Source organism: Camelus ferus, chromosome 7 (assembly GCF_009834535.1).
Source record: "Camelus ferus isolate YT-003-E chromosome 7, BCGSAC_Cfer_1.0, whole genome shotgun sequence".
Lineage (NCBI taxonomy): Eukaryota > Metazoa > Chordata > Mammalia > Artiodactyla > Camelidae > Camelus > Camelus ferus.
Genome location: NC_045702.1, coordinates 79,032,850 through 79,097,005, shown reverse-complemented (window position 1 = coordinate 79,097,005; position 64,156 = coordinate 79,032,850). Strand labels below are relative to the sequence as shown.

The following is a 64,156-nucleotide window of genomic DNA, read 5'->3' as shown; positions in this document are numbered from 1 at the left end:
CCTTATATCCTCCTCCGTTAATAGATATCATCAGACTCATTGTCCTTGGGCTCTGCTCTCCAGAAACCCACCAGTGACCACCAAGTGGTTTCTGCGACATCTGATGGTGCCTCCAAACTCCTCCAAACTCTGCGATTCCAAGATGCTCATTTTCCCTATTTCCCCACCTCTCTGGTGGTTCCTTCTCTGTCACCTCTACTAACCTTTCTTGTTTCTTCCAGCGAGTACTGGAGTGGGGCATGGGGCAGGGCAACACCGATCTCCACCCCTTGGTTTGTATTCCACTGTCCAGAGAAGGTTTCCTTGGAGTGTCTGACTGTGGCTTCCCAGTCCACACGTTCATGTCTTCATTAAATATCTGTCAAGCCCTTGCTACGTGTCAGCAACTGTGCACAGGACCACGTTGACTAAGACCTTGTGCTTGAGGAACTGCTCTGGAGACCCGGCTGCGGCACCCCAGGGAGGGGTCCCCTTCTTCAGAACCCTGGGCTTGGAAACATGGGAGCTCGCCTCTGCGATATATTTTCCAGATTACAAACACCTGCCTTTGTTTCTTCCCTCAAAATATTGTGCTACTGTGCACTTTCATCCCTGCTACCGATCTGGGAGTGGTCCTCACCCCTGCCTAGGAAGACCCTTCTGATGCTCAATGTCCCACTGTCTCCCTACTTCCCTTCCTCCTAGTTTATCCCCCACCCCCCATTTTACCTACACTGATGTCAGTGTTAGCACCACTCCCCTCTTGGTTGGTCTCTCTCTCTCTCACACACACACACACACACACACAAATGATGAACTCCATTGTATGACATACCGAATCCCCTTTCAAAGCCCCCCACGTCTTCACCAATATTTGTCTTCAGAGGAGTCTCTTCACTGTCCCATCTCACCCTCCATTGCACCTCTCTGCTTTGCTCACCCCCTTATGCAACCTCCCTCTCCGGAATGCCCACCCCTCTCCTGTCTGCCTCTGTATCCCCCCTTTCCCTCAAGGCACAGCTGAAGTCTCACCTCCTCAGCGCAGCTTTCCCCACCAGTTCACGCCTCTGTCCACACCCACTCGGCTTATTGAATTTAGCGTAAAAATAATATCATAACCTTTTGTTTCCCTAACTAACCAATAAACTCTCTCCCAGCCTTCTCTGTATCCTGAATCTGTTCTAGGACCTTATATACAAGTGCACCAAGCAAAGGAACACGAGACTGAGCGATTGATTAATTCAGGGAAGTCCTGAAACTCCAACCCCTAATCTGAAATTAAACTTAAGAAGAAACTATAGAATGCTCTTGCAGTAACTGGAGAAGGGAACGTTTTCTTAAACCAGACTTCAAAGTACCCAAAGTGTATGGCCAAACAAAAATCTGCCTACAAAATTTTGAATTCCCAATTAAGGAAAGGTACTTGAGACAGAATTAGTCGACCGATGATAGATTTGCTGAGGGTATTTGTACCAGGCAAAACTCACAAAGGATAAATATCTAAAATACAGAAACTCATTCAGGTCAACACAAAACTAATGATAATAATTAGTATAATCATAATTTAATTTTAATAGTTTAATTATGTTTACGTTATTTTATTTATCTTTATGTTTATGATATTAATAAATTACTGTAAATAGTAATAAGTATAATAATATGCTTGGTATTATATAATATATAGTGTAATGATATATAGTATAATAATAACTAGCATTTATTGCATGTCTGTTATTTACCAGACACCCCCCTAAGTGTTTTGCATATATTCATTCATTTCACTTTCACTAACCTATAAGCACTTGCTGCTTTTACTTTTTGCAGTTGGGTGATATGAAGAAACTCACTTAAGGTCACACAGCCAATAAACGGCAGAGCCAGGCAACCGCCCAGGCAGCCTGGCTCTAACATATGCTTTAACCCTCTCCTACCGAACCTCCTTTTTGCTATATCTGAGACTCAAAGAGGCAAGTCTCTGAAGGAGACATCAGTGGATACCAGGCACAAAAAGAGACCTTCAGCTTCCTAACAATCTGACCAGAGCCACTAATCTCATAGACTAATGAGATACTGCTTGGTAGCCAACAGGCTGGTAAAAATTAAAATGTCAGGTTACACAGCACTGGCGGTATTTAGTGAACATATGCAGGTGTATTTCCTGTGACCAGCAGCCCGGATTACATTCGCAGGGAATTGCTTAGGTGGTGCGGCAGCAGGTGTCAGTCAGAGCGTAGCCGGTGACGGCCAGGAGGGGGCAGCAGTGGGAGTGCCCGTCGCCGGGGGATGGACGCAAACAGCTCAGTGGCTGCGGACGAGCATAGAGGAGCAGGAACCAGGTGAGCTGACGGATGTACAGACATAGGTGATAAGCTGGGGATGCCATTTATATCAATGCAAAAATACATTCTTCACAAACCGCGCTCTAGTCTTGACAGATACATAAGCTTGAAGGACACACATCACACATAATAGATCGAGCATTCATGACGGGACTGGAATCGGGAATAAAAGAGGAAAAAAGAATAAAATAAATATCAAATATGTAAAACCATGTAGTAAACTGGCACAAGTTAAGGATGATACTGCGCTAGAAACTGAAAACTATGAACCCCCCAAAATGAGAAGTAAGATTAAAAAATTCAGCAAAAACAAAAAGAAAGCAAAATCTATGTACCATGGAGACACTCAGAGAATGCTGATTCCAGGACAAGCCATCCAAATCTTGCATTTGAGCTTTGTGACTTAATTCTCAACAACCCATCTCCCCTCAATCTCAAGAGTGGTTTCAACTGATAAGTTAAGATCAGGGTAACCCAAAGGGCATTTGTTCATTTTCTTCAGTGGTTGTAGAAAACACAGCTTTTTCCTTCTTTATGGGAAATTCGTGCACACTGGCTGGTACTGGCCATTGTGCATTGGTCCTGAAAGCTGGCCTCACCCTCAAGGCAAAGCTCTTCTCCAAGACAATTAAAGCAAACCCAGAATGAGTACGTTTCCACGTTTAAAGAAACTGTATTCAGGCATCACTACAAGCCCTGGGGAGCTCAGGGACACAAAGATGAGAGAAGGCATGAGAATCTCGTTTTCAGCCAAGACGTCTTCCAAACCAGAGGCAGCTACCATGTCCCTCAGGCATAGTAAGTATGTTGTTGATCATCCTAGTGATTTTTAAAAACCATGTGACATTAAGATATTTAAAAATTATAAATAAAGTTACAGCATAGTGGAAGTGGTACAGACAGATGGCAAGTTCTGAATCTCCGCAAGAGAATTCTATTTTGCATGCATATTTGGACTTACTAAAGGTCTTCTCTTTTATTTTCCAGACAGAGGCAGAACCAGTTACCTGTAAGAATCAGCACAATGTAGCTTTTCGTATCTACTGTAATTGTATACATGTACCAGTGTGTGCACTGTGTGTGTAAGCCTGTGCACAGTGGGCTCTCTCCGAGCCTCAGTGCTTACATCTTTTCTAGGTAAGGTACTTGAGCATTTCCTATGCATTAGCTTGAAATGAGTTTGCCGGAGTAAGTGCCTCATGTAGTGGTCAGACTGGGTAACAAAGCCAGTAGCTACACATAGCTTCCCAACACACAGGAATTCATGGGATTTTTGTCATGGAGCCCACTCAGAATAGGATTTTTCTTGAGTGGTATCGAGTCAAAAGGAAGCAAGCAGCATGCGTGATTATTGGATGAAAACTCAAAGGATAAGCTACCGGTTTTCATCTTGCCACAACAAATGATCGGAACTGGAAGAGATCAAAAACTTCACCCACTCCTCTCTTTTAGGGGCTGGGGAAATGGGGGAAATGGGGGCCTTGCGAGGAGGAGTTGCTTGCTTAAAGATATCAAGCACATTAGAAATACAACTGGAAAAACAGGTTCCTTGCTTTTGCATCCTAGGGCCCTTTCATTCACTGTGCTGAGTCTTTTGCTGTTAATAGACATCACTTTCTGGGGCTCCGATACAGGGGAATATAACTTGTATGACATACTGCCAATGGCCAGGAGGGGGTGCTAGGAGATAGTGTGAGTAAACGCAATCCAAATGCTACATTTTGTAAGCAAGACGCGCAAATCGAAAGCAATCAGCAGTATAGCAGCATCTCAATTTGCAGTACACTGAAACAGCCCAGTGAGGAGAGAAATTACTTCCTGAGTCACAAGCAGGCCGGCAAGTTTCTTAGGGCACAGGATCTGGAGCCCGGCAGACTCGGCTCAAATCCTCGGTGTGTCTTTACTACCTAGGCAAGCTCAAGTAAGTCACTTAACTTCCCTAAGCCTCCGTTTCATCGGCAAAATGGACATAAGTAACACTTACTTTATGCTTGCCAGGAAGGAGTAAATACGTACAGTGTGAGGCATTCAGTAAAGGGTATCTGTGATCATTGAATGCATCCACGATTCTATGACCTTAAAAAAATTAGCCTTTACAAAACAATTAACTCAAAAGTGCTAGAAGAAATTGCTACTCCTTTTTGAGTATGAACCGAGCGAAGGTTCTTCAAGAGTATCTCGTGCTCTTTGTTTACTAAGGTCCAGACTTCATCACAGACTTTTTTTTTTTTTTTTTAATGGATGAGGGAGGTGATTAAGTTTTTATTTATTTATTTATTTAATGGAGGTACTGGGCATTGAACCTAGGACCTTATGTATCCTAAGCAGATGCTCTGCCACTTCAGCTACACCCTCCCACCAGACAGCAGGCTTTTAAAAGCCCCCTTCAGTAATAATAATGTGCAGCTGGGTTGAGACAGCAAGTAATTGAAATAGTGATCTGATTGCTGTCTCAGATCTCAGGCAGGAGGAGCCATCACAGAGCCCAGGACACATGGGCAGAACACACACCACTGAGAAAGTGTTCACACCATCAACCGATCACTTTCCTAAGGAAACAGAACATATGTACTGAAATTTTTGTGCACGGGTGTTCATTCACGGTAGCACCATTTATAGCAACCCCCGAAGTTAACCCTAATGCCTGAAAAGAAAAAAAGTATAACTGAAGGATGTTTCATCACAGGGTGCTATGCATCATCCAAAGGATGTAGATTATTTAATGTAACAGGAAACTAGTCAGAAAATGTCGTTGGAAAATAATATATATGCCAGAACTCCATTAAAATTGTTAGATAATACCTTCATATGGTCGAAGAATCAATCAAAACACTAAAACTTGCCTTAAGAAATCTTGCTTCAATGAGGTATCACCTCACACCAGTCAGAGTGGCCATCATCAAAAAGTCCACAAATGATAAATGCTAGAGAGGGTGTGGAGAAAAGGGAACACTCCTACACTGCTGGTGGGACATGTAGTCTGGTGGAGCCACTGTGGAAAACAGTATGAAGATTCCTCAAAAAACTAAAAATAGACTTACCCTATGATCCAGCAATCCCACTCCTGGACATCTATCCAGAAGCAACTCCAATTTGAAAAGATACATGCACCCCAATGCTCATAGCAGCACTATTCACAATAGCCGAGACATGGAAGCAACAAAATGTCCAACAACAGATGACTGGATAATGAAGTTGTGGTGTATGTATACATAATGGAACACTACTGAGCCATAAAAAGAACAAAATAACGCCATTTGCAGCAACATGGAAGGACCTGGAGATTATCATTCTAAGTGAAATAAGTCAGAAAGAGAAAGAAAAATATCACATGATAGCACTCATATGTGGAATCTAAAAAAAGAAAAAGGAAGACACTATAATGAACTTATCTACAAAACAGAAACAGACTCACAGACATAGTAAACAAACTTATGGTTACCGGGGGAAAGGGGGTGGGAAGGGATAAACTGGGAGTTCGAGATTTGCAAATATTAACTAGTATATGTAAAATAGATAAATAACAGGTTTCTACTGTATAGCACAGGGAACTATATTTAATATCTTGCAGTCAGCCATAATGAAAAAAATATGAAAAAATACATGCTATGTATATGTATGACTGAAACATTATGCTGTACAGCAGAAACTGACACAACATTGTAAACTGACTAGACTTCAATTAAAAATTGAAAAAAAGAAAGCAAAACAACTATGTTTATATAGTTTACAACAACATGGTACATGCATATTGTATAAAGTAAATGCAAATACGTAATGAAAATCCACATATACTATAAGACCATGTTTGATAAACATTTTAAAATGAAAGATACACATATTGCAAATCAGAAAGACTAGAAGAAATAAACAGCTGACTTACATACATTTCTGGACATCCAAAATTTCTATAATAAACTTAAACTGACTTTTTAAAAGAGTTTAAATAATATAAGCAGTTTGGCCATAATTATGTAAATTATAAACTCAAAAGTAGAAGGAAACAGACGAGGTTGTCACTACTTATGCTGCCGCATAGTTTGAAGGTTAGTGATCTTTTCTTTTTGTTCTTTGCACGTTTGTGTAACAAGTGTGCATTCCTCTCATCACCAGGGAAGGGAACTAAAGAAACGAGTGGTGAGGACAGCGAGGGAGCAGGTCAGGATATAACCTACTCACCTATAGAAGCTGCCAGCCCCACTGGTGCTTATCTGCTGTCAGATAACACACTGCAAAAAGGGCATTTTTTTTCCTTAAGAAAATGTCTGGTGGGGAGGCTATAGCTCAAATGGTAGAGCACATGTTTAGCATGCACAGGGTCCTGGGTTTAATCCCCACTACCTCCTCAAAAAATAAATAAACCTAATTACCTCCCCATCACCACTATCAAAATAAAGTAATTAAATAATATAACAATAAATAAAAAATACTAAGAAAGAAAGAAAGAAAGAAAGAAAGAAAGAAAGAAAGAAAGAAAGAAAGAAAGAAAGAAAGAAAGAAAGAAAATGTCTCCCTAGATTACAGCCAAGAACAAATCCGTACAGGAGAATGAAAGCCCGGGAAACTTAAGAAAAGATTGTGTCCCACATCTCAACCCCATAAACGTGACATAGCTCAGGATAAGAGTGTGGTAAAATAAACAGATAAAGGTATAGCGGTTGGAAGGCTTCACTTTCCAGCCTATTAAATTGAAAATTACAGAGATGCAGGGGTCTTCTTACATCGAAAGGAGTCTAAGGGAGATGGTTTCCTGTTTCTGGTCTCTTACCACCCAGCTTCCCAGGACCCCAGGGTTGATCTGATCAAGTCAGGTGCCTGCTTAAAATTCTTCACCCTGCTACACCCTTCCTCTGAGGATAAAGTCTAGAGGGCTCAGGCTATGAGACTGTGATGTCCCACCGCCTCCCCGCCTTTCTTGTCTTCATCCACTCTCCACCTAGAGTTCTATGACCCAGTATTACAGACTGGTTTGTACTGTTCCTCTCTGGACTGCTGAGTATCCCACCCTTCCTGGCTGACTTTTGCTCGTCCTTTTGAGCTCAGCTCTGCTCAGGTACCACCTCTTCCAGGAAGCGGCTCCTACCCGGGAAGTCAGGGATGGACGTGCCTCCAGCAGCATTCTAGGAGCGCCAGCTGGTGCTTCCTCCCACAGCTCCTCCTGCCCAAGCTGTGGTGTGTTATTTATTCATTGTTCTCTTTCTAGTCACTGGTAACAGTTCCTCGAGTGATGAGACTATGCGTTATTGATCTTTGTAATCTCAGGTGTTTGTCGAATGGATGAAAGAGAAAGGAATGAGTGGATGAATGGACACTGGAGTGTTTCTTTTCCATGTGATGTCCTAATTTTAGCATTTAAGCAACCTCACTTCACAGGAGAGAGAACAGAGGGCCAGAGAGGCTGGAGATCCACCCCAAATCCTACAGGAGGTGGCATTCAAGGAAGGTAGAAGGCAGTGGACCTGATGAGGAGGTAGGAGGAGAGTCAAGAAATATTCTGGAGGCAGAATCCACAGGAATTGGAGCCTGTTGAATTAGTCAGGAGAAGGATGTGAGGCTGACACTCAAGGTGCTGGCTTGGATAAAGTGGGGATCCAAGTCCTTCCCTGAGAGAGAAGAAGAGATGGTTAGGTGGGAGTTAATGAGTCCACTCTGGGCTCTGAACAAAGTCAGGTTGAACTCCCATGGGAGGTGCACTTGAAGATGCCCAGCTGTTAGCAGGACACATGCGTATGGAGCTCGTCGGGAGAAAATGTGGGCTGGAGATGAGATGGAATTTCCTCCTATCTCCCTCCCCGCCCACACCTGCAGGATGATTAAAGCTAAGAACAGAGAAGAGGTCACTCAGGCAGAGCAGGTAAAGTGAGAAGTGGAATCTGGAAAGCAGCACTTTTCAGTGGTTTAGGAAAGCGCAGCCTATAAAAGACACCCTGGGAGAGATGCGATGTCTTGGGTTAGAGAAAGAAAAGCAGACTAAAAGGCAACTCCGGCGTCCACACGGAAGAAGCACTATTTTATAGAGAAGCTGGGGTCTCATAGAGATACGCTGTTCCAGTAGCTGAGGGAGAAGGCATAAACCTGAACCTTAAACAAAAGCAAACACACTGGAATGGCGTGTTCAGCCCCCCGCAGGTGGTCTGTGCTGGAGGGTTTGTGGATAACTGAACAGACGGGAGCAGATGGATGAACCAAAGTCTCTCCAGCTGGTTTCAGAAGTTCTCTGTGGTCCCAAGGATGTATAACACAGCTCAGACCCCCCTCCTTTCTTCCCGCCGACTCTAGCCTGCCAAGTCCCTGGGGTTATTGAGCGTTTATTCTGTGAAAGGCAATGGGAGGAAGGAGAGAAGGCCAAGATCATAGCATTAAGTCGCGCCGCCTCCCGTTAGACACGCTCCATGGTGAGGTGCGTTATCGTTGCATCTTTATTACAACCAAAAAACTTAGCATGATGCCTTGTCCATAATGGAAGCTTATGAATAATAATTTTGAAAGAATAATGAATAATAATGATGAATAATAATAATTATGGAAACAATGAATAGTGTTTGGAAAAATGAGTCACCTCAGAGTTCTAAGGTGGCCCTCCATGCTCTTTGGTCTGTACTCAGCTGGAGGACTTTGTGACACTTCTCAGGAAGGGATGTGCTAACAGGCGGGGAGGACACACCTTCACAAGAAAGCAAGAGAGCCATGTTCAGCCTCACCCACGGGAAGTTTGACGGTTGACTCAGCCAAGCCACAGAGGTCTGCAGCGCCTCTCGGCAGTAGTTCCAGGCTGTCCTGGAGGAAAGTGTGGTCCATCCAGACATGCTGTCACCGTTCCAGCTGTTAACTCTGGCAGTCCTTGGGGCTTGTAAGTCTTTTTCCTCCCCCAGTCTCCTTGGACAGATCTCTAATTTTTGTCATTTAAAAAAAAATTTCCAAATTTTTGGTTTATTTACTTTCCTCCTTTTTTTTTTTTAGACGGTGTGTATGGTGCAGGTCATCTAGAGCAACCGCAACTGTCCAGTACCAAACAGCTGTCAAAAACAGCCCGCCTGGAATGCGTGGTATCCGGTGTCACAATTTCTACAACGTCTGTGTATTGGTATCGAGAAAGGCCCGGGCAAGCCGTGCAGCTCCTGCTGTACATTTCGTCTGACAACACCGTCAACGTGGAATCGGGCATTACGCCGGGCAAGTTTGAGGCAGACAAGACACCTGACACTTCGACGTCTACCCTCACCATTCACAGTGTAAACGAACAAGACGCGGCCACCTACTCCTGTGCACTCTGGGACGCGCACAGTAGCAGACCTTAGAGCCGTGTCGTTCGATAAACGTTCACTGGTTTTCCATTCACTGCCGTGAATTAGGAAACCACAGTCGCCACCTGTACGCTTTTGTGCAGTTTTCTAGGTAAACTTTTATGTGGCTGACTCTATGTGAAGTTGCCACACTCTATATTTTCTCTAAGAGGAAGCTGTGCCTGAGCACGTGCAAATAATCAGGCTCGATTTTCAGGGCTCTGTTCTCTGCCCAACAGGCTTTCCCGGGGCATCCATGCTTAATCCTCCAAGTTGACCTCTGTTACTCCCTCTTTTATCTTCTGCCGAGATCTATACCCCACATTATCTATACCAGCCAATTTGCATTATGTTAAGATTTTTTCTGATCCACTCTTCTCCTTTGATTAAAATAATGGAGATTAGATTCAATGCTATTTATTCTCTAGAGGCTAAAATGTAACAAACACAGCATGATCTAACTGACTGCAATGATAAATATATCAAATGCATGCCCTAGAATGGTGATACTGGATTTTGCACAAAGCTTATAAACACTGCTACTTACTGAGTCCAAATCAAAGTCTACATTGGATGGGAGCCTGGGGAGTAGTTCATTTTCTGGCTTAAGTGTTCTATGGGCACTCTGAGCCAGGCATTGTGCACAGCGGAAATCGCAAATCTCATAGGCTCTGTCAAAGCTGGAGGTTGCTTTTGTAAAGCCCCTTTCTGTTGCTGGGCCACCAATCCCCAGTGAAATGACAGTCTCCAACTAGATGTGGAGTCATTTACCCCTGCTGCCCTTCTTTTTGCTAAGGTGAATTTCACCAAAGTCACTTTGGCCACACACACCAAAGGCAAACCGGCCAGAGGCAAATCAGCCCCGTCCTAAGTCAACATTGGCAGTTAAATGATTGTTTAAATTGCAGATGCACAGAACACAGAAAGCGTTTCATTGGAATATACAGTACTGAGTACTGAATGGGGCTCCCCACACCGTCTGCTGAAGTAAGATCTATGTTTCCATGATTGTTGAGGTATTTGCATTACCGAATGGGTGGAAGGGGGATTTTTGTAGAGATGGATGCCTGAAATCTCCCGATGATTTTGACTCACCTTACTTTCCTTTGTACCTGAAGAGGGTATTCACAGTGACTTTGAGTAACAGAACCAACATTATATTATCTAATTCATGCTGAATAAAGTTCAAGGAAACCTTAAAAAATCACTATTTTCTGTAACATATCATCCATTACCAACTCCCCACACATACTAGTGTGGCGGGAAAAAAGGATGTGTGTTACCTAAGAGTCAACTTGGAAAAAAAACCACAATTCTAAAAACTGCTAGGCCCCCCAGGAAGTACACGTTGACTGTCTATCTTGAGTACGCTCTACTTCCAGCCCTGAGAGCGGGTTTAGAGGGTCAGCCTGAGGTAGGAGAGTGGAGTGGTCACCTTTGGAGGTTTGGGGCATGGATCCTTTTTTTCCCTGTGTCACTTCTGTGGTGCCTAAATTATCTAACAGGAAACTTTGATCACCTTTGAATTTTATTTCAAATTTATTTTTAAAAAGAATTCACACATTTCATAATATTAAAAATACCTTGGCATATTATTGAGAGCTTAGAGACAGCAAGTGAAACTTGATGATTAGAAGTGCTTATAGTGAAGGAGGGTATAGCTCAGTGGTAGAATGCCTGCCTAGCATGCAGGAGGTCCCAGGTTCAATCCCCAGTACCTCCAAATAAATAAATAAATAGACATAATTACCCCTCTCCCCCAAAAAAGAATGCCTGTAATGGGCTCTGTCTTGACTACTTTTTCTCATCTCTCCTCTAACAACTTTTGCTTCTTTTACAAAACGAAATCTTGTTTTCTCTCCTGATTCCCGCTGATCCTGTCTGCCAAGTGAGAGACAGTGTTAATGCTCAGGGTTTCCAGGGTGGCTCATTGGGCTGGAATGACTCTTTTTTCTTAAGTGGTACAGACACCAAGTAGTACAGACAGTGCCAAAAATATGCAGTCTTCTCATTAGCGTGGGGCATGGTGGTCTTGCTTTCTTTACTTCTGTTTTGTCCAGGTGCAGATGCAGTCAGGAGGTCGTCTCAAGCAGAACTGCACACTTCATTGCACAGGAGGCTCTCCATCTGCAGGGTGGCTTGGCGCTCAGTGCCTGAGAACATGATCCACCACCGTTCATGGAAAAAGCTGCTAGAGAGTCAGCCTTAGGTGGTCTTCACTGGGAGAGCCGGCGGGGAGAGACAGACCTTCAGCTTAGACTCTGTGAGTCCCCTTCTGTGGGGGCACGGATTTCTCACATCTTACGAGTGAGTCAGACATGCATGATTAATGACCAGTGGTCTCATCCCTGGTTGCTGTCTGGGAGCAGTCAGTGGAAGCATCAGCAGGGGACTGGGAGGCGGGAGGAGACTGAGGTCAGGGCAAGTTCCCTCCCTGACAGGTGGCCTTGGATTGGCTGCATTCTCCTCCAGTGACCAGATACAGGTGACATCCAACTCACAGTCAGAAGGTTTATGTCCAGGAATCAAAAGATGAAGGTGGGTGTGGCCATTCCTTTTTATACAATTGACCCAGCAGAGGAACGTGTTTCCTCTGCTAACACCCTGGGAGGCTCCTTGCTCCTCCTCCTGTTCCTCTTCCCTGTCTCCTCCTCATCCTTTTTGGACACTCAGCCTGGGCAGACAGGACGGCCGGCTTCAAATATTTATCTGCTTTTCACTCTCGGAATATAAATTTGTTACTCTATTTCTCAGATTTGGTGAGGGATTTTTTTTTTTAAAGTAACTTCCAGTGAAATAAGTCAGACAGACAAAGACAAATACTCTGCGTGATCATTTATATGTGGAATCTGAAAAATAAAACAAAAGAATGTAAATATAAAATTACAACAGATTCACAGACATAGAGAACAAATTAGTGGTTATCAATGTGGAGAGGGAAGTAGGGAGGGGCAAGATGGGGTGTGGGTTTAAGAGACACAAACTAATATGTGTAAAATAAATAAGCAACGGCACAGAGAAGTAGAGCTGTTATTTTGTAATAACTTAAAATGGAGTATAATCTATAAAAATATTGAGTCACAATGTTGTACATCTGAAGATAATATAATATTGTAAATCAACTATACTTCTATAAAAATAAAATAACTTGTGCCAGCAAAAAAAAAAAAAACTAATGTTTTTGTCTTAATAAGTTTGCTTCCTGTTGGAAATGCTGTTCTTCTGTTTATGTTTAAAACTGGACAGATATAATTGAAGCAAATGAAAATATTTATTTCAATAGCAAAAAAGAAACATATGTATTCACTGTAAGGTATCGAGATGTAACTTTTCATACACGTAAATGTGCTAACACCAAATCGGGCTTCTGAGGGTCACGTGCGACCCCGCAACCATGGAGTACATAAAATTCACAGAAGAAGAAGAGGAAATGAAGACCTAATATAAGGGCCCCTGGGAACCTACAGTACCATCAGAGCCCTTATCGTGACCGTGACCACATCCTTCGCAACGCGGAGCAACCTCGGTCCTGAGCCCAGACCTCAGCCTCAGCCCGCAGCATTTCCTGTGCTCCTCGGGTCGATGCCTCATGTCAAAGGAAAGAGGAAAGGGAGTCTGATGGCTATCGATTGCACCCCCACAGATGTTAGTAACTGTGCCCCTAAATGTCTGGTTTGACATCAGTTCCTACTGCTGTGGGTTCCTAGTTAGAGACTATGTATGTTGAAATGGGCTGATTATCTGAAAGAGAAGAGAGGGGCAAGGTGCATTATTTCATTTCCCAGAGATTTCCAGTAATTGTGAGAGACTCAGGCTAGAGGCACTAATGATGAAATGTAATGGAATTCATATCCATGTAGCCCCCACGGGCTGCCAGATAATGTGCTGGAGGTCACATGTGTTCAGAAGCTCATGTGATTACCATTAAAACCCTGCTAATAAGTATGTTTGATGCAAGAAGGAACTGCTGCTTTGAGAAAGGCAGTAATCAGTCCAAACAAATAGTCCATGCTGTTTCAACTGCACTGTTGAATAGTGCACTTTGAATACCCTTAGTGTTTATTAACTTTATAAGAATATACTTTGGCATTTGTGACCAAATCCTATTGCCCAGCTGAGCAGAGCCTGGTCAGGACAGAATGAGTAGCCACTCAAGAGGTCATGGCTAGAAGGTCAACTTGGGACACACTTGACTGGGGACAACACACTGGATTGGGGGCCAGCCACACTTACCAGAACCCTCAGAGTAGTCAGCCCGCCACAACTAAGGGAGTCACGCAGGTCACATACAGGGCACCCCTAGAGCATCTAATTCAGGTAACAAGAGGGGAGTGCACTGCTGGGACATATAGGGTGTCTCCTAAAAAAGGCTATGTCCCCAAGGTCAGGAAATAAAACCACACTTCCAAATACATAGAAATAAACACAGCCAATTAAGCAAAATGAGGCAACAGAGGAATATGCTCCAAATGAATGAACAAGATAAAAGCCCAGAAGAAGAACTGTGTGAAGTGGAGATAAGCAATCGACTTGATAAGGAGTTCCAAGTGATGATCCTAAAGACATTCAGACAGCTCAGAAGTAGATTACGCGAACAGAGTGAGGAATTAGAAGGTTGTAACAAAGAGTTAGAAAATATAAGGAAGAATCAAGTGGAAATAAGGGATACAATAAATGAAATAAAAAATACATTAGAAGAAATAAAAAATAGATTCCTTGGTATAGAGGAACAGATCAGTGAATTGGAAGACAGAGAGGCAGAAATCACAAAAGCTGAACAGAAAAAAAGTAAAAAGAATAAAAAGAAAAAAAAAGAAATGAGGATAATCTGAGAGACCTCTTGGACAGCATCAAGCATACTAACATTTTCACTGTAAGAGTCCAGAAAGAGAAGAGAGAGGAAAAGAGGAAGAGAACATATTTGCAGACATCGTAGTTGAAAACTTCCCTACGCAGGAAAAGGAAACAGAAATCCAGGACCAGGAAGGGAAGAGAGTCCTAAACAGGATCAGTGCAAAGAGGACCACACCAAGACACGTTATAATTAAAACGGAAAAAATGAAAGAGAGAATATTAAAATCTGCAAGGGAAAAGCAACGAGTTACATAAAAGGGAGCTCCCATAAGGCTATCAGCTGACTTTTCTAAAGAAAATTTGCAGGCAAGAAGAGAGTGGTGTGAAATGTTTTAAATGCTGAAAGGGAAAAACCTACAACCAAGAACACTCTACCCAGGAAGGCATTCCTGCAGATTTGATGGAGATATCAAAAGTTTTACAGATAAGAAAAAAATAAGAGTGTTCAGCCCTGCCTAACCAGCTTTATAAGAAATGACACAGGGGCTCCTTTAAGTAGAAAAGAAAAGGCCACAATAGAAATATGAAAATTAAGAAAGGAAAAATCTCATTGATAAAGGCAAATATACAGGAAAAGCAGTAATTCAACCCACATAGAAAGCTAGTGGGAAGGTTAAAAGACAAATGTAGAAAAACCATCTGCATCGGTAGGAAGCAGTTAAAGCCACGCAAAACGAAAAGAAGTAAAACACGGTATCAAGGACAGTAAACGTGGGGGGTGTGGAGTAAAAGTGCGTCGTTAAAATGCATTCAAACTTAAAAGAGGTAAGAAACTTAAGATATTCTATACAGATTGCTACATATAAATCCTCATGGTAACCACAAACCAAAGAATCTATAATAAATACACACACAAGAGAGAAAGGAACGCAAACATAACACGGAAGACAATAATTAAATCAAAGGAAAGAGAACAAAAGAAGAAGAAAAGAACAAAAACGAACCACAAAAAAGCCCACAAACAATTAATGAAATGGCAAAAAGTAACTGTGTGTCAATAATTGCTTTAAGTGTAAATAGAATAAACGCTCCAATCAAAAGACAGAGAGTGGCTAATGAATATATTTATAATCCACAATATCGTGTTAATATCCGTATATCTGCAGAGAAGAAATCCAGCAGTTAAGACATCATAATGATAAGAGTTGTTGTCGTGACAATGTGATCACATTTTTATTTTCATCTTTGCCCTGTTTCTCTGAAATTCTTCAATGAGCTTGTTCCACGTCTGAGCTGGGGGGCTTCTGTTGAGTCATGGCACTCCCCTGAAACTCGTTTTCCTGGTCTATAAAATGAGAACTACCAGCACCAGTACCATGTGATGTGCTACGAGATGAGAAACATTTAGAAAAAAAAAGCCTAACCAATGAAAATGCTCATTAAATATTCCCTACCATAGAAGTCAATGTTTATTAAACATGCAATATTTTAAAATACTATGCTGAGAAAAAAGTGTTCATAAAGTAGCTCCTAGGCAAGTAGACACCATTCGCATTCCCACAGAACTCAAGATGCTCCTGCAGCTCCCGCACATTCATGCCAAATAGCCCTCCAGAGACCACCAGCCTTATCTTCAGATGCGCAGGGAAAGTCTGAGGATCAGAGCAAACAGGAAACTCAGGCCTGAAGAACCTGCATCCCAGGGACCCGCTAGACTCACCAGTTCCTTTCCCTCCCCGATTCAGGCCACGCCCTCCTAGCCCTGACTCGGGGCACCCAGCCACCAGGTCCTCATCTTCCTACCTTTTCCTCGAGCACATAGCCTGGCAGCCAAGATGTCACTGCTGGAAGCATTCACCTTCTTCTCCTTGTGGGCTCGTGAGTCACTCCCTGACCATTTCTTTTACACGAGTGAGCAGAGAAATTCTTTGATGTTTCTTATATTATCCAAAGCTCACTGGAAATTCTCTCCTTTTATTCACAGTTGGACTTGCGTTATCTAAAGTGGAGCAGTCCCAGGTATCTGTTTCCACTGAAGTAAGGAAAAGTATTGAGATCAACTGCAAGATAGAGAGCAGAGATTTTGAATCAGAAACAGTTTACTGGTACCGGCAGAAACGGAAGCAGGCTTTGGAGCATCTGATTTTCGTGATCTCAACGACAACCACAGCTCGAAATCTAATTGATGGGAAAAACAACAAAGTTGAGGCAAGAAAGAATTCTCAAAAGCTTACTTCAACCCTTACAGTAAATTTCATAGAAAAAGAAGATACGGGAATTTACTACTGTGCTGGCTGGTACTCACAGTACTAGAACTGTCGAGACACCCCACACAAGATCCCCTCCCTGGGTCTGCACCCACCCACATCCTTCCCAGCCCCCCACCTGGGCTCCCAGTCGCAGCCTCACCTCCTCTGCAGTATTTCCTGAGCTTTCCAGGAGCTCATCCTGCATCATGCTTGCACATTACTTTCCAGCTGACCCCAGGAGGTGTGCTTCCAAAGCTTTATTTAATCCTATATCCCCATGAATTAAAATCTTGTCTGGGAACTGAGGGCGCTACGGCTGTGCCACGGAGAGTTCTCTGAGTGGGCATGCTTCAGGCTGAGAGAGCGCATCACCATGTTCCATTATGATCCCATTTACTCAAGACAGCAGCTCTGCGGTATAACTATGATTGGTCCATTGTACAGCCACAGAAATGCAATCTTAAGGACTTAAAGTGAGTGACAAGCCAAAGACAAGAAGTCTATAGTTTTTAAACTGAACTGTGAGACCCCACCGAAAAGTTTAAGGACTGCAACTCTCTAAGTGAACAGTAGGATATCTGGGGTAAATTGTCCCTTTTGTTGGGAGGTGTGGGGAAAATGATTCTACCAACGCGATGTCATCAGGATAAAACTCTGGGTTAGATGGGCCCGCCATATTGGGCAACTCTGATTCTGCCTGTAAAAGAAGAGAGAGGACCAGCCAAGACCAGAAGAGCTAATGTCGTGTGTGTGTGTTTGTACGTGCACGCGCATGTGTGAGTGTGAGTTCTCTATCAGTGTTCTCAGTGCTTTGCATATATTAGCTCCTCTAAACCATACTACCTATAAGGTCTTTGGGTTATCTTGAAACGTATTTGACTCATGGGGCAAATAAAGCACGGGGCGGTACAGTCACTTGCTCAAATCACACATCTGGTACACGGCCAGTCGGCAGAGTGATGTTGGGACCCAGAAGATCTGGCTCTCCTTGTCTGTTACACAAAACCACTTCTTACTTGCAGGGATCAACACATTGTTCCCATCCCCACAGAGACAGAATGAACCACCACAGAAAACTGATGCAAATTATTAACCCACGATTTGCATGAGTAGGTGTCTCCACAGAATAAGTAAAATGCCAATAAATTATCAGTTGGCTATTCAATATCAAACAATAAAAGATCCTTATTTTCTGTTTCTGATAGTAGTATCTGCAGTGGGCTTCTGGTAAGAATACCGGTAGGAATGCATACTGTTCACTTTATTTAAAAATTCCCCATAAAATATTAACATATTCACTCTTTCTAGCCACTAGTTCAAGCATCCATAGTCTGATTTTCAATTTTGAGATGTACTGGAAGGGAAAAAGGAGGATTTGCAGAGCAGGCAGACACAGGAGATGGAATTAGACATACAGTCCTCCAGACTTTCTTCTCCCGCTTCTGGTGGGCTCATATTTTTTTTTATTTATATCCTGACCTACAAGGTTTATGACCATTGCAGTTTCTTAGTTTAGGGGTAGGGGGCAACTAAGGAGAACAGTCCTGGTCCCCTATATTTTTAATGCGAGCAGAGAGACCAGAAGCTGAATGGAAAACACCAAACGTGAGGAGATGAGCCCTTTTCAGAAGAAAAGCCTGAAAAGTGTGGGTTAAGCTTCTCAAAATATCTTTGCTAAGTTCTTTGCACATATTTTCTCACATAATGTACATAAGAGCAGTGTAGCTTAGTGAGATAGTGTCTTTAGAGAAACAGATCTCACGGGATAAAAGTTGTATCTGCTTTTCAATGGCAGCCCTAGAAAAAATAGTAATCAATTCAATGATGAACCAAGGGAAAGAGGCAGATAATTTATGTTGCTTTCAAATGACAGAATATTACAAAGCCATTTAAAATGGCATTTTGAAGATTTATTAATACAAATGAAAATGTTTATATTCACATGCCCCCCAAAATCATGTAAAGGACAAATGAATATACATTAAATCTCAAATTCATAAATATCTACATCAGTGGAAGAAACAAAATGCAGGTAATATTGGAGTTTTACGGTAGTTTTTTTTTTTTCCTGATGGAGTGGATGTTTTTTTTTTTATATTATTAATGAATTTGTACATTTTCAGAAAAGGACTAAAGAATTTTTACAATTAAAATCCTATTTAACAACATAGTTTTCTTTTGTCTTTCAATAATGTTAAAAATACAACTAGAAAACACCATAAGTGACTTATTATGTCTTAGGCACCATTATTTACTTTATAGACATGATCGCTTTTAGTGTGATAATGTAACTTTCTTAAGTCTCTGAAAGATATTTATTGAGGCAATTATAGATGTAGAAACTGAGACGCCAAGAGATTAAACAACTTAACTGACATCAGAAGAGATAACTAAGTAGAACAGAAGGGTAATTATTTTCATAGGTCATTAATAATGACATTCACATAAACTTTTTAAGGACCTAAAATTTCAAAATATAAAGGTAACTAAAAGAACAGAATATGAAACTGCATGTGCAAAGCCCATTTAAATTTAAAACGTATGGGTAATGATCCAAGCAAACGTATTACTATGTATAAATGTGTGGAGAAGACGCTTAAAGGTAAATGATAATGGCTATTATTTTCATCATTTTACAACCTATTTACTCTGATTTTCTTCCAGGAGCATCTGTGAGTTATCCAGGCTCCCACAGTTACCAGTTTTGTGACTTATCCACACTGTTCTCATCTGTTAAAGAAAAATAATAATAATACTAACTCTCAAGATTGAGTATAAATGAAGGTAATTAAAAAAATATATTTAGAATAGGGCTAGCGAGTCCTCCATTGATTTGCAGTAGAAGCACCTGACCCACTGCTTCCTCCTCTCCCACCAAGTCACACTACACTTGGGTCCCCCAAGGACAGGGGGGTCCTCATTTTCTGCCTTCTTCTTGGCGACATGGTCTGGCAGAGAGGAGAATGTCACTGATGGGAATATTCATATATTTCTGCCTCTGGGTTTGTGAGTGTCTCCTCTATTATTCAACACAGATAGGAGATGAAAGACATTCTTTATTGTTCCCTCTTTCTATGTCAGATGTTCAAGAGAATATCCCCTTTTTTTTTTCTTTTGCAATTGGATGTGGGCAGTTAAAACTGGAGCAGCCTAAAATGTCATTTTCCAAAGCAACAGGAAAAGTGCTCATATATCTCGTAGGGAGAAGACTGTGAAAATACAGTCATACACTGGTACCTGCAGAAACCAAATGAAATTATGGCAACTCTGATGTTTGTCATCTCAATAAAACCCCCAGTTCTGGTTTAGTCAGGTGAGAAAAACAACAAATTTGAGGCATGGAAAGTTTTCAAACATCTCATTCAATCCTTACCATAAACTTCGCAGAAAAAGTTGTGACCATTGACTGCTGTGCTGGTGGGTCCCAGCTGGTGGTTTTATTTCTACTGTGTAATTTGATACTTTCAGTTTACATATTTCCCTAAATGAGCTATTCTGGTTTTATTGTAAAAAAAAAAATCTAACAAAGTAATTTTCTCTTATTTGATAATAACAGTAATAATGAGTTCTAATAATAAGAGTAATAATAAAATATAATACTAAGAGTAATAATAAGATTTCATAACATCATTGAAGACTCGGGATGTGCCAGTTACTAATATCTGAGCATTTCATGCATTTTCTTCATGCAACCTTGAAAGCTTCTTAATACCTCTAAAAGATACGTCTGTAGCAAAGTGAAACTGTGCAAAGTTAGGCATAAGCTTAGATAATTCAGTCCATGTCAGATAGGGGTAAGTGGTAACTGGAAGGTGTTTAATATCTGCAGTCATTAAAAATATATTCATGTGGATTATTTAAAACAATACTGCTCACAATGGTAAGTTAACCAAAAGAAGGGAATGTAGAGCCAACTATACAAATCCCACTTAAAATATGTATTTCTATCTATAATACTAAGCAATCCCATTTCTATCCATATGTATGCAGAGAAAAATTCAAAGCAAAAGTAAATGCTATGTGCCTTTTTTTTGTCCTTTTTTATACCTTATTTTACCCATTTTCTGTAATAAACAACCCTTATTTATTTGCGTTTTCACGTTTACCAGCTCCATGTCTTTGAAAGAGTCCCTTCTGTTTGCCTCTATCCTCATCTGTCAACTGGAGATTATCGTAACGGCTACCTCCCTGGACAATGAAGGGAATTAAATAAAGTAATACAAGAGAACATTTAGAGTTGTGCTTGACAAATAGCAAGTCCTCCGTGGACGTCACGTTCATTTTCAATGTTATCATTACTTATTAAACATAACATTGCTTTTAAAATATTCCTGCATGTGACATAATGTTCATGAGATTGTGCGCGGAGCCAGGCTGAGTAAAGGCTGACTTCCCCAGATTGCTCTGTCTCTTACAGCCATCAGCCATTGCATTCCAGTCCCCTCTTGAAGGCACTGAGATTAGAAATTAAGTCTGATTTCTCTGAGTTGTAATCTGCACCGTGACATCTCAATTAATTTAAAAAAAAATTGTCCAGTTCTTGTGCATATTATTATGTAAAGTTGAGGAGGTATTTTAATGTCTGATTTTTTTTTTTTGTAGTGTTAACGGAAAAATAAAAGTTAAGTTTCATACGCAAGTCCTGGATCACCGGCAAGTTATAGACAGACAGACATAGGGGCTGAACACAGCAGGGCTGTCTTCGTATTTCTGCGGCAATGCTACTACAGGCTGGAATTGCAGGGGGACTGGCTGAGTGGACAGGAGAACTGTCCCCGCCCCACCCCCAGCTGTACACAGTTCATCTTGGGGTTTTCCTTCCAGACTGTGAGCCCTCTTACCCCATCTGCCCTGCACCCATGAAACCAGAGCTGCTCTTATCTGCAGCAGATCATACAGAACCCCGGAGAACCACCCCACCCATCCACCGCTTCTTCTGAGACATCAGATCCAGCCTCGCACTCCTGCCACTGGCCTGAGACCTCCTGCCACCAGAGCAGAGCCCTCGCTTTCTTACCTCCTCCCTGGGCGTCGTTCTGGTGACGGGATGGCACTCCTGGAACTGGCCATCTCCTCCTTCTTCTGGGCTTGTGAGTTGCCCCCCGATCATTTCAGTCGTCAGGAGAGACTGAAGAGGGTCTTTTTTTGTTGCCTCTTTCATGTCGTTCATTCATGGGAATTTCTCTTCTTTGCTTGCAGCTGGCCTTATGCTGCCACAGTTGGAGCAACCCGAAGTATCAGTTACTGGAGTAAGAGATAAGAGTGTACTCCTATCTTGTAAGGTGCCCTCTGACAGCTTTGACAAAGATTACATACACTGGTACCAGCAGAAACCAGATCAGGGCCTGAAACAGCTAATGTACGTCTTGACAGCATCTGCTCTAGGCGACTTAGGAGGGAAGAAAAACAAACTTGAGGCAAGAAAATATGCTTCCATTTCCACCTCCACCTTGAAAATCAGTTTCTTAAAGAAAGAAGATGAGGCTACGTATTACTGTGCCCTCTGGATTTCTGGCCACAGCGTGAAGTTCCTCAGATAACACGTACAAGAACCATCTCCAGGCTGGGCTCACCCACATCCTGAGTACACACAGCCACAGAGGCTGCGCAGCTGGGAGCCCAGCCTGGACCTCCCACTAGAGAAATTGAGGCGTGTACTTTTTTTTTTTTTTTAACTATCCAGAAATTACCCATAAGTTATAAGGCTCAAAGAGGAAACCACCAAGTGCCAGGAAACACGCTGGTGACATTATACCTTAGATACCATCACAGCGCTGTTGCAGTGTAACGATCATTTCTTTCTACTTCAATACTAAGAATTTGAGGGGAGGGTAGAGCTCAGGGGTAGAGCACATGCTTAGCAGGCACGAGGTCCTGGGTTCAATCCCCAGTACCTCTTCTAAAAATAAACAAACAAACAAATAAATTAACCAAATTACTCTCCACCCCAAATATTAAGAGTTTGAGGCTTCACGAGAGAAAATGACTTTTTAAACCCCCAAATCCCATGCTTCTTCGACTCTGTCAGGCCATCTAAACAAGCTGAGCTGGGTGATTCCCACGTATTGGGGTGAGCGGGATGAATGAGGTGAATGGGGTGGAGCTTTCGTCTGTCTTCCAGGACGGGGTTCTTGTTCACTCCTCACTGAAGGCTGGTGTAACAGCCCCACCAGCACACTCCTGGCACAGGCCTCAGATCACCACCCCCCACCCCACCCCCGGGGCATTCGGTCATCACACAGCAAGGTGGAGTCTCCTGCCAGGATCCTTTTCCCTGGGATTCTGCCCTGAGCCTGGTCACAGCAGCCATGGATCCAGAGCTGCGGCTGTTTCCCAGGCACTGTTGCAGGCCCAGGAGGTGTAATTTTTCTTACATTTGTCTCATGGACAACCCGTTGACACTGGTGCTTTCATGACTCACATTGTATAGATGAGGACATAGAGTCGTGGAGATGGATTTACTCTGTGGTCACAGTTACCGAATGGGGACTGAGGGGAAGGCTGGTTTCTGGCTTCAGTGCCTGTGTTTGTAACCGCAATGCTGACCTGCCTCTGAAACGCAGGCAATAGAAATGGCATCTAATCTGTGGTTCCTAATGAAGAGAAAACAAACTCTCCTTCACAAGATGATGACTGAAATAACAGACTACTCTTCCACACTGAGTCTGAATTTAAGTGTGGTCTTCCTAGAATAGGAATCCCACGGCTGATTTGATGTTCAAAATATAAACCAATAATAAAATATAAAACAATAGAGAAATAATAACAAAAATCAAACAAAACCAATAATATTATTTTCTTATGTTTTGAAATAATAAAAATCATTATTTCAAGAATTAATATTTTACTTTAGGACATCCTCCCCTCGATATGTGAAAATTTCTTCCATCAAAACCAACTTACCTTATTTTGGGTTCTCCAGAATATACGGCTTGAGATTTGAGTATAAGCAGTTTATTTGGGAGATGCAGGCAGACGGGCAGGGCGGTAAGGAAATGAAATGTGAAAGAGAAGGCAGACGGTAAAGGGTATTTGTAGCCAGCTCCTCGGAGAGCAATGGGACCGTAATAGGGGTTTAAAAACTGAGTGATGAATCTGGAAAAAAAAAAAAAAAAAAAAAAAAAAGGACACAGATGAACTTATTTACAAAGGAAAGACAGACTCACAGACATAGAAAAAGACTTATGATTACCAGGGGGAAAAGGGGATGGGAGTTTGAGATGTGCAGATGCTAACTACTATATATAAAATAGATAAACGACAAGTTTATACTGTACAGCACAGGGAACTATATTCAATACCTTGTAATGGCCTATAATAAAAAAGAGTATGAAAAGGAATATGTGTATATATGTATGTGTATATATATATATACATATAGACTATGTATATTTCTGCAGTCTATATATATAGACTACTATGCTATATATCAGAAATTAACACAGCATTGTAAATGAATGGCTGAATGAAGTAATGAACTTCCTGTCCTGCTCTCACGTTTTGTGGACTGGCCGGATACGCAAAATGGAAACTGTGGCACCCTAAGTGAGCCGGTAGTCAAGGTGGTGGTGAACCAGGGGGTCTTGTAAGAGTTAGAAGGCTGCAAGGAAGGGTTCACAGAGTAGAAGAATGTCCACGGTATCATATTAAGTAATAAAGACAGAGCATACCATGGAACGTACGGTATGAGAGACAAATTTTAAAAAGGAACATTAATCAATCTTAAGAGAAGGCAGCAACTATTAACAAGTAGTCATCTCTGTGTGATGGGACAAAAAGGAATGGTCCTCTCTTCTGTTTGTGTTTCTTTATGAACTATACTAAGTACACATTCATTTTATACAGGGAAATAACAATGAGTTTTATTTTTAAGGTATGTTAAGGCGTTCTAAAGGCATAGCATCTCTGAGGTTCCCATTGAATGGTAACGTTCAAAACTAAGAGAATCTGAACTGTCTTCTTTAGTTGGGTTGTCTACAGAATAGAGTCAAACATAAGTAATCTCTCCCTTTAGCTTACGTCTGCAATTGCCTAATGATGTGTAGTGAGGATCAATGATGCTAGACTGGAAGGTACCCATGAAGCCTGTCAAGTGTGGACTCTATGCTTGTCTCACACCCTGCTTTCTCCCACTCCATCCCCCTCTGTTAGATCAATAAAGGACTCCCTCCCTTTAACAAGAAAATGACTTCTTTACCCTAACATCATTAGTTCGTAAAAAATCACACAGTAACAAGAGAGCTCTGCTGATGAATTAACAGACCTATTTCTGCAGGGCGTTCTGAGAAATAACATGAGCCCCTTTCCCTAGACAAAGTCTATGTGTCTTCGTCTAGCGGTTTTCGCAGTCTGCGGGTGTATGTTCAGAGCACCGCTTCCTCTTACTAACTCAGCCCTCAGGTGTGCTCTGCAATCATTCTGTTATTCAATCACCTCTCCCAGCAAGAGCTGGCGGCATGCTGCTCCTGCCCCAGGTCTTTGTGGTGGCCTCCCTCTGGACATGTGAGTGGCTTTACCCAAGGGGTGTCTCATTCTTTCCAAGGGAGGCGATAGATCATGGACAGTCACATCACCCCTTTCAGATGGATCGTAGCCACAGGATGATTCAGACTAAGCTGACAAATTCCACCGTTACCTTGAATTCTTCAGGAAGAAAATGTAAACCTCGGTCCCCCTGCTTTTCACAAGTACAGAACAAATTATACTCTTTTGACGAACATCAAAATTTTGCTAATTCCTCGTCCTGTTTTTCTTTCAGACACAAGTGGAGACATTCTAGTAACACCACTCATGACATCCATTACCAAGAGAAGAGGAAACACAGCATTTCTTGAATGCCGAATAAAAACAGATAGGTTAAAAAAGAACGCGTACATACACTGGTACCGGCAGAAGCCAGGTGAGCCTCTGAAACGAATTCTGTTTATTTCCTCAAATGAAAATATTGTCCACGAACAAGGGGTCAGTGAGGAAAGATATGAAGCAAGGAAATGGCAGAGGGATTCGTTGATGAGCCTCAGGATACACCAGGTTACCGAGGAGGATGCAGGGCTGTTCTACTGCGCCTGCTGGGACACACCGTGCGGCAGGGCGCCACTGTCATTGCACGAAAACCCTCCTACGCCATCGCGCCTACACACACACACACAGACACACGTTCTGCCTCCTGTAGGGGGCTCTTCTCCTGCACGTGTGCCCTGAGCAGTGTAGCTCAAGGACCCCATCTGTAGAGGCTTCTTTCAGGTACTCACTTACCTTTATCGTCCACTCCCACCGCTGGGCCGTGGGCTGGCTTTTGTAAGTGCCCCAGACGGTCTCTGCTTCACCATCGCTGGAAGCCTCCTGGGAAGGAGGCCGTAGTCCAGTGCTCAGTGTGATGGGTTGGCTTAGAAAGAAAAAAAGAAAGAATGAGTGAACGAATGAATGATGGAAGATACGAGGCCTTTCTAGTGACATACACCTGGATTTCAGGTGTCAGCACGATCCAGAGGAGTTATAGAATCGTTTTATTCCTTTTTCCCAATTTTAAATGGGGCAGGATGCTAACCGCAACATAGGCTGCTGAGGACTGAATGAGGTTCCCACGTGAAAGTTTTAGCACAGTGTTCAGCAAATCACAGTGTCCTTTCCCGCTGTGACTAAACCACTTCACTGAGCCATCCCAGCTAAAACAGGGATGAACTCAGGCCCTCTTTAAAAATCACATCATACATTGTCCTCCAAACAACAGTCAAGCATAGCTCGAAGGCTGAAAAACTAAGAATTGTGAATAGGGAGAGGTGGGAGGGTAATGAACCAAGGGGAATCTGTTTCCTCCAACCCCTTTCTTCGTTCACAGCAGAATGAAGAAATGTCATAAAATAGCATCACGGTGTCCTCAGCAGTAACTAAGGTCATTGTTAATGGTTACCCAACCTTGTGAACTTTCTGCAAACTAATGGTCTATATAATATGCAAACTTCTGCACAAGGTTCTGTGTAAGGTTCTAAGCAGGATTATTTGTCTCATTTGTTACTGTCTACAGTAATAATACTTTTCTTCTAACTCTCACGATAGCCATACAGAGCTACTCACACTCTCACAAGATACGGTGGAAAATCTGTAACTCGGGGAGTGAACATGACCACAAGGATAAGTGTATCTGAAGCAAGATGTAAAGGAAATACAGGGGAGCCTGGCTCCCAAAGTGATGCTAATTATGTTATTATAACAAAAGTGTTTTTGATGATGCTGTTGGGCATCTGAAAGCTTCTCTATACGAGGAACATGATCAAAATAATACCACAACAGGTCTTACTGAGAAAGGCTTTCATTGGTTCTGAAGTGAACCTTCCTCCCCGCTCCCTGCCTCCACTGGGGACAGGCTGCCACTCCATCTCCTGTCCTGTCCTGATTCACTCCTCATTCTTACCAGTCACTGGCAATGCTGACCACTTGGATTTTCCTCACGTCTTTGGTTTGGGTTTGTAGCTTGACTTGTCTCCTTTCCTGCCTTTTCATTGTTTTTGTGTCCAGAGTCAACCTTTTTAATGCCTCTGGCTGCCCTCCATGCTTTTAACAGATGGAGACACCAAAATAAGAATTTCTCAGGATCAACTCTCCTCTACCCAAAGACTAGACAGAACAGTGCTCCGTGAGTTGCCAGCTGTCTGGGATTCTGGAGAATACCATTGTGCATTGGTATCAACAGAGAGAAGGGGACCCCTGAAGTGAATCCTTTATGGCTCAACAAATAGTTACGAGCTAGACGAGCCTCACTCCCGCTGGGAGTCAGATAAGAAAGGGAACGGAATCTTTTACCTGATAATCAATAGTGTCCTCAAGTCCGACGAAGCCACCTATCCCTGTGCCTGCTGGGATCTTGCAGTGGCACAGAGTCCAAAGGGATCTGGAAGAAAAGCTCTCTTACTAACCCTCAACCCCTCTCATACCCGGACAACCGCAACAGGCTCTTTGATTCTTTTCATCAGAGGTTCGTAGTTGTTGAAACGGGAAGGACCCTTTGGACAAATTTAGTCCAATGTCCATACTTCAGATGAGGAAGGTGGGGCCCAGAGATGGCAAGTGATTTTTCCAAAGCTAGTCAACCACAGAGATAAGGTACCTACACCTGCATTTCAGATTCTCCATCCAGTGTCTTTCTCTGCCTCTCTTGTGGTTAGGGTTGAACTTTTTTTTTTTTTTTTTTTTTAGCACAGTTGCATTTCTCTAAAAGGAAGCTGTGACCATGTTGGTTTGTCTTCATAAGTGATGTCCCCAGAACCCAACCAGGTCTGATTTGTAAGCAAGTTATGTGATTGTCACAGCGTTTAGAAGGGGGATGGACTCCCAGCTCCATCTGCTTCCTTGTTTTCCCATTTCCCTTACTGCCATTCTTTCTTTGTAGTTTCTATCTGTTCTGAAGTCCTCAGTAATGGGAATAGTTTTCCTGGCATACACATCAAACGTGGAGATCCTTTTCTTCATGATACCTTTGTAAAGTCTTTGCCACTTACCAAAGGACCTGCCCAACCAAGCCCTAAACTTCCTGCTCTACAGTCTGAGACCTGGGACCAGTCCTAACTGGGTGGTTCTGCAGCTGGTTCCAAGGTAGGTAGCCCTGACCTGCACTTGCTTTTGCTCGAGTGACTCAGGGCTTTTTCATGTCCAAGCTCTTAGCAGCCATAGCTTGAAAATAACAAGAACAATAGTAATAACAGCAAAATGCATCCCATTACAATACAGCTAAACACCTCTCTTCTTGCATGTCTAAATAGTAGCCAGAAGAAAAATGATTGATTCCAATCCCATTCCTTCACCACCATCTGTACAAGTTGCATCATTCCCACCCACCCCCAAATTTTCCTTTCTCAGGAAAGGTCTATGTGTCATTTAACACCATGCATGTCAAAAACCAATGGTGCTTTCTTGACCTTCCACATCTTTGACTTTCTCTGGTATTGAGAAAAAAGAAATGAGGAAACCTAACTGTTCTTTAGGTGTTTCCTGTGATATGAGATCTGAAAGATGAGATAGGAGGCCCTGGGAACTGTGGATTCATCTGGTAGAAAGTAAACCACAAACCAAACCAGACCCCCTGGTTCACTGGCTGAGAACAGAACTGGCTGCTAAGACAGAGCTCTCAACCCAGACTCTTAGATCTGAAGCAGAGAACTCCCACTCCTGTCTCTCACTTAATGCAATTGTAGAAGCTCTTCATTTTCCAGCTGACATGGGCCGGGTAATCAGCAAGCCCAGGAGAGAAATTACCGCTTAATCTAAACCAGAGTTACAATTCTGAACTGCAAGACCCAAATGTTCCCACAGACACGGTAACCTCCTAGTGTTATTCAAGGACAAGTGGAAAGAAGCTACTGTCTGGTGTGCGGATTAAACATCCAATGTTTTATACTTGACCGTTTGAGATACAGATCCTCTATATATTATGTAGACCTGAAATAGACCTGGAAACTATGTCCCTGCCACACACATCCTCCCAACCCACACACCCAAGAAGCAGAAGTAGTTGAAAGAACAGCGTTTTGGGATCTGGTGAACTTGAATTCAGCTCAAGGCTCAGTTTGAATTCCCTAACTCTGTTCCCAATTTGTATTTTAATAGCAAAAACCATTTTACAGGTGAAGCAGAATAAGGATGAAATGTATGGTTGGTGCCAAATGCATAGCAGACCCCCATGAATGTTCTTCCCTTTCACTAGCCGAGAACACAGTCATGGCTTGTGACCTTGGAGCAGGGACAAAGAAGTGGGAAAGTAGAACGTTAATTTCCCAAGAAAGAGTTTTCCACATGCAATTGCCTTTCATACACACCTGCTCAGATAAGACAAGTATTTATTTGCAAAGAAAGAAAGAAAGAAAGAAAGAAAGAGAAAGAAAAAGAAAGAAAGAAAGAAAGAAAGAAAGAAAGAAAGAAAGAAAGAAAGAAAGAAAGAAAAGAAAGAAAGAAAGAAAGAAAGAAAGAAAGAAAGAAAGAAAGAAAGAAAGAAAGAAAGAAAGAAAGAAAGAAAAAGAAAGAGTTGCTTGACTTGTTTGCCTACGGGTGCTATGTAAATTAAAAAGCATCTGACATGTACTTAGCGGCATGTTAAGCACCCAAAGAGCAAAAGAAGCTCTAACAGACTAGAAGATCCTCAAGTTCAGAATGAAGACAGAGATTAAATTGCTAGAGGGAAGAACCTGCTTGAAATTAAAATGACCTGGCCGCTCCCGAACACTGCCCCGAGTTCTATAAACAAGTAAACTTGGTCCTTCCCAATGATCCATTGTATTATATAGACACATACCAGACATCATTTAAGCAGTGGCTAAAATCAACAGTATGTCAGGCTGTGGAAGCTAGTGGCTCGCAGAGAGCATGTGATTTTACGTCTTGTACATGTCAGACAGTATGTTCATTTTGCTTTAAGACATGCCTGGCCATCTCCTCAGAAGAACTTACTCATGGACTAGATTTAATTAACACCATCAAAATTTCTAGAAGATGAACCAATTTGAAAAAAAATGCATAAGTTATTATTTTGTTTCAAGATGGAAACCGAATCCTTAAATAAAACACGAGACTCATACTTTTTTTTAAATGGTTTACCAAGTTTGTTTGAAGATTGTTGACTATGAAGTCATTGTTTCTCTTGAGAAAGTGATGCAAAACTTCAAGTAATTCATTTGAAACACGTACTTTACTTCACTTGACCTGCTTGTTATTCATATATTTGTATAATCATTCCTCACCCTGCGTGAAGTAGAATTTAAGTTGCCTCACTTGGTCCCCTCAGAACACGGTGAGTGAAATGTGATTACAGGACAGCCTCCAAGAGGCTTCTTTTCAACATGTCAGAGAACTGGACGGGGTTCTTAAGTTTTGGTTTAAATAAGGAACCTATTATTTCAAAGAGACAGAATTCTACAAATTTCTTATTTTATCCTAGGAAAAATAAGGTCTTAGCTTCTCATTTGCCATTGTCTTTTTAAAAAATGTGGTGCCAATGCTAATCGTGGCTTAATGGGAAAAGAAGAACTTTGTTCACATTTCTCAGTGCTCTTGGGTTGGCACATTTGCATTTTCAGTTACTGAAGAGTTTCCTCCTTTCAGAAATACATTCCCGAAACACCAATGGAGCACGTTGGTGCTTGTGAGAACAGAAGGTCCCTTCCTTTGACACAATCTCTGAGCAGTTTCAGCACAGCTGGACACCTGGAAATTAAAATAGTCTTAATTCTTAGAATACTTTTCCTGGTAACTTAGAAAAGCAATTGGTTGACCAGTTGGTGCTAATCTCTTCTTTTCCTGTTTTTGTCATTTCCATTTTCCATCAGTGCTTTTCAGTGATTACTTCTCTGTGGAAAACAGACATTTTAGTCCATTTTTCTGAAGAAAATTAAATAATCAGATGCCATGAAACCTATATTTAAGGACTTCCAAAAGAACCCAGAAGATCAAACTGCCAGTTACAAAGTTTTTAAACTGCTAGTCACGGCCTGAAACTTCAGAGAAGGCTAAGATTTTTGTAGGAGCCCTAACCAGTGTGATACCTCAGGCTGGATCAAGATTTTTGGAGAAGGGACCAAGCTCATAGTAATTCCTCCTGGTAAGTAACTTTTTTCTATTTTAACTTAGTAACAAAAACCAGATAGATACTTCATAGAAAAAAAAACAATTTATCTGACTGAATGAAGACATTCTTGTCTTCAGCATATGAACAGCATTTTTGGTGCTACTGTTAGACCCTATATGGAAACAAAACTACCTTGTAAATGATTAATTCGCTTTCCTATTTGTAAGCAGATTGAAATTCTACTTTTAGAAATTCTACTTTTAATCCGAAAAGAATAGACTAGAAATTAAAGCATTTTGAAGACCATGTTTGTAAACCATTGGTATAAGTTACTGGTTCAAAGTACTCTTCTTGCCGATGGTCTATTAAGTGAGAAACTCTTTTCTTAATTTTTTCTTCTCTGTAGTTTGAGATAAAACACTGTGCTTCGTTCTCCCAATAACCTGAAAAACCAGTATTATTGGTTTTCATGTCAACCCTAACAGCGGCGCAAATTAAAATTGTATAGTAAAAAAATGTAGAATATCAATAAATCCCACTTCTTATTACTCTACTTTCTTGGACGTAGGTTGAGCTCAGTGGAAATTTATGCTCTCACATCTCTTACTACATTGCCTGGATATGGACCAGTTTAATGGACTTTATGAGCTCAGTGAGCCACCTCAGCTCCAAAGTCCATGAAAAGGGTCTGCATAATTTCACATCCTCATTTGCTCATTCTCTCAGCAAACACTTATTGAAGACAATTTCTGTGCTGGGTGCTGAAGGTAAAAGGGTGAACAAGACACAGATAGAACAACTCCCTTCACTCAAAGAGTTTCTAGTCTAGGAGAAAAGCATTCTAGGTTCTGGTTTCATTGGGTTCCATCTTTGTTTAATGTTAAGCAAGGCCAATTTTTAAATATTTATACAAATACGGAAAACTATGGGCACAATTTGAAAGCAGGCACAGAGGGAGATTTCTGTAAAGGCTTTTCAGATAGTGGGTTAACGGATGGCAGGAGAATCAAAGTGTTTGGTTCTGGCACACGGCTCGTTGTTACAGGTAAATGTTCTTTGAATTCTGTAATAAGGGAGGGGTGGGTGGCACGGAACGCAGGCACCGCAGGCTGCAGTGCTGGTGCTGGCTCAGAATTCTTGGATCTGGTCCCTGCCTGGTCGTGAATCACGGAAGGGTCGCCGGAGAAGTCCGTGTCTCCGTAGAGGTTCTTGGAGTCTGTTCTCTGCCTGACTTAGTACGGAGGACGTTAGCAAGAGTTAACTAGTTAGACCAAGTGTGAGTCCCCTCAGTGGTGGATATATTAAATTCATTTGTGTTGGAAAATTTCAAAGACTCTTAGAAGTTTTTTAATTTGATTCCAAAAATAACCAATGGGAAAATTGGACAAATACTGCTCAAGTTGTCAGAGAATGATTAATATTGAGTATCAAGATATTTAACTCTACAACCATATTCAGTAATGTCGTAAGGTGGATTTGTCTTTTTCCTAAATTCAATCCAATAAATTTGTTCACTCCTCATTTCCCTGAAAGATGAAATTTTGCCTGGGCAAGGGGGAACGTCTCTCAAGAATGTTCCTACCCTATGAGATCTGTGGAAATGAAAGTTTTAAAATTTTTTCACAAAGTTGATAAAGCATTAAAAAAAGAAAGAATTATATATTTCTTATTTCTTTAGTGGTTGTGATCGTATGAACAAATGAATCTGTGTATTGAAAAGCAATGTTCCATTCTCCTTTTTTTCAAGTGACTATGCTCAGTGTAAATTATAGCAATTGAATTAGATAAAGGTGACTCAGATAAAACTGAAAAATGATTTTTAGGAGCGTGCGGCGCAGGGAAAAATATGGACTTTGATCCTGGGTCTATCACTTTCTGTATGATCACCCTTAGCAAATAAGTTTTGATTCACTGGTTATTGCTTCATCAAAATTATAAAAATAATACATGCCCATTATGGGAAAAAATTGGAAAATACAAAAATAAAGAAAAAAATTTAATGTTTATATTGGCACTTATCACTGTTAACAGTTTGCTGTATTTCCATTCATTCCATCTGTGCCACAACCATCTCAAGTAGATGTTGTGAGGATTAAATAAAATTTAAAATGGAAATTACCTACCACAAATGTTGGGACATGGTCGGTGATAAGAAGGTAAATTTCTTTCCCAGAACGCAAATTCTTACTCATTTATTCATTGGAATTCTTTGTGAAATCAGGAGTACAGTAAAATATATTTATTGCCATCTTAGGTTATTTTAGGACAAATAATCAGCATGCAAAAATTCTCTGTTTCTGTGATGAATTGTTACCTGCTTCTAAAAACGGTTAACAAGTAATAAGCATTATCTCAAATACTATTAGCCTGAATATAAGATGATCTCTCATTTTCTAGTTGAAATATCTAGAAGTAAAAAAAACGATTTTATTATTATTATTATTTTGCAACTTGAATATTTAAACTTATAGGGGTATAGATAAAAGTCAAATATCCAATTGTAATATTTAGTTTCTTATTTGGATTACACCCACAAAGTTTAAAATTATGTCAGTTCAAATGTCAGGTAAGAAATATTGCTTCTTTTCCCACATATTTCATTAAAAATTTTATTGGGACCCTAAAATTGCATTTAAAACAACTACCTTTAGAGCAACTTTCTAAGTCATCTCCGGGTCTGTTTCGTGATCCCCATGTGATGATGCTACTGGATATTTTATTTAAAGAAACAACTATCCACTTATAAAATAAAAGAAAGCATTTATAAAATTTATTCTTCTATTCTATACACGTGCAAGGTAAGACGAACTGCAGCGACTTCAATCCCAACTACTATTTACCAAGTAGTTATCGCGCTCCCAAACCAGCTTTAATTAAGTTCATTTCAGGTTAGTATCTTGTCCAGGTAGTATTTTTTTTTTTAATCAGAGCAGAGTTATTAGAAAAGCATCTTTTAATAGGAGAGGTTGCACAAGAACTGAAATATAAGCAGCCCCTTGTTTTGCGGGGGACAATTTTCAGAAAGAAAGCTGCACTTTATGCCCTGGCATTTTCAGTCGGTTCGAATTCCGCATATTTTACATCCGTGTCACAGAACTAGGACTGGCAAACATAGTCTCCCATTAAGTCACACTGGAGTTAGATTTTACTAAATTATCAACCCCCCGGGCAGAAAAAGAAGCAACCTATAATGTACAATTGATTCGTCATTTATTTAAACTCTTTGTTTCCAACATCTCTTTGAGAAGACCTGAGAGGGGAAACACTCCCACAGGCAGAGCGTGAAATGAGAATAGAAGATCAGAGGCATGAAGGGAAGCAGAAGAAACAAGACCTGTGATGGTCTAGCAAGAAGCACTGGGTAGAAGTTTATGCTCAAAGGAAGGAGAGTCAGGTGTCAGTACTACCTCAGTGAAAAGAAGTCAATTAAAAAAAAGAAAAAAGAAAGTAGGGGAAATGTAGTGGAATGCATACCCTTTATTACGGATAAAATGAAGCACACTGAATTTTCAGTATGTTTTTCTCACCATAAAATTAGAAAAAGACTTCACTGCACGAGTCTTTAAGGAGGAAAGTGAAATATAAAGAGCGGACATTGACTTTGACATCCGTTTTATAAAATGGAAGAAATGATTTTTAAACAAACCCAATGCGTCAGTGCTCTGGGCACCATAACACTGAATGTCATTCACAGATGGTGGACCTCGGCAGACAGGGTCAGGCAGGTAGGGGGTTCATGATGCAACGTGATACCGGGAGGATCTGAGGGCCAGGCATCCTGCCATTTCTCTGGTCATTCTGTCTTGAAGGTCCACTGCCAGGACTTGCAAGCTGAACTCTGTGCATGAGCTGAATAGAAGTCAGTATGAAGCTGAAGTTTATGGTAAAGACTTGGAATGCAAATAGACTGTGCTGTTAATTGGGGAAAAAATTATTTTTTGACCACACACACAGTTCCATATACTAATTGCATATATTAAGCTTTAGCCACTGATTTTCTTAACCCTGGAGATGCAGGGGTTAAGACAAGACAGATTATTGCCTATTGATTGGGGATGTGAAAGGCATGTTTCCTGTGCTGATGGCTTTGAGAATTTCAGACAAATGAGAGCACAGTGGAATGCAAACCAGGGAATCAGTTTTCATGCTTAATTGTCGCAGATCCAATTGCAAACCCCAAATACCGAATTCCAAGCACTAAGGGTGTGGTTTGGTGTCATAAGATTAAAATGTCAAGTTGGAACACAGAATCATCACACATTGCTAATAATAATGGTAATAATTATTATTAAATCTCTCATTTCCATAGCATTTTAAATTAAATTGCTTTGGAATCTTGTTTCATTTTGGTCTCACTTCAGCACTGGTAGGGATGTTGAATTAATATACATTAACATCATTGTTTTCAAATAAATGAAGACTTTAATTTACTTGCTTTGCTCAGTAACAGAATTTGTTAGGAGCAAAATGAACCAGGAACAGAAAGCTGGTCATTTGAATCATGGGCGGGCATAGTTGCACTAGGATGTGAAGAAATTAGAGAAGTTATTAGTCTAATGTTTTTGATATGGGTTAAGTCACCATGGAGTTATTAAATAAAAGTTTTCAGCAATGGAACAAAACTCATAGTCACAGGTAGGTATCAGAAGAACGCAGTTTATTTTCTTTTCAAGGTTTTAGAGGGAAGGAAGAAACAAATCTGAATAATAGTTAATGTTTAGAAAAACAGGACTGTGATGGTGTTTAGATGATTATAATAATAAGATATGAAAAAAACTTAAGTTAATACAGAAAATGGTCAAGATGTAAAGTCAATGAAACATAGAAAGTTTATAAATTTAAAATTCGTATTTAAATATAAATAAATGTCTGTAATTATTTGACTAAAAACGTGACAAGAAAAAAACATATAGATCAAGATTAACAAAAATATTTCTCCAACTGTATGTGTACTTTGCCTTATTATTATAATCAATAAAATATTATTTGAACTAGAAGTGAGATGTATAAAATTAAAATAAGCACATTATGACCTAATTATATGTGCAGCATGAATAAAAACTCAGTATTTTTGGCTTGCTGATTTAGTATAAAAATCAGGAACTTTGCTACACAGGCAGAAATTATCAAGAATATTTTTCATTTCTTCTCAAAGGAGAAATTCAGTTCTTCTCTTCTTAAGGAATTGTCCGTTAAATTATTAAACTAAATCCAAACTAGACAAAAGACAGTATCAGTAAAGCACTAGAGTTTTAACTGAAAATCTAATTGGAAAGGATCCTAATATTTACAGTTTCAATCATTAGATTAACAATAAATCTATAATCAAGCAACACACCAGCATTCAAGTGACATCCTTTGTAAACTGTTTTTTTTTTCTTATATATTTTGATGTTATGTCTGCAAGAGAACCCAGGAATCATATCTTTTAATATTATACTAATTTTATACACTTTCTTCAGCCGGTGAAAACAGAGAAATAGTTGAGCTGGAAAACAGTTCAGCAGCCCAGGACGGTAGATTCAAATTTGAGGAGAGACACTGAGGGTCAAAATACGGTGTTTTAAGTCATGTTTCAACTTCAAATGAAATTCCAAAATAAAATGTGTTTTTGATGAACATTTGCTAAAGTGAAACAAAATTCTGTAAGTGCATTATCTGGGAAGGTAAATGATCATTTCTGAAAATAATATATTTTAATAGAAATTTCGGAAATGTTGTTTTACTTCTAAATTCAAGGCACTATAAATAATTTGGAGGTGCAGCATTAAAACCACTCTACCTATAAATCTACAGTGGTTCAGACGGGACATTGAGAATTTGTATAAAATTAGAAGCCAGCAAGGAGAACCTCTTCACTTCAGAGCAAGGTTTGGGATCCACATTTGAAGCTAAAAGTTCAGCTTGACCAATTGTCAAGTACAGATGGACGTAGATTCCCATGAATACAAGTGACTGTATATTGTTTTAAAAATGATAACCCTTTTTTGACATTTATTTATATAGGAATCAGGATAAATACGGTGCATTCCAGAATCAGTTAAATGATGAGTCAGGATCCACAGAGTTGCAGAACATGAGAATGTGTTATTTGGCCAAAGAGACCGTAAGTTACAAAACATGGAAAGGAAAGGGAACTAGTTTACAAGTGACTAAAGGCTCTTACCTGTAGAGAGAACATCAGAGTTACCTGGTCTTCTCTCCACTCCCCATCCTCGCCACCCACTTTCATCCACCTTAACACAGGCTCCATTACGACAGAACAAAAGAGATTTAAGAAATCAAATCTGTTCATGAATGTTGCAAGCATTAATACGGGGCAGTTTTAGGTCATATTCCAACTTAGCAGGTGGAGAAAAAACGAAAGCCAAGGTGTACGCCAACCTCTGCTCCTTAAAAGCCGTGACTTTAGACGAGTTGTGTAACCTGTTGGATGTCCCTTCCCATTGCAAATGAGAACAGTAAGTACCTCACCATCTACTGTGGCTGAAAAACCACGGTGTGAACTAATTCAATGGCAGCTCAACTTTCCTTCCTTTGACTGTTTGCTAGGGTGTTCCACAATGTTTATGTTTCTCTCCTAATTCTTTTCGATTCTATTCCATTTGCCCCCACAGACAGAAAGCTTGATGCAGACATGGCCCCCAAGCCCACTATATTTTTCCCTTCGATTGCTGAAATAAACCTCGATAAGGCTGGAACACATCTTTGTCTTCTGGAAAATTTTTTCCCTGATGCTATTAAGGTACATTGGAAAGCAAAGGACAGCAATACAGTTCTGGAATCCCAGCAGGGAAACACCATCATGACGAACGATACATACATGAAATTCAGCTGGCTGACCGTGCCTGAAAAGTCAATGGATACAGAACACATATGTGTGGTCAAACATGAGAATAACAAAGGAGGAATTGATCAAGAGATTCATTTTCCTCCAATTAACCAAGGTACGTGATTATAAATATAAACAGAACCTCCTAGAATTCTTTTTTTTTCCAAAGAAAATACCCCACCTTTTCAATCGAGCATTAATGAAAAACAAATATAAATCGTTCTGAAATGTTTTTACATTGAATGGTGGTTTAAATGTCCTATTTCCCCATAAAATTAAAATTGTATTAGCATTGAAACATAAAAAAGGAAAAAATATTACTGAACTTTTTCAGCTCAGTTTTACCATCCAAAATATAAAGGTCACAATGAATGTATTTTAAGGTTGGTGTATAGATTCAGTGAAACAACATACATCAAAGTACCTATCAATTTAGCACACAATAAATGCACAAAAAAGATTCCACTGTTGATGATCTTACTTGGTCAGGAAATAAGAACAATCATACATCATTCAGGAAGGTTCTACTAAGCAAGCAAAGTCACTCTCACTTCAGTCTTGCTTTACTCAAAGTATAACCCAGCAACAATGAGTTATTAAATGACAAAATGGTCTTCATCTGGGAAAGCCAGGTCATGGTTCAAGAGAGAGGAAAAGAATTTACTTGCTGTGGTTTTATTATGGTCTTAGGTGTTTGAGATTTGTAGTTGATACACCAACTTAAGCTCAAATTTCATAATTAAAGATTGGCTGATGTTAATGTGTGCAGACATACTTCCGTTCTACATATGAGTGTGTTTCTTGCCATCGCTAAGTGCCTCTTATGAACTTTTATTGTGGCCCTAGCATGTGCCAGCCTGGAAGGGATGCAGATGAGCACACTCGGGTGAATTACTGTCCCAAATACAATGAACTACAGTAAAGGGATTATACTCGGTTCCTAATCACTCAGGGTCACTGGTCATTCAGGCCTGATGTCCCGGAGGAGCCCCTTTGAGGCGGATGCTGTGAGTACTGCTCCGCGCGGGCAGAGGGCTGCACGTGCCTTGGCACTGGCAGTGGTGACTTGTAACTCACTAGACCCGGGACTTACAGTCCTAACAGACCAAAGGTCCCAGAGTGCCCATAGGAAGGAATCATTCTGTGCTTTTCCCCGTGGTTAAGAAGCCCCTTTTAAGCAGTAGGAACCAAGCACGTAACAAAATGTGCAGAGACCTTGCTGTGTACCAGTCCAAATTTCTGAAGCAAGTGTTTATCTTCTCAGATCCTTAGTGTGTCCATGATCAAATTACATTTGAGCACTTAACCTTGCCTTTCTCCTGGGGCTGTGATGGAGAGCACATGAAATTGTATCAGCGAAAACACTTGTTTTTTGAAAATGAACACCAGTGTATTTATTCATATATTCATTGTATTTATTTATATCCTTTCCTAAAACTAACCAGAGTAAGGTTACAAAAACAACTGTAATTTTCTTTTTTTTATTGTAAAAGCAAATGATGAGATTATATTTTATAAAATGTTAATGCCAAAAAGTGAGCTTAATACAAAACACAGTACTCTATACCAGCTGAGTAAATATATCAATTCAAATGGGCACAAAGTAAACAGCAACATAAAATAAATTTTTTTACATATATGTACTGTTCATTGTTTCTAAGAACAGTTTAGAGCCTTAGCTTTTTCAATTTACGTAGTTATCAAAGGAATAAAGCCAACCACAAAATAAGAATCAACAGAATGCAATAATCCAATCATAAAGGACAGTCAGATGTGCTTACACATATTCAGAAAATCAATCATCTAAGTTATAAATCATAAGTAGTTCATTTGTGTCCTTTTTTTTTTTATATATCACATGTAAGTGATCTCATATGGTATTTTTCTTTCTCTTTCTGGCTTACTTCATTTGGTATGACAATTTTCAGGTCCATCCATGTTGCTGCAAATAGCATTATTTCATTCTTTTTTATGGCTGAGTAGTATTCCATTGTGTGTATGTATGTATGTATGTATGTGTGTGTGTGTGTGTGTACCCAGTCATCCGTTGAGAACAACCATTATTTTCTATTTCTACAGCTAAGAAACAGAGGGTAAGGAAGCAAATATGTAAAGCATAAGTTTAATATAATCTCAGGCTTAAATGTCCTGTTAGGTTTTGACTTTTTCTAGTGATCAGGGAAAAATAAGGATAAACCAAAATAAATCATTGTGTCTCTGTCTTCCTCCTTCCACAGTCTATTTTTTAGTACAAATAGTTTTCATTGATAATAATGGTAAGGTACTATATATTTCTCCAACCGTATACTTTATTGATACTGATTTAGGTTTTTTTCCTTATCATTTTTCTTTTATAAATTAAATAGGCCCACTGCATATTTAAATAAGAATATCAAATTTATGCCATTTCTAACTATATTTAATTGATTTTACATTTTGATCATTTTCTTCATGAACTAAAACTTTTTCTGAAAAATGTGAGCATGAGGCTGAAACTTAACTGGCTATACATTTTAGAGCCAACAAACATTGGTGTTAGAGAAGATATCAATTAAAATCAGGGATTCAGATTTTAAGATATTTTGTCCTTGTATGAATGTTTGCTTTTATCTTTCATTATAGATAAATACAACTCTCACCACAGGTTTTATGTTGTCAGAGCACTATGAATGTGATTTGGCCTATCTTTTTATCCTGGAGAGAATTACACTCAAATGCTGAGCTCCTGTAATAAAAAATTCATTTATTAAGAATAATTAAGATATCTGGAAAAGAAGAAGTTTTTAATGTTCACAGTGGTGGAATTACGTTGTCTCTGTATAGATTAATTTCTCTGTATTTCTATGGATTATTTTTACAAAGTCCTTTCCATGTGCTCTGTCTCATTTAATTCACCACAATGATCCTCTGAATGCACTCTGCCATCACTGGTATGACTCCTGGTAAACTAATTACCCTCTAATCCTTATTCCTCTTTGGTAGCATGGAGTCCCCCCAAATACAAGTCACTGCAGTGTCACTGGGGAGTTAAAGGAGGTAACACATATGAAGTATTTAAGCTAATGCCTGGCACAGAAATAATTATTCACTAGCTACTATGCTCATTTATATTGTTACCTTTATGTCCACAAACTCCACAACTGCAGAAAACCACGTACACGAGTTGGGGATTTGTGGGATGTGTGTGATTTGGAAAGGTCTGGCTGCTTTATTTTGACTACATGGGAAATTTACCGAAGCCAAACGTCACACCTGAGATTCTATTGTGGATTCTGGGATTGGACAAATTCATTTTGGTAGCAGCTCTTCATCTTGGCAGTGAATGCTGAAGACTGTTTCAGCAGTCACTTTTTCTGACTACTGATCTTTTTCACAAGTATTTTTTGAACACTTACTTTGGGGCAGACACTGTGCTGGGAGCTATGAATACAGAAGGAAAACAAGATGGTCTTGGGTTACACCCTCCAGTTGTGATAAAGGAGAAGAATGTGCCCTTCATGAACTTCAACACTCTCATATACAGAAAGCAATCTATGCATTACATGTACTTACATCAAATCAGACCATCTATTCTCGGATTTGTAGGGCTCTTATTTTTAACATCCCTTCTCTTTTGGCAAATTCTGTCAGTCAGAGTCTATCCACAGACCCACACAGAGACACACACTGCTAAATAATGGATATAAACAATTCACTAATATTTGCTCTTATTTCTTGTAGAGGACACTACAAAGCCTTGCCTGAAAAAAGAAAGTGGTAAGTTTTTTTTGTTTTTCTTTTTATCTCTGCCTTTATGTCATGTGATAGCAGCTTTTAACTCTGGATCAATCTAACTTTTGAACTTCCCTGGCTTCAAGTAGAAAAACCAGAATGCCTGGGTGTTGCAGAATAGACCGAATGATATTTTAAGTCAATCCGTTTTCTCCCTGGAGTCATCTTAACCCAGGAAATGCTGGCCTGGGTATGAGATGTCTGTAAATTAGAAGATGTCGTGATGGACTCTGAATTATTTCAACAGTGGGCTTTGTTCATTAGTGTGGCTTGTCTTTCTAATGCCTGGGGAAATGGGACATCAAGCTGTTTGTAGATTTCTTTGTCTCCGGTCATTGCTAGCGGCTAATACATGAACTGACACACTGAGAGCTCCATATACACAAGGTGTTGTGCTGTGTCTTGCAGGCATACTCTCTTCCGTTCCCATAATACTCCTATGAGCTGGTACAATATTTCCCCCTCACTTTATAGATGAGGACGTGAGCTACTATTAATTAAGTCCCTTGTACCATACCACCCAGCTAGATCTAGGATTTCATCCCCGCCCGTCTGAGTCATGAGTTCACATACTTCGTCTCTGTCCCTCCTCGAAGATACAGACACAGAGCAAGAGTCTCAGGGACAAGGCCCTGAGACAAGATGGACCCGTGGGCGGGAGTGCGACTGTGTGGGCTTCTCAGGATCACAGAGTGGACGTTAACACCAGTTTGTTTTTTTTGTTTTGTTTTGTTTTTTAGTTGCATGTGTATGGGTAAATTGCTTACAGTTTCTGAACAATAGTTTCCTCACCTGCCAATAGGGAACAGTTACACCTCACTCTGTTAGTGAGGAGGTAAGGGCACAGGTGTGGAATGTCTCCCATGGGGACTCCATGCAGCTGGCACAGAACCAGCAGTACGGGGGGCCCTTTCCCCCTGCCGTGGAAGGTTCTAAGTGAATTTAGAAGCATTGGCTCTGGCCCTGCTGATCCTTCCTCCTTCCCGGGATCAGGCAGGCTGGAACTCAGCTAACACATTAGCTGCCCAAGGGAAGCAAGTTCTGAGCACAGCACCTCCTGAGATCTCTCTGCACCCCAAGTGCTAAGGACTCTAGAGTTCTGACTCTATGAAGATGAACCATGGAAAAGGGCAACTTCCACAGGCAGAGACCCGGCCGTGTAGTCCATTGAGTAGCGAGTCTGGCTCGCAAATCATTGCTGTAATTTTTTTTTTCTTGATATCTTATATTTCCTCCAAAACTTCAGAGGAGAGTAAGTGCAGTTATCCCACCATCACCATAGCCACCAGCATGAGAGACATTAAAGTAAAGGCAGGTGAGTGAGGCACCTGCCCCTGAAGCTTCAGAGAGCGCGGATAAACCACTTGCTTCCATTTTTGTACCACGCCCTCTTTACTAAAACCTCCCCCACCCCACTGTGACCACCACCGGATTTCCACGGATTGCACCCTTCGCAGGAATCTCCTTGACGCACAGTGTGAAATGGCTCAGGTGATTCTAACTGTGCCCCCCTCCCCTCACCGTGTCCCGGCCTCTCAAGGCAACGGGTGAAACTAACGGCCCGCTTTCCCCTTAGACACAGTGCGGCTGCAGCGCGAAAGCACGTCCGCCTACTACGCGTACCTCCTCCTGCTGCTCAAGAGCGGGCTCTACTTCTGCGTCGTCGCCTTCCTCCTGCTGCGGAGAACAGCCGTGTGCGGGCACGGGAAGGGCTCGTGACGGAGGGTGCCGGAGGGCCGGCTGTTCCTCACCGTCTGTTGTCTGAAAAAGACGTCTGCTGAGGACCTAGCGGGGCTTCCCTCCTGGGTTTGGGTCATTGCAGATAATTTTTTTTTAACTATTGTGTAACGTTTTTTCAAACTGCTGGGCAAACATATTTTACTCTGTAACAAGGAATTCTGCCATTACTCGGGGTTGGGAGGGGGCGGGCAGAGGGCAGGCCCCCGGGAGCCTTTCCCCCCTCGTCCCCACGGGCTTGTCGCTCCTCCGGCCGCACGAGCCCCCGCCCTGAGCGCCCTCCGCCCGCGCGGCCGCCCCGACCTTCCCCGGCGCACACCCCGCGCCCGCCAGCTTTGCCACTTCAGTTCTGTACTTCGTTCTTCATAATGGGCACAAGAAATTAAAACAGAAATCAAAAGCCCACTTTGGTCTCTGTGCACTTGAATTTCACGAAATCTAGCCAAGGTAAGAAACAGGATGCCGACAGAGCTATCCAGTTCTGCGTTGGTTGTAGCAAAGGTCAACACCACGTGTCTAAGTGTTTTTCTGAGATGGTGGTTATGGTGCTTTCTCTGGGGCACTGACTCCAAGGGGAGTCGCAGCCAAATGCAGGTGCCCGGGTTCCTTCTCTTCCAAAGGTCGCCAGATCAGACTCATTGGTGTGGGACGTTCCCACGGTGACAGGGTGACCCCCCCACCCAGCATGACTTGCAGTGTGTGTGCTCAGATCTGTACGAGTGTTTCACAAGCACTGACTCCTGGTCCTCACATGAACCCCCTGAGAACTGTGCTGACACCAGAGGGGCATCGCGGTGGACGGTGGAGCACCCGGACTCTGACCCCCGGGGGCCTGGGTTTGCACCCTGGGTCTGTATTGGTCTCTGTGAAAAATTAATCAGAAATGTTGTTGGAAAGTAAATTTGCATAGCAGAACTCCCAAAACTGATAGATAATTCCCTTAACATCGCTCATCAATCAAAACATTCTTAAAATTGCATTAAGAAATCTCGTTTCAGCCATCTATCTCCTCATCTCTTACAGGTCACACTGTTGTTTCTTCTGCCCCCTTCTAGTTTTTCTTTATGCAAACACGAATGTACTTACAGATACACATATGTGCAGGTACATATATTCTAATCTCCTCCCTTCGTACACAAAGGTAGCAAACAATATATATTGTACATCCCAGAGCTGTTTCCATGCATTGTATAGAGACACTTAGTTGCATGATATTTCACTGCAGAATGTACAATACTTTATAATATCAATTCTCCTGTGTTATACGGTTGGGTTATTTCTTTTTTGCTGTTATAAAAAAATGCAGAACTAGAATAGTGCTTTATGTCATTTTGTATGTTGGTCATTTTCACAGATATGGCCAGCTTGCCCATGATGGCCATAGCACCAGCCTGCATTTGTACCACAATGTAGGTGAGTGCCAGGAGCCTGCTGTCCATCTATAGGATATTGCTAATCTGACAGGTGAAAACTAGTGTCTCATCCTGCTTTTAATTTGCCTTCCTCTTACTATGAGTGAAGATAAGCATCTCTTCCTAAATTTAAAGTCTATTTGTATTTCTTCTTCTGTGAAATATTTGTTCATGTCCTTTGATCATTTTTTCCTGTGTGGTAATAATACTAACAAGAAAAACGCTCATTTGTATGTGTGTCTGTGTTTCCAGAGAAACAAGACAGGAGACAAAATGTGTGATGCATGACAGGTGGGGGGAAAAGTCACTGTGTATTCTTCCTCTAGTGACTTACTTTAGCGTAAAAACTTTTTTATACTAGAATTAAAACAATGTATCATTTAAAATTGGGAAGCTCTGTTTTCAGCTTTAGTTTCTGCAAAAAAGATTCTTGGGGAAAACAAGGAGAGGTTCCCTTTTTGGAAACAACATAAGCCAACCACGTACAAGAAAGATGAACAGGAATTTAGATTGACTTCTTGATTCTCATGAATTTGATCAGACCTCTTTAGCCCAAATATCTGGACCTTCTCTTAGAGATTTGGAATTATTTCTGCACTGGGGAGGCACAGAAGGCAAAAGGGGAAACTTGCAAATCACTGGGGGTTTTGTGCAGCTGGTTTCCCCCACAGGGCACTGCTAGGCAGCGTCTCCCGTGGTTTCCACCTTCCTAGCAACTCCGTCCCCTACTTGCCCTGGGCCGCCCTGACCTGGGAGGTGCGGGGAGGGGAGAGGCAGTGGTGGTGGAGGTGACAGCACGAGTGGCAGGAGGCGCTGCTGTGGCTCATGTTGCTTCATTTCCTCAGGCTTCTTTTGTTCATGTGCTCTGTTAAATGCGGTTGATTCGTGGAAAACGATCAAGGTCAAACTGGCCCCCACTATTTAGGGCTGTGCATGGGGTGGCTGGGGTGTCTTAAGAAAATAACAACAGTTAAACCACAACCAACTCTGCTCACTTTCAAAGGGCCACAGCTAATGGGAAGGAAATTTCCCTGCACACACACGGAGTTGCTGTGAAACACACTCTCAGGCTGCGGGGCGGGGTTCCCACTATCTGTCCCTCCAGTTGGCTCCTATGTGAGGTGGGAGCCTCGTGCCCGGATGTTCAGATGCAGCACCTTCCATCCACGCTCAGGACCCTGTTCTGAAGGAAAGAGCAGATAGGACTTCCTGCAGCGCCAGGACGGCCCCTGACCTTCCACCAGCGACCTGCCCTCTCCCGGGAGATGCGGTCACTGGGGCTGCTACTTGTTGGTTTCAGATTTTCAGTGGAGACGGGGTGACACAGGAGCACCTGAACCCAGCAGCACAGCCAGACTGCAGGAGTGACAACAGTGACATGCTTTGTCCCTCACAAGAACAGAGATACGGAGGCCCTGGGCTCACCTTGCAACTGAATGTCCTGTACTGAGTCACATGGGTCCCCCTAAAGGGACAAAATGGCCTCAGAGTCAACCTGAGCAAGGCTTCAGAGAGGACAGTAACTCAGATCACAGTGTGATGGTGAATCAGCAGAGGGCTGCTCTGCAATGTCAGTGTGAGAAACAAATGTCCCCCGCCCCACCCAGCAGGGGACAGAGAGGGGTCCAGGCCCACGGGCTCAGTCTGTCCTGTCCCTAGAGGAACAAAGCTCTCTTGCTGAGATCAACAATTCAGGTTCTCACTGTCTGACTTGAGGGCACATTCAATCATACACTTCATTCCTCTGCTCTGAGAGCCAACATCTGGGGGAGCCTGGGCTTCCTACAAGGACTGGCCGGTCCCACGGGTCCAGCCCAGCATGGCGGGTGGGAGCTTGTCCTCAGGTTAAAGTCACCTACTGACGTCGGGCTGAGGCGCCGTCTCTGGGCTTGGTGTAGATGCGAGTCCACTCCTGAGACAGGACGTTCCCACTGCCATGACACCACTGCATTCTTGTGCTTTTAGTCCCAAGGTCAGACCCTGGGGCTTTTCCTCCCCCCTTTCTTCCTGTCAGAAGTGCTTCCTGGTTAGAGCCCAGCCTCCAGGCAGCCTCCCAGCTGCATTTCTGTCAACTGGGCAAGTCTCAGAACAAGCACGGCTGGAGGTGACGGTGCAAATGGCCAGTTTCCACCCAGACCAGCACCAGTATCAATACACACAACTGAATTTTTTTGGAATGACACAAGAAAAGTGAAAGAAAACTAATAGGCACGCTGCCTTCCTGTGAAGCATTAAGGTGACTATTCATGCTTGAAAATAAAAGCTCACAGTATAATTCAGTTCATTTTTATTCAAAGTAATGCAACACAAAGGGAAATGATGACAAAGATTTCACAGGGTGATTTTAAAGAAGAGTATTCAGGCTTTTTTAGACCATATTTCTAAGAGAAGGATACTATTTCATGATAAATAATACAAAATGTCTGGTGAATTTTATAGATATTCACAATCTCTCTTGCATCCCCTTTTCAAATTCTGACACCTTAGACCTAATACATAAGGAAAGAAGAAAAATAAAATGAAGCATTCTAACCCTTTCGATTTCTTTTTTTAACTTTTTTTTTTATTGATTTTTAATCATTTTACAATGTTGTGTCAAATTCCAGTGTAGAGCACAATTGTTCTGTTATACATGAACATATGTATATTCATTGTCACATTTTTCAATTTCGTTACTTTTAAATGTTTTACTAAGAGCACTTGCGCATGTGTTACAAACCCAGGGGAAATGGAGGATGTTAAAAAAGAAATACAAAAGACATGTGAGACATGAAACAAAAATTGCCATAATGCAAATCAAAATGAAAAGATATTTTGCGTACAAAAGAAGTGTTATTCCAATATACACGACGTCTTTGACTGAGACCACAGCACAAGACTTTCTGCAAGTATTCATTAAAGGATCAGACTCGGTCTCACTGAAGGCAGGATGGACCATGACATTACCTTAACAGCCAGAGGCAGATTAGCAAATGTATGTGGATATGGTACAATGTCTGTGAGGTGTTACAATAAGTAAGTTCTTTATTAGCTGTCCAATAACGTCAGCTGTGGATGTCACTATTTCAACTTTCAATAGGAAGAATCCATGTCCAGCCCTTTTCTAAAGTAGCATTTTTCCCTTTGTTTTTGTAACAGTCTATGCACTGAACATGGGCTGTGTTTTAGACACTTAAAGGACCATATGTGAGGCTACAGAAGAATTTATTTTAAAGTAATTTAGAAAAGGATCTACTATTCATATGCCCAGATTTTTGTCTTACGTCGAACACTGCTGTGGGAGGACGGGGCTGACACGTGCTGGGTACCACGGATGCAGAACAGGACCTCAGCCCCCGGACCCCAGCTGCCTCCGCCGGCCAGTCTGCCCCTGTGCCGGCCGCCCACCTGCTCTGAATCAGTGCACTGCTTTCCCTGCTTTTACATTTTATTTATTATTTTCTATTGAGATGTAATTGACATATGGCATTATGTTAGTTTCAGTTATACAATATAATGATTCCATATTTGTATGTATTATGAAATGGTCACAGTAACTCTAGTTAACATTCATCACTATACATAGTTACAAATGATTTTTTTCTTATAATATGAACTTTTAAGGTCTACTCTCCTTTCGCTTCTGGGATTAGTTAGGTGGAGTTCCTGCTATTAAAATTTCCTTTCTGTTTATTTGCTTGTGCTTCTGAGGGTGAAATGCTTCCTCTGGAGATTCAAAGGGATTTAACAACGGGTCCCCCTGGAGGCACATCTAGCTGTCCTGCTGCGGCTGGACCCCGTCCTTTATCTCAGAAGCTCCGAGACACTCCAGAGCCCTCCTGGTACCAGATGGGGCTGGGCTGCATCCCAGCTCTGCCCCCCACCAGCCCCGCGGCCTTGGCCCAGCTACTCCCCCTCCAGTGTCACAGCCCTCGAGGGCGAGCCAGACAGTAACAGTGGCAGCTTCCCAGGACTGCCGCCCCCCAAGCACTCAAGAGTCAGGGTCGTCACTACACAGAGTCTGACCCTGAGACAGTCCAGCTCAGGCAACAGAAATGAACTGGGTCATCCTTATTTCAAAATTTGAGACTCTAAGTTATTTTCATCCTTCACAAATTGGACCTTTACAGAAAATGCTATGAAATTTTATACTGTAAAATGTGTGATAAATTCATGTAAACAGGACAAATCTGGCTATATACTCATTCATTTTTTTCAAATTTTACTTTGAATCTACTCAAATAAATGCTCCATATTTACCTATTTTGTTATTACAGTTTCATTTTCAAAGACTTACTTAAACAAAAGTAGTTCTCATTGTCCTAAAAGTGGTTTTTCTCTGTCCTGCTTTTCTTCAACTTCCTCTTCAGATCCTAGATGGCGGGGAAGGGGAAGGAGGAAAAATACAGCATTTTGTTAAAGCAACAAAGATTTTTTTTTAATGACATTGTATATGCATAAAATGTTAAATAAGAAATAAATGTTTAATCTTCAAAACTGTAACTGTAAAATAAAGTTTTACTTTATTTCTTGTAGGAGGGAAACCTTTAAAATAGGTCCTGTCATTTGCACGCATCTGTCAGAATGCATTTCATTGCCGTCCTTCAAAATGTTGGTGTAGACCAGGCACTGCTACACATAGCTACTCCTCCCCTGCCTCTTTGAAGACAAACTGTATATATTTTGGATTGTAAATATCTTTGAGATTTGGTACAGATAACGAAATCCACATATTTTGAAAAATGGCTGTATTGTGAGTGGGAGAGTAATGAGAGCGAAGCTGATGGTCACCTGCGTAGGTGTGGCCACTGACCTCTGATGCAACCGTTCTGGGTCGACGTCTGGGTCGACGTGTGCCTTACCTTATCCTTGAATTTGACCCAGTCATTCCACTCTGTACTTATTTCCTTAGGGGATATCCCTGGGGAATAATATTTGTTTTCCATTATGAATATTGTCACTCTAAAAATCAGAAATAAACCTTAATACCTGAAAATAGAAGAAAAGTTATAATTATTATATTTTCATGAAATAGCTTATCTCTGCTTAAAATTGATAAGTTTATAACAATAAGGAAAATGCATATGCTATCAAGTAAAAGCAAATATATAATGAAATAAACTGTATATACTGGAAGATCATATTTGATAAAAATAAAAAACTAGATATATACATATATGTGTGTGTGTGTGCACCCAAATCAGAAGCACTAGAAGAAAATGACCAACTGACACATACATTTCTGGATATTCCAAAATTTCTACAATAACCTTAAACTGACTTTACAATGTTTTTAAAACAGAGTATAAATTATAAACTGCATTGTGGTCACAATTATGTAAATGAAAACACAACAGTGGAAGGAAACAAACTAAACAGCCAACACTGATGTTGCTGTGTAGTTTGAAGGATTGTGATTTTTTCTTTTTGTTCTTTGCACGTTTATGTAACAAGTGTGCATTCCTCTCATCACCAGGGAAGGGAACTAAAGAAAGGAGTGGTGAGGACAGGGAGGGAGCAGGTCAGGATATAACCTACTCACCTACAGAAGCTGCCTGCCCCACTGGTGCTTATCTGCTGTCAGATAACACACTGCAAGAAGGACATTTTTTTTTTTTCTCAAGAAAATGTCTGCCTGGATTATAGCCAAGAACAAATCTGGTACAGGAGAATGCATAGTTAAGAATCTTAAAATTGCGTCCCACATCTCAACCTCATAAATGCCATATAGTTCAGGTTGAGTTTGTGGTAAAACAAACAAAGGTATAGTGGTTGGAAGGCTTCATTTTCCAGCCTATTAAACTGCTGTGTAAATCATAGAGACACTGAGGTGGTTTAACTGCCGTCTCACGAGGGAAGGAGTCTGAGGAAGATGGTCATACCAAGTCTTCCTTTTTCCGGACTCATTTTCCAACCGTCAGGCTAACAGCATTTATGACACAACTGGCTGACATAGCTTAGAATTCTCTGGGAGTCCTAAATAAAACCAAACTTGTAATTAAAACATAATAATGTGTGTGCTTTATGGAACTTAAAAGTGAACGCAAGCAAGGCCTTCAGGAGATGGTCAAGTGAGGCGGTCAACACATCTTCTCCTTAAAAAAACAAATCATCTCCTATAAAACTGGGCAGGAAGAACAACCCTAGCCAGCTCAGCACTGAGGAATGACCAGAGGCTTATATCAATCTGAGAAGTGTTGGTGTTTGATCAACTGCAGAATTCAGGGAATAACATGGCGCTCTTGCCTGGAGCCGCTCCCATTCCTCCCCCAGCTTCCAACACCCAGCTCGATGGGCATGAAGGTTTTTCCAGGGTAGGGCAGGTCTTGAGGACTTGTAGAAAAAGTATGCAGCTGAAGGAGCTCCCTTAGTGAGGGGTGGGGAGGATGTGGGGAAATGGTGAACTGACACACTCTGTGGTGTGTGAGCAGGAAGGGCCAGAGGTTCCCCTGCTTTGAGTTTGCGGTCATGGCTGCAACAAACAGGCTTACTCACCTGAGACCCCAAAGACCCTGAGCTAGCCTGACCAACTCTGACCAAGTGCAGAGGAAATATGAAAGACTCAGCAAAAAAGCACAGGCTGAAGAAAACTCCAAATACCCTGAAATTTGAATGTGCTGCCCATACATACATGTATGCCTTTGGCATAGTTTGAAAGCCTCAATCAAGCCTGTTGAGCACAATCTGTATACATCCACTGGTTACCACTAAGCTATGGAGACACAGGGATGACCCTAGGAAGCTAGACTTACAAATAAAAGAATTAAAAGAAAAAAACTGAGAAGAGACATCAGCAATCACACACCATACAGGACATAATTTCACACATTTTCCCATGCAACTTCCCAAGCAAACAAACAGCAATAATAGCAAACTTTTGGAGAAAATTCAGAACCCAGAATTCCTACAATACATTTTGAACAAAATATTTTTTAATATTTTAATATTATAAGACAATCAAAGATTCATAAAAGTGTGACTATTCTTAGGAAAAAAATAAAACAAAAATCACAATTCAATATAAGCTGTTTCTGACTGTGTCCAGATATTTAACAAAGACCTCAAAGTTAACTATCATAAATATGGTCAAAAGATTAGAGAAAAATTTATTCAAAAAATTTGTTGAACAATAAAGGAAAGTATGACAATAATAAATCAACAAATGGAGATTTTCAAGGAGACAGAAATATAAAATAAACAGAATTTTAAAAAATAAAATCTGAAATCTAAAGTACAGTAAATTTTTACTACAGGATGTTAAGAGAATATTCAAGTAGGCAGAAGACATGACCTTTAAACTTGAAGGTAAAACAATGGAAGTTATCCAGTTTGAATAAAAGGGAGAAAAAGACACACAAAAAATTAAACACAGCCTCATTCCTGATCTCCACCCTGAATTCTTTTCAGGGTGTAACTGGTCAGGGAACTCAACTGCTAATGACTCAATCCTTGCAGAGCAGGAAGGCAAATGACATCCTGCTAGCTGGCAGCGCACCCTCATGGTGCTAAATTGCACCAAGGTATGGGAGGCATGTCATGATCATTTTGTCTAGTGATGCTAGAAGTGCTCATTCCTAGGCCAGGCCAGGACTTCACTGATAGGCCAGTCAGTGTCCCATGACTGGAGCAGACACTATTAACAGTAGCCAAAAGTCTCCAGCTCACCTATCTTACCAGTCTCTTATGGTCCAGGATAAGACTCCCTCTTGTTGCTTCTTCCCGTACCTAGAGTTACACTATTACAATCATTGGATCTCATAGAGAACTATATATTCGCTCAATTCTTTCAATTCGCTCAATTCGCTCAATTCTTTCCTAGTCATCATTATTTTTATCAGAGTTTCAGTCACACATTTGGTAATGCAACAATCATGAAATAGGCAAAACACAAGCAATGTACCTAGTAGCATTAATAGGGTTAACCAAATATTTAAGCCAAGAGCTTCTAGCACCAAGCCAGTTTTTTAAGGGGTCACCAAGTCTGGGGAGTGGATCACTTAAGGAAGAAATCTGATTTTTCATGTGAGTCGTTAAATGCATTATCTTAGAGGATTCACCTGGTGTGGGAAAAAAAGCAGCATTCAGTCTGAATTATGGAGCAGGTGCCTCCTGAGTTGCTGTAAGGATATGGAGGCCCATTTGATGTTGTAACATCACTTTTCTCAGAACAGAGGCCTCAGAATTCAGTAGGATAATAACCTGATTACTATCACAGTATAGCCTGTCGAGTGAATTTTCTTAAGGTTTCAATCTGGCCGATTATATCCTCCAATTCTTCTGAAGGCACAAAAATGGCTGCCAAAGGGTCATACCAATGAAATTTAGATCTCCTGACCCATCAGGTTCCTACCAATGGTAAATTTGCTGGGGCCACATCTGTGTTGGCACCCAAGTGACCCTGAGTCCAAGGGAATTCTAAGATACATCTTTCTATCCATCCTGGTGAAAGCCAAGGCCATAAACTGGTACTGCAAATCCATTCAGTTCCATTAGGAACGACTCAGAGTATCTTCAGTCCTCTGATCCAGTCTGCCTAGAATTGCTGTCTCTAAGGGAGATGACATATTAGCCTTGTTCGTAAGGCATCCAGCCCAATTTCCTAGTGTTAGTCTGCTGGTTATCCTCAGTATGGTTTAATTGTTCCCAGCATAAAGGGGCTTTTAAACTTAAAGTCCATGATAAGGGCCTTTCCGTTTAGGCTGGAGTGAGTCTTTAAATGTGTCCTCCTTGCACACAGCTCACTGCAGGAGAACTAAGAGTCCAGAAACAAACCCTTCTATTTATGTTCAACTGTTTTTCACAAACATGCCGAGTCAATTCAATGAGAAAAATGTAGTCTTTTCAACAAACATTTCTGTGACAACTGGATATTCAAAGGCAAAAGAGAGTTTATTTCCTCACCTCCAAACACAAAAGTTAGTTCAGAATGGTCAGAAGGGGGTTCAAGAAGTTAGTGAAAGCAACCAAGTGGCACTAAAATACTGTACTTTTTAAGCAGGAAGCACCAAATTAAACGCTAGCAGGACGTATAACAGCATCACATTATGCGTCAAATGCAACATCCCAATGAGGTAGAAATTAATTGCTGAATCACAAACAGCCAAGCATGTAATTAGGGCACAGGCTCTGGAGACTGGCTTACGTGGTTCAAATTCTTAGTGTGCTCTTTCTTAGCTAGGCAACCTCAGGTAAATTACTTAATCTCTCTAGCCTCTGTTTCGCATGTAAAATGGTCACAAAATGAAATAGAGAGACAGACATCTATTTGGAGGTCATGAGCAAATTCTAATGCTCATAAGCCCATGGGTCAGCTCGGCTGTTCGGCTGATCTGGGCCAGATTTAGCTGTTGACCAGCCAGGCCCCAGCCAAGCCATCTGCTGACCAACATGTGATGCGGTCAGGGTAGCCCAGGCTGGAAGGAATCAGCTGTGTTCCAGGCGGTATTTCATCCTCCGTCTGACCAGCTGGGACGTGTTCTCATGACGATTGTGGGCATCTCAGAGAGCCAGCGGAAGTGCATGAGGCCGCTTGAGGTTACGTATGGAGAACAGGGAAAATCTCAACACCCCAACGTGGAAAAGCAATTAAACAGATGCCAATCCTGAAATATCACTGATGTTGGAATAATAGAGAATTTAAAGTAGTTTTTATGCCCATGGAAAAAAAAATAGAAAATATCTAGAAAAGAGAAATATAATGGAAGAATTAGAAAAGGAAACCAGTCTGTAGAGATAGGTGGGTAGAGAGATATAAAGAGACAGAAATAGAGATAAGGAGAGAGATAGTAAGACAGAGGAGAGGCAAAGAGAACTAGAGAAAGGGAAGGAGATAGATCTGGAAAGAAAGACAGAGAGATATAGAGAGGTGGGTGGTCATAGGAAAGAGAGATGTGTGGACTTAGAGATGGACAGACAGAGGGATATAAAGAGTGATGGAGAAAACCATGCGGAGATGGAGACTCAGAAGGCAGAGAGAGAAAGAACCAGGGCAAGAGAGGGAGCTGCAGAGCAGTCGGGAGGGTTGTCTAAATCCACTACACCACTGGGGCTGCACAATGGTAATTTGCTAATTGCAATATTTCTCCTTCATTTATTGATTGTAATATTTCCATAAAGAAGAGCTTTCATTCACAAGCTCTGTGTTATTCTGAGATACAGTTCATACAGAAATGGTAAGGTCAATGTTTGATTCTTTTTTTTTAAATTGAAGTACAGTCAATTACAATGTGTCAGTCTCTGATTTGCAGCACAATGTCCCAGTCATGCATATACATACATATATTCATTTTCATATTTTTCCCATTAAAGTTCATTACAAGATATTGAACATAGTTCCCTGTGCTATACAAAAGAAACTTTCTCTTTTTTAAAATCTATTTTTATATATAGTGGCTGAGATTTGTAAATTTCAAACTCCCAAATTTATCCCCTCCCGCTCCCTTTCCCGGGTAACTGTAAGATTATTCACTATGTCTGGGAGTCTGTTTCTGCTTTGTAGATGAGTTCATAGTGTCCTTTCTTTTTTTTTTCAATTTTGTTTTCACAATACTGAGATAGGGCCTTAGCAACCTCCACACATATATACATGTATTTTTAATATTATCAATGAACTTGTGCGTTTTTATATGTTTTCAATTTTTTTATGTAGGGGCTGTTCTTTTGTTTGCACTATCCTCTCTCTGGCCAGTGAGAGCCTCTGCAAGCTGGTCTCTGTGTCATTTGAGTGACTTCAGTTGTCTCTGACAGCTTCTTTGCTTTCAGCCAAGATAAGATGTCATCAGTTTATCTTTGAACCTCTCCTACCAAATCTTGGATTCAGACATTTATCAGTTGAGAACTGGAACTTTTAATAAGAAATTCTTATTCTAGGAATGCTCATTACTTCGGCATCAGTATTGCTTTCTAGTTTTTTCAGTGGAGAGCTAACAAAGGGAGTATTTTTTTAGAGAAAAATGATTCAAATTATAGATTAGCAGGGTTTTACTAAATTTTTAAAATATTATATTTGCATTTCGCTTACGCTGGACTCAATATCTAACAGTATCAATAGAAATTTATAATATATAAAAACAAACATTATAATTACTATTAATAACACTAAGCCCAAAGGATGCAAATTGAGATTTTTTTCCTTATTTCTCTCTTTTTCTTTCTTTCTCTTGTTCTTCCAATTTTTAAACCACGAGATTTCTGTCCCAGCAAGGATTTTCTGAGACCCCAAGGCACCTGCACTGGCTTCCTGGACAACAACCTGGAACAGTGTGCATTCAGAGCTGCTGCTGCAACAGTATTGTGGTCCCTGAGGCACAGGGACCATCAGCTGGAGTCCTGACCATTCCTCACTCCCCAGCCATCTGTCATAACCTGAGAAAATGAGTCACCTGAGAGGGACAGGCTGAAACAATGACCCAGAGGGGCATTTTCTACGATTTTCTATGAACATTCAAACATAAATCCAAGCACATTTGTAAAAGCAGTGGGGGTAAATCTGTATACACATCACTTAAATTCCACCATGATTTTACTATACTCATCTGACCACCTGGCTCTCCACCTACGAATCCAAGTAAATTAAAGACACAGTCTACTTCCTGACAATCAGGCTGTCGAATAAAACACAGGACGCCCAAGTAAATTTCATTTACTTTTTTTTCCATCATCCAAACAGAACCACAGTGGGAGTAGTCTCTTTTAACTTATTTTTCAACATTTGGTTTGTAAGATTTCTCATATTATTATAATTTATTAATTCACAATTCTATAAAGTACACACACAAAACATGGTTTTTTTTTCCCTTTTGACTATTAAACCACATGGATCTTTGCATTTGGGGGAATTTTGAATAATGTAGCCATGAACATGCTTCTCCTTGTGTCCTGGTGACATGTGCACACATTTCTGTTTTTTCGGATTCATGCCTCCTAGTAGAAGCACTCAGTCACAGCATGTCTGAGCTCCTTTCAAAATGTTTATTGCTTCTTTGTTTGGGGGCAGAAACTGATCATGCCCTTCGTTCCTTTTTCCATTTTGTGTATCTTTCTTTCCTTGATTTCATTCCCTTTAAAATTCAGTTTATTTAAACAAACAAGCAGTTCGAGTGTTTCTCCCATCTCCCACCCCTGACCCTTGGCAACGAGCAATCTATTCTGTGTATCTAGGAGCTTTTTTGGTTGTATTTTAAAATTTAATACAATTTTTAGATTTCACATATAATGGACATCATACTCGATTTGTATTTCTCTGTCTTACTTACTTCACTCAAAATAATGCTCTCCAGGCGCATCCATGATGCTGCAAATGCAAGATTTCCTTCTTTTTTATATCTGAATAGTATTCCATTGCATATATAGACCACAGCTACTTTCTCTAGTCCCCTGTGGATGGACACTTAGGTCGTTTCCATGTTTTGACTGTTGTAAATAATACAGCAATGAACACGGGGGTGCAGATACCTTTTCAAATTAGTGTTTTGTTTTCTTCAGATAAATACTCAGAACTGGGATTGCTGGATCATACAGTAGTTCCATTTTTAATTGATAGAGTTTTCCATCGTAGCTGCACCAATTTACATTCCCTCCAAAAGTGCTTAAATGGTCTCTTTTCTCCACATCTGCACCATCACTTGTTATATTGAGTCTTCTTAGTGATGGCCATTCTGACAGGGGTGAGAGAATATCTCATTGTTGTTTTGATTTCCATTTCCCTGAACCTCAAATAAACATATATATATATATATATTTTTTTTTTTTTTTAACTGTAAGCATGTCTCAAATATCACACAGTACCATGCAGGGTTTTTTTCTCTCCTTTTTTTTTTTTCTGCCCACTAAATCTGGCCACCCTACATGAGGACTGTTTACTTGATGACGAGCAAAAATGCTCTATCAAATTGATTTATAAGCAAACACACACTATTGCCTTTGAGGAGAGTCGAATAAAGATCGACACACCTCATCTTTTTTTCTTAGTTGACATGGCTTCTAAGTCTTTTTTTTTTTTTAAGTACAGTTGATTTACAATGTTGTGTAAGATTCTGGTACACACCATACGGATTCAGTTATACCTATGTATATATTATGTTTCATTATAGATTATTATAAGTTATTGAATATAATTCCCTGTGCTCTACAGTAAGACCTTGTTGTTTATCTATTTTAAATACATATAATCATTTGTACCTGCCGATCCCAAACTGCTAATTTATCCCTCCCCCAACTTTCCAATTTGGTGACCATCGGTTTGTTTTCTTTGTCTCTGGGTCTGTTTGTGTTTTGTAAATAATTTCATTTGAACACAACTGATCTTAAGTTCATGAAATAAAGCAGGTTGGAGGCTTTTAGATTTGCTGTTGGTTGCCTCAAAGTTTCCCTACCGGGATGGTAGTTCAGGGAAAGAATATAAAGAAGTTTCATCACCGGACAAGACCAGGGCAGGAGCATTAACATTGAAACACTGACCTGCAGGGACATTAGCCCAATTCAGGACGGCGCACTCCCCGAGGCCACAGGCAAGCTCATCCAAGGTCTCCCTCCCACCCCAGCTGACCCACCTACTTGCAGCTCTGAGCCCCCAGTGCTCCCCGCTGCCCTTAGGAGAGGGTCTGCTCCCTGCCGGCCTCAGGAGGGCCCTCAAGTACTGGGTGGGAGTGAGGGTCAGGGCTCCTCCAGGAGGGCCCCCCGCAGAACCGCCCCCTCTGCTCTCAGCCTGGAGTCTTTAAGAGAGAGCCCCACTTCCCTCCTGTCACATCTGTTCCGAAGCCCAGTCTCACTCACGGCCACAGGCATGTTGAGGGGTCCAGCCCTGCTTCTCGTTTTCCTGGCTCCTGGTAAGTATTTTGCCTGGATGCTCATGGGATTTTTCGTTATTTTTTGGCAAAGGTCATACTAAGAAATTAGTGTTTCATCTTCTGCATCTTTTTTTGTTGTTTTTGATTTTTCCCTTGCAGTCACTCAGGTGTCTTCCAACATGGAAGGGGACAAGACGTCAGTCACAATGAAGATAGGATCGTCTTTTGAAATGACTTGTGATCTTAATACACAAAGTGTCAACTATATCCACTGGTATAAATTCGGGGACAGGACAGCTCCACGACGCCTATTCTACTATGATGTCTACTACAAAATGACTTCGTACGACTCAGGAATCGATCGAAAGAAATCCCGTGCTTATGAAGGAGCAGAGAAGAAAAATAAACTGCTCATCTCCAATCTGGAAGACAGCGATTCTGGCACGTACCGCTGTGCCATCTGGGAGCAGCACGGTAGTTCAGACTTGCTTCGTGCTGCACTGGAAATTGTGCTGTGGCTGCCAAGAGCAGCCCTGGTGCACAGCACACAGCAGCCCCTGCCCCACTTCCCGTCCCAACCTCCCAGTCCTCTGAGCAAACGAAGTCCTGAGCTCAGGGCCCATCCCCCAGCCCTTAGATGCCACAGCCACCTGTGCCCTCCCCCCAACAGCCATACTTTTTCCTAAAAACCAGCCTCCATCTTCAGGTCTTGGGCAAGCAGCTGGCAGCGGGGAGCATCTTCTCATCTCTCCTAGAAGCTGATGGAGTCCATAAAATTTTCTCTTTAGACAGACAGGTCACCTAGGGTTTACGTAGAAGGAGAGACATTTAGGAGAGCAAAATGGAAAAGTTATTACTGAATCATTTGTCCGATCATTTTCCAGAGGAGGTGGCTGAGAATACAGCACCTTCATTATTCAGGAGTGTGAAGAATGAGAAGAGTTGAAAAGAAAAATGAAGAAATCCTGAACCTCCAGCTGGTATCCGATTTATCTTTTGGACAAGCTGGTATTTTCATCATGTAACCAAGCAGGGCATGGTTGCCAGAGTGAAAGCGAAGGCAAGGAGAGTGGTTGTTTTCGGTCTGCCAACCACTGTATTCTACTTACACCTTCTTTTGAAGTTCAGTCCACAGTGAGTGCCGCTGTGTCTTAAATAAGTAAAGCCACACTTCTTCCTGCCCTTTCCCTCTACATTCCCGGGGCCACGTCCCAAACTAGAATGAGTCTTATCAGATTTTTTGTTTCTCAATAAATCAAATTAAAGAGCACTTTGGGTGAATAATCAGACAATGAATAGCATACAGTTCAATTGAAAAGTCATACAGGAAAGGGCTGTGGCTGCCTGACCGGGCTAGGTTTAAGGATGGAAAGTTAATACTGAAGTAGAGACATGCTGGATTTGTATTTCTGTGGTCGCTTGTGTATTGGATCCTTCCAATTTCTACCAGACCAGTGTTTCTCAAACTGTGGTCCGTGGACCACCTGCATCAGAAGCACCTGGCTTTGTCAAGGGCATGTGTTGCTGGCAACCAACACAGTGTATCCAAATCTTAGAATGAAGGCTGAAAAGTGTGTTCTTCCATAAGCTCCGCAGCTGATTTTTCTTCGAATGGTTCTAGGAACTGTGTTGTGCTATCGCTATAAGGTAAAGAGAGGTCGAGAGTTCATTTTGAGAGGCAAAGGGAAGGAATCAATGAGGTGTCCAAATTAGTGGGTATGTTTGTCTGCAAATAAGTGGAACAAGTTGAGGAGGAGGAAGAAGGTTTTTATCAAGTTTCTTTCATGTCCCTCTTCACAAAGGCACCAAGATCCCGCCCCTAACAGAACAAGATGTGCCCTTGCTCCTCCAGGTATAAAACAGGAAATTAACAACTGTTGAGAAATTATGATCAGATTCTGAACTTCCGTAGTTGATGAATTTAATAGAGAAGATCGTGTAGAATATTATGATGCTTTTGTTCTTGAGTTTAAAGATCAATCACACAGATTTGTTTACTTAATAGTAATCAACACATTAGAATATAAGAAATAACATAAAAGAGATTTGATGTGTAGATAAATGATTATAATGCTTTATGAATGGATATTATGTTAAATTCATTCTATGTCCCTGATGTTTTTTAGAACAGCAAATAATAATAAAGTAGTGAAAGAATTCCAAATGTTATGAAATGACTGAGACTATAGAACTGCCTGCCACTTTCAAATGTCAGCTAAAACCCACCCGACCCCTACCCCATCCCTACAGCTTTTGTGATTGATCTTTCCTGTAGTTCCTTGATTTATTTTCTGGTAACTTTTGAATCAGTCTTTAACCGTTTTGATTACATGCTGATCATTATTACTCTACTGTAGTTCTGTTGCCTTTGCTTTTTTAACTGATAAGTTAAAGTTACAGAGTAATTCCCAAAAATCTGCAGTTACATTCTGAAAGTATTTGGGGCAGTAGATTTCTTTACCTCTACTTCTTTTCTTTGCTCAGCCAAAGGAAAACAAAGAATTAATTAATTTTTGTGTACAGAGTTGAATACATAGTCATTCAAGGAGCTCAGTTCCATATGAAAATAAATAAAATGTAATGTTCTGATGAGAATATAATAATAACATTTTTATTGAATATACCTCATGTGATAGGGCACTATATTAAGTATACCATATACTTTATGTTACTTAACAATATGGAGGAATAAGTCTTACTATTATCTCAATTTTATGGATCTCTTTGCATACTAATTTGATAAATGAAGTGAGTTGATAATAAGAAATAAGTCTGGGATCTGAATACAAATCTGTGTGATTACAAAATCCAGATTCCCAGAATGATGAGCAAAACAAAAAAATAAATCTCCAGACTTTTCAAAGGAGACATTTTAGGGGGAAATAGAGAATTTAACCAGTTATTTTATGATCAGGTGTTTTTTACCTGCAACATGAGTTTCCATTCTCCAGAGCCACATGGAATTATTTAAACTGAAGCCTGAATTGTTTATTTAGTGACAAGCTACAGAGAATCCTCTGCAGAGAATTTTATTATACAATGAATTTCTCCTGACTTCTGAGTTCTAGGAATTTTTTTTATGAGAAAAAATAGACATCACAAGTCTATGAGCTAAAGAAAAGCAGCAAGATGGAACACACAAGATTGCTACCCTCCTCCACTCTCAACCTGCTGGAAAGGACAACAGTATTTTCCATAGGTGGATGGAGAAGAAAGTAAAGGACTTCCAGATCAATCACAGTGACCGAGTTGAGAAGTTGTTTACCCTACTTTCTTTGCTGAATTTGAAATTCTCCCGGACATACTCCCAACCTCACTGGGAACAGCCTGAGAGCTCCTCAGAAGTGGAAAACCCTTGGTGATGAGACCCTGAGCATTAGCACCTGGTGGACAGGAGATCATTGTGCCCAAACGTGGAAGGAACAGGTTGATGGAGGAGGCAGCCACCATGTTGAAAACATTAAAAGTGAATCAAGGATTGCTGGAGGCTGTTTGGAGGCATATGTATAGAGTGTTAATTGACTTGCTGTGTCCAGTTCACAAATTTGTGATGGAGATTGTCTCCCAAGTGAACCAATGAGTCTCCTACTTGTTCCCTCGAACACACATCTCTAGGTGCCTTTTTAATAAAAACTTAATTTATATGGTATGAAGTGGAGAGCTACTTTTGTTTTCCCAACAGAAAATCAATAGTCCAAATTTAGTGTTAAAATAATCCGTCATTTTCCTACAATTTAAAAATGTCTTATACTTTTATGCCAATATATACTTGGAGCATTTTTGCAGGGTTTATGTTTCATTGATATTTCAGTATTCTTATATCATTATCATACAATGGCAGTAACTTTGCAATAAGGGTTAAGATCTGCTAGGCCAAATGTCTATTCATTATTATTTTTAAGAAACAATTTTTAATTATCTCATATTAATGCTGCATATTTCAAATTAAAATCAACTTAACTAGCTCACCCCAACCCTTATACTATGAAACAAAAATAAATAAATAAAAAAGTTGGCTTAATTCTGATTAGAATTATAGTTAACTCATATACATGATTTTGGGGAAAATTAGCAACTGTATGATATTGAGTTTTTCCTTCATGAATATGACATGTCTCTCCATTTATTCAGGTTTAATATTTTGCCCTTTAGTAAAATCTTAACACTCTTTTCTTCTTCTCGTTCATGTATTTTCTTATAAACTTAATTAAAAGATTCTATAACTCTTTACTTACTCTTTTGCATTCTATTGCTTAAATCCTTCATGGATCTTGAAATTTAGACATCTCCTAAAGTTCCTGATAATCTGCTCATGGCCCTGGAATAAAGAAAAACAGAGCACTGAGTCACAGAAATGGACTTAGTGGATAGAATTCAATCTCAATAGGTGCAAAGAGTATTTGATAACATGAAATACAAATAATTCAATTCTCAATTTTTAAAAAAGCCTTCTAAACCTTATTTTCATCCAGGTCTCTTGTCCTGTCCCATGGTGTTCGGGGCTGTGAGCTACTGTGAATGGACAGTTGCCCACTGTGACCTCCTCTTACTTTCATTCTCAGGACAGAGGCAATGGTTGCTCATGGGACTCAGGACGGGACAGGAGGGATCAGGGTTTGTCCTTTATGGGTCCCAGCGCATGGATAGTTCATCTGGACTCAGAGGAGCATTCAGCTGCTTCTTCACAATTTCTTTTTCTCCTGATCCAAGGTGAGTGGCTTAAGATTACAGAACAGCCTCCCAGAGACTTCTTCTTTCAACATATCAGAGAACCTGGACTTTGTTTTCAAGTTTTACTTTAAATAAGAAATCTATTATTTCAAAGGAGATGGAATTTGACACATTTCTTTTTTAACTTAGAAAAATATGACAATTCATCACAGAACTTATTTTCTCCTTTCGCATTACTGTGGTAAAGAACCGTGTTGCCCAACGAACAGAGAACTTGATCCCATCTCTCAGTACACTTGTGTTGGCATACTTTGCACTTTCAATTACTGAAGAGCTTCCTCCTTTCAGAAATACATTCCCAAACCGCTAACGGAGCAGCCCTGGTGTTAGTGAGAACAGAGGGGGTTTTCCTTTGATGCAAACTCGGAGCAGTTTCAACGCAGCTGAACACCTGGATATTTCAAAAGAAGTCTTAATTCTTTGAATGCTTTTCCTGGTAATTTAGAAAAGCAGTTGTTTAACCAGTAGCTGACATCACATCTTCTTTTCCTGCTTTTATCTCTTTCATCTTTTATCAGTGTTTTCAATAATTACTCCTCTGAAGAAAACAGGTATTTGAGTCCATTTTGAGGCAAATTTATTGACTATCAGATACCATAAAACCTACGTTCAAGGACTTCCAAAAGAACCCAGAAGATCAAATTGCCAGTACAAAATTTTTTAACTGCTAGTCACTTCGGGAAACTAGGGGAAGGCTGAGGTTTTTGTTGAA

At 40.8% G+C, this 64,156-nt stretch overlaps 1 protein-coding gene, 1 long non-coding RNA gene and 3 gene segments (V, D, J or C); 4 read left to right on the top strand and 1 right to left on the bottom strand.

Annotated features, from left to right (window-relative positions):
- Positions 1–8,849: 8,849 nt before the first annotated feature.
- LOC116665050 lies at positions 8,850–10,092 on the top strand. The segment is given in 2 exon segments: positions 8,850–9,168; positions 9,279–10,092. Coding segments are annotated over 2 exon segments (384 nt in total).
- A 1,019-nt stretch (positions 10,093–11,111) lies between these two features.
- LOC116665052 lies at positions 11,112–21,791 on the bottom strand. Its single transcript, XR_004321638.1, has 3 exons — positions 21,662–21,791; positions 16,199–16,455; positions 11,112–16,047 (listed from the first exon to the last, which is right to left on the bottom strand). It is a non-coding gene; the product is annotated as an uncharacterized LOC116665052 (long non-coding RNA).
- On the top strand, positions 16,024–16,763 carry LOC116665051. The segment is given in 2 exon segments: positions 16,024–16,273; positions 16,380–16,763. Coding segments are annotated over 2 exon segments (372 nt in total).
- Positions 21,417–43,940, top strand: LOC102506149. The segment is given in 6 exon segments: positions 21,417–21,734; positions 21,844–22,151; positions 31,171–31,228; positions 37,813–38,142; positions 41,748–41,783; positions 43,375–43,940. Coding segments are annotated over 6 exon segments (918 nt in total).
- A 14,231-nt stretch (positions 43,941–58,171) lies between these two features.
- The window catches only part of LOC102506398 (T cell receptor gamma constant 2), a 19,279-nt gene continuing 13,294 nt past the window's right edge, over positions 58,172–64,156 (top strand). The window contains exons 1-3 of the mRNA XM_032484250.1: positions 58,172–58,752; positions 58,873–59,187; positions 63,784–63,788. Coding sequence (XP_032340141.1) covers positions 58,710–58,752; positions 58,873–59,187; positions 63,784–63,788 — 363 coding nt within the window. The 5' untranslated portion in view covers positions 58,172–58,709. The remainder of the gene's footprint in view (positions 58,753–58,872; positions 59,188–63,783; positions 63,789–64,156) is intronic.